The sequence below is a fragment of the Pagrus major genome, chromosome 21, assembly GCF_040436345.1.
Source record: "Pagrus major chromosome 21, Pma_NU_1.0".
NCBI classification, from domain to species: Eukaryota; Metazoa; Chordata; class Actinopteri; order Spariformes; family Sparidae; genus Pagrus; species Pagrus major.
Genome location: NC_133235.1, coordinates 4,031,595 through 4,103,683, shown reverse-complemented (window position 1 = coordinate 4,103,683; position 72,089 = coordinate 4,031,595). Strand labels below are relative to the sequence as shown.

General features: G+C 40.8%; 2 long non-coding RNA genes across 2 annotated transcripts; both read right to left on the bottom strand.

The window, feature by feature from the left end:
- Positions 1 to 24,935: 24,935 nt before the first annotated feature.
- Positions 24,936 to 26,900, bottom strand: LOC141017278 (uncharacterized). The gene is made up of 4 exons (XR_012180638.1): positions 26,839 to 26,900; positions 26,367 to 26,627; positions 26,054 to 26,215; positions 24,936 to 25,944 (listed from the first exon to the last, which is right to left on the bottom strand). It is a non-coding gene; the product is annotated as an uncharacterized lncRNA (long non-coding RNA).
- A 25,183-nt stretch (positions 26,901 to 52,083) lies between these two features.
- On the bottom strand, positions 52,084 to 53,466 carry LOC141017442 (uncharacterized). The gene is made up of 3 exons (XR_012180644.1): positions 52,832 to 53,466; positions 52,414 to 52,707; positions 52,084 to 52,164 (listed from the first exon to the last, which is right to left on the bottom strand). It is a non-coding gene; the product is annotated as an uncharacterized lncRNA (long non-coding RNA).
- Positions 53,467 to 72,089: the final 18,623 nt, after the last annotated feature.

Sequence of the window (72,089 nt, the reverse complement as noted above, 5' to 3'; positions counted from 1 at the left end):
GGGCGTGGCCTACATCACACGGTTCGGCTGTATTCAGGGAACATATAGATATAATGTTTAACAATGTGCACCATATTATGTGGGAGTAATTAGCAGAAAACGTTTTTTCTTGATAATAGCGCCACCTGCTGGTGATTTTTGGTATGTGAGTTACAGATGCCAGTCTATACCACCCCAATCAGTTTCATATCAATAAGTGTTATGGTGTGGGCACAGTGCCAAATATAAAATGAAACTGCCACCAGAGCGCCACCTAGTGTCAGATCGGTAACCCCTTCATCAGTTGTGCTCAGGAGGACATTGGCAATCAGTGTACCAAGTTTTGTGTTAATCCAACCGACCAATGTCGAGATATAAAATACTTCAATTTAAAGAGCGCCACCTAGTGGTCATGAGCCAAGATTTTGCACAGAGCCTTAGGGGCTCATGGGGAAGTAGTATCCTGAGTTTCACGTCATTCGGACACAGCAATGTGGAGATATGCAACACTTCCTGTTTTGACCCGAATCCACAGGAAGTTGTTATTTAATAACTTGAGTATTGTTTGGAATAGCAAAATTCTTTTAATAACTTTTTGTCAGGAGGGTCCCCTGATGCTGTGTGCAAAGTTTGGTGCAAATCGGTGAAATTGCCTGGGAGGAGTTCGAAAAAGTAGGTTTGCGACATTTCGCGAGCTAGCGAAAAAAAACGGTAGGCGGAAATGGGCGTGGCCTATATCAGGAGATTCAGCACAATTCACTGAACGTGTGGATGTAAGGTTTTTGAATGTGCGACAAAGTATGTGGGAGTTATTAGCCAAAACAGACTTTCCTTAATTATAGCGCCACCTAGTGGTGAAAATTCACAACGACAACAGATTATAAAATTTTTCACCAGGTGTGACATATATTCCAAGTTTGATGAGTTTTGGGGTATGTTCAGGCAGTGAAAAATGCGATCATTTTGGCAGAAGAAAAATAAAAAAAAAAAAAAATAATAATCACTACAATTACAATAGGGACCTCGCAGGTTTACCTGCTCGGGCCCTAATTAAAGCTGCAAGCAGCGATGAACGGGCCCTCGCAGTCCACGCGGGTCGGGGCGTGCTGCCGTCGCGGCGTGCTGCCGTCGGGGCATGCTGCTGTCGTTACATGCTGCTGTCCGGGCATGCTGCTGTCGAAGCTTGTTCATGCAACAACTCGCGTAGAGGAAACAAAACTGAAGGCAGTGAAGCTGCTGTTTTGTCATTTAGCAATAAAAGCGCCACCTATTGGTCGATTTGCACGAAATTTTGTAGAAATGCTCATCGTGTCATGGAACACAATTGCCAAAAGTTTTGTGTTAATCGGACTGTATTTCATCAAGATACACAAGAATGTCTGTTTGACCACAATGTGCAGGAAATTGTTGTTTTATATTTTGGCCGTTCTGTGGACTAGCACATTTCTTTTAATAACTTTTTGTCAGGACGGTCCACAGATGCTGCGTGCAAAGTTTGGTGCAAATCGGAGAAATTGCCTGGGAGGAGTTCGAAAAAGTAGGTTTGCGACATTTGGCGAATTTGCGAATGGAAATTCAGTGCGAACGTGGGCGTGGCCTACATCACACGGTTCGGCTGTATTCAGGGAACATATAGATATAATGTTTAACAATGTGCACCATATTATGTGGGAGTAATTAGCAAAAAACATTTTTTCTTGATAATAGCGCCACCTGCTGGTCATTTTTGGTGTGTGAGTTACAGGGGCTGGTCTATACCACCCCTATGAATTTCATATCCATAAGTGTTATGGTGTGGGCACAGTGCCAAATCTAAAAAGAAACTGCCACCAGAGCGCCACCTAGTGTCAGATCGGTAACCCCTTTGTCAGCTGTCCTCAGGAGGGCAGTGGCAATGAGTGTACCAAGTTTTGTGTTCATCCGACCCACCAATGTGGAGATATAAAATACTTCAATTTAAAGAGCGCCACCTATTGGTCATCCACCAAAATTTAGCACAGAGCCTTATGGGCTCATGGGGAAGTAGTATCCTGAGTTTCATGTCATTTGGACACACCAATGTGGAGATATGCAACACTTCCTGTTGTGACCCGAATCCACAGGAAGTTGTTATTTAATAACTTGAGTATTCTTTGGCGTATCAAAATTCTTTTAATAACTTTTTGTCAGAAGGGTCCACAGATGCTGTGTGCAAAGTTTCGTGCAAATTGGTGAAATAGCCTGGGAGGAGTTCGAAAAAGTAGGTTTTCCACATTTCGCGAGCTAGCGAAAAAAAAAGGTAGGCGGAAATGGGCGTGGCCTATATCAGGAGATTCAGCACAATTCACTGAACACGTGGATGTAAGGTTTTTGAATGTGCGACAAAGTATGTGGGACTTATTAGCCAAAACGCACTTTCCTTGATTATAGCGCCACCTAGTGGTGGAAATTCACCAGAGCAACAGATTATAAAATTTTTCGCCAAGCCTAATGACTTTGCCAAATAAAATCGCGTTTTCATTCACATTCAGGCAGTGAAAAATGCAATCATTTGGGACAAAGAAAAATAAAAAAAATAATAATAATAATCATTCGAAAAACAATAGGGACCTCGCAGGTTCCCTGCTCGGGCCCTAATTAAAGCTGCAAGCAGCGATGAACGGGCCCTCGCAGTCCACGCGCGTCGGGGGCTGCAGCTGTCGGGGCATGCTGCTTACCCAGTCCCATTGTCCCATTATTGTGCTCGCATGTTTTAACTGACTGTGTTTGGGTAGACTGCTCCTGCACGTAGTATATAATGTATGCTGAAGTTGGAACATCTCCCTGCAATCTACATGAAGAACAAATAATGAGACAACTACACTGCGTGACACTGCAGACCCTTAAAGACAGGTTTGTATCCATGAGGAAGGCAGCACTGCCGTCTGTTGGAGAAAGCTTGAATTAGCAATCAAAAGTGAAGGCAGTCAAGATGTTCTTTAGTCATTTAGCAATAAAAGCGCCACCTATTGGTGGATATGCACCAAATTTGGCACAAACCCTCATGTGGGCATGGAAGACAAATCAAAAAAGTTTTGTGTTAATCAGACTGTATTTCATCAAGATATGCAAGACTGTGTGGTTTACCACAACGTGCAGGAAATTGTTGTTTTATATTTTGGTCGTTCTTTAGACTATCACAATTCTTTTAATAACTTTTTGTCAGGAGAGTCCACAGATGCTGTGTGCAAAGTTTGGTGCAAATTGGAAAAATTGCCTGGGAGGAGTTCGAAAAAGTAGGTTTGCGACATTTGGCGAATTTGCGAATGGAAGTTCAGTGCGAACGTGGGCGTGGCCTAGATCACAGGGTTCGGCTGTATTCAGGGAACATATAGATATAATGTTTAACAATGTGCACCATATTATGTGGGAGTAATTAGCAAAAAACGTTTTTTCTTGATAATAGCGCCACCTGCTGGTCATTTTTGGTGTGTGAGTTACAGGGGCCAGTCTATACCACCCCTATGAATTTCATATCCATAAGTGTTATGGTGTGGGCACAGTGCCAAATATAAAAAGAAACTGCCACCAGAGCGCCACCTAGTGTCAGATCTGTAACCCCTTTGTCAGCTGTCCTCAGGAGGGCAGTGGCAATGAGTATACCAAGTTTGGCGTCAATCTGACCAACTGATGTGGAGATATAAAATACTTCAATTTAAAGAGCGCCACCTAGTGGTCATGGGCGAAGATTTTGTACAGAGCCTGAGGGGCTCATGGGGAAGTAGTATCCTGAGTTTCACGTCATTTGGACACACCAATGTGGAGATATGCAACACTTCCTGTTGTGACCCGAATCCACAGGAAGTTGTTATTTAATAACTTGAGTATTCTTTGGCATATCAAAATTCTTTTAATAACTTTTTGTCAGGAGGGTACACAGATGCTGTGTGCAAAGTTTGGTGCAAATTGGTGAAATTGCCTGGGAGGAGTTCGAAAAAGTAGGTTTGCGACATTTCGCGAGCTAGCGAAAAAAAACGGTAGGCGGAAATGGGCGTGGCCTATATCAGGAGATTCAGCACAGTTCACTGAACGCGTGGATGTAAGGTTTTTGAATGTGCGACAAAGTACGTGGACGTTATTAGCCAAAACACACTTGCCTTGATTGTAGCGCCACCTAGTGGTGAAAATTCAGAATGACAACAGATTATAAAATTTTTCACCAGGTGTGACATATATTCCAAGTATGATGCGTTTTGGGGTATGTTCAGGCAGTGAAAAATGCGATCATTTTGGCAGAAGAAAAAAAATAACAAAAAAAAATAATAATAATTAAAGCTGCAAGCAGCGATGAACGGGCCCTCGCAGTCCACGCGGGTCGGGGCGTGCTGCCGTCGCGGCGTGCTGCCGTCGGGGCATGCTGCTGTCGTTACATGCTGCTGTCCGGGCATGCTGCTGTCGAAGCTTGTTCATGCAACAACTCGCGTAGAGGAAACAAAACTGAAGGCAGTGAAGCTGCTGTTTTGTCATTTAGCAATAAAAGCGCCACCTATTGGTCGATTTGCACGAAATTTTGTAGAAATGCTCATCGTGTCATGGAACACAATTGCCAAAAGTTTTGTGTTAATCGGACTGTATTTCATCAAGATACACAAGAATGTCTGTTTGACCACAATGTGCAGGAAATTGTTGTTTTATATTTTGGCCGTTCTGTGGACTAGCACATTTCTTTTAATAACTTTTTGTCAGGACGGTCCACAGATGCTGCGTGCAAAGTTTGGTGCAAATCGGAGAAATTGCCTGGGAGGAGTTCGAAAAAGTAGGTTTGCGACATTTGGCGAATTTGCGAATGGAAATTCAGTGCGAACGTGGGCGTGGCCTACATCACACGGTTCGGCTGTATTCAGGGAACATATAGATATAATGTTTAACAATGTGCACCATATTATGTGGGAGTAATTAGCAAAAAACATTTTTTCTTGATAATAGCGCCACCTGCTGGTCATTTTTGGTGTGTGAGTTACAGGGGCTGGTCTATACCACCCCTATGAATTTCATATCCATAAGTGTTATGGTGTGGGCACAGTGCCAAATCTAAAAAGAAACTGCCACCAGAGCGCCACCTAGTGTCAGATCGGTAACCCCTTTGTCAGCTGTCCTCAGGAGGGCAGTGGCAATGAGTGTACCAAGTTTTGTGTTCATCCGACCCACCAATGTGGAGATATAAAATACTTCAATTTAAAGAGCGCCACCTATTGGTCATCCACCAAAATTTAGCACAGAGCCTTATGGGCTCATGGGGAAGTAGTATCCTGAGTTTCATGTCATTTGGACACACCAATGTGGAGATATGCAACACTTCCTGTTGTGACCCGAATCCACAGGAAGTTGTTATTTAATAACTTGAGTATTCTTTGGCATATCAAAATTCTTTTAATAACTTTTTGTCAGAAGGGTCCACAGATGCTGTGTGCAAAGTTTCGTGCAAATTGGTGAAATAGCCTGGGAGGAGTTCGAAAAAGTAGGTTTTCCACATTTCGCGAGCTAGCGAAAAAAAAAGGTAGGCGGAAATGGGCGTGGCCTATATCAGGAGATTCAGCACAATTCACTGAACACGTGGATGTAAGGTTTTTGAATGTGCGACAAAGTATGTGGGACTTATTAGCCAAAACGCACTTTCCTTGATTATAGCGCCACCTAGTGGTGGAAATTCACCAGAGCAACAGATTATAAAATTTTTCGCCAAGCCTAATGACTTTGCCAAATAAAATCGCGTTTTCATTCACATTCAGGCAGTGAAAAATGCAATCATTTGGGACAAAGAAAAATAAAAAAAATAATAATAATAATCATTCGAAAAACAATAGGGACCTCGCAGGTTCCCTGCTCGGGCCCTAATAATCATTACAATTACAATAGGGTCCTCGCAGTTTCACTGCTCGGGCCCTAATTACAATAGGGTCCTCGCAGTTTCACTGCTCGGGCCCTAATAAGACTTAAAAAGTAGACTGACCACATTTTTTAGCTATGTCTCTTTTTAAGTCGCTACAAAGCTCAGTTTTACTGTGTTGTATTAATATGTGAATATCTGACATTTCTGTCAGAGGTTACCTGACTGATGAGCATGACTATTGTACACCTGTGTCTATTATATAGGTATTTCAAACATATGCAATAGGAGTCAAGGTGAAAATACAGACCCTACCCTTTCCTGGTCTTTATAAGTCATGTATACATGAAAATTTTGTGTGTATCCATGGGTTTCACAATTCACCTAAACATGAAATATCAGTGTGTGATGTTATTGGACCCATAAGTCACATAAACCTGACAATGTCCTCACAAGTAGCATTAAAATCAGGTTTGACCAAAAGATAGCCCTAGCCAAAATCTCAACAGATGGGCATATTCCTGGAAGCATGGGGAAGAAACACTTTGATTCCCAGGCCTCTAGGACCTTGGGAAAGGCATGTTCCCATTTTTCACATTTTTCACTGGTTGTGGAAAAGATGTTACTCTGTTTCAGGGTCAAATTATTGGCCTCCATCAAGCAAAGAAAACAACTAAGGAGAATGCTACTAAAAAACTACTAAAATTGGGTTAAGAATTGTCCAACACATTATCAAAAGCTGGAAGGATAGTGGTGAACCCTCATCTTTGAGGAAGAAATGTGGTCCGAAAAAAATCTTGAATGATCGTGAGATCACTTCAACGTTTGGTGAAATCAAATCATAAAAATCAACAGTAGAACTCACGGCTATGTTTAATAGTGAAATTAAGAGCATTTCCACATGCACAATGTCAAGAGAACTCAAGGGATTGGGACTAAACAGCTGTGTAGCCTTAAGAAAACCACTTATCAGTAAGGCTAATCGGAAAAAAAGGCTTCAATTTGCCAGGAAGCATAAAGATTGGACTCTGGAGCAATGGAAAAAGGTTATGTGGTCTGATGAGTCCAGATTTACCCTGTTCCAGAATGATGGGTGCATCAGGGTAAGAAGAGAGGCAGATGAAGTGATCACCCATCATGCCTAGTGCCTACCGTACAAGCCTGTGGGGGCAGTGTAATGATCTGGGGTTGGTCAGGTTGAGGTTCAGCAACCTTATGTGCCCAAAAATTGAGGTCAGCTGATTACCTGAAATATACAGAATGACTAGGTTTTTCCATCAATGGATTTTTTCTTCCCTGATAGCACGGGCATATTCCAAGATGACATTGGCACAATTCATCGGGCTCACATTGTGTCAGGGAGCATGAGACATCATTTTCACACATGGCTTGGCCACCACAGAGTCCAGACCTTAACCCCATTGAGATTCTTTGTGATATGCTGGAGAAGTCTATGCACCTGCCTGACACAATACACGATCTTGGCTAAAAATGTATGCAACTCTGGATGGAAATAAATGTTGTAACATTGCATATGCTTATCAAAATGATGCCATGCAAATGCGTGCCATAATCAAAGCTAAAGGCGGTCCAACCAAATATTAGAGTTTGTGACCTTTTTTTTTGGCCGGGCAGTGGAATAAAACATTGAGATACATTTTTTCTATCTATCTATCTATCTATCTATCTATCTATGAGGCATGAATTAAAATCAGTAATTTTCAGTTTTTCAGTTTCCCTGAGCACGTTGGGCCGAACACTGTCCTCCAAAGTCCTTGGAGACTTGTGCTGAGGGCACTTCATGACAGATGCTGCCGCCATGTTGCTCCTGTTTGCATCATTCTCTTGCTTTCCCACACGTCCCTGAAAAACTGAATTAAGTGATGATGGTTAGGAAAAAAAGATAATATTTGTTTCTGATAGATATTGCCTCATATCAAAGGCCAGCACGGATGCCTGGAGAGCTGCTGTATGGTGGATGCACAAAAATGGTTTGGACAGGCATAAAGGAACAGGACCACATTGGCCTATATTGATTAAGTTGTTTTACTGTAGCTCTTTACAAATAATACATTACATTAATCAAAATTAAAAGATCCTTCTGTTGTAGATATTTTTTCTGTTTATGAAGCTAAATCTGTGAATTTAGTACAAAAAAAAAAAGAACAAAAATGCCAGAGAGTGCTGAGATTGTTAATTTTTACATGATCTGTATTTTTTCTGTCTCTGAATATGGGATAGTATTTATTTCCCTCACATTATGTTGTATTCAGGCATGGAGTACCCTGGGTCCCTGGCTGTTTGGATGTATAGAAACACAGAAAACAATGCTTTCCCCACTGACAGCTAATGCTTAAGAATTTCAAATACAGCTAATTCAAGAACAAGACGATGTCCTTGAATCACAACTATCTTCTTCAAAATCCATGCATAACAACAAGGTTATTATGATGCCTGTCTTACCCATCAAGGTATTGTGAATACCACATAATCCTTTAAATCCATGCAGCAGGCCAGAACCTTGTTAATCTGAACAACATGGGAGGGAAGAAATGTTCTTTGAATAAGGAAAATGTTTGAGTGGAAAATACATCCTTTATTCTATTCTGTGGCTGCAGTACAGGGCTCAAACCTTAATGTGAAGTCATATTTAGAGATGAAACTGCACTGTAATGGGCATAGAATGGAAGTTCTAGTAGTTAGAATCAGAATCAGAATTCCTTTATTTGTCCCGCAAATGGGGAAATTCCTTAGTCACAGCAGCCAAAGGACAGTATCACACTTAAACAATAATAAAAAGTAAAAAATAAACAATATAATAAGAGATAAGAAATAGAATTACCTCGTATATACATAGTATTTACAATATGAACTTGGTAGGTTGTAAAGAGGTCTTTACTCTCCAAATATTGTCAAATACTTCAACTAAGATTCCCCATTATTTGTTAAAGTGGAATACAAAAAGACAAACTGTAAGTGTTATTATTATAATATATAATTTTTATTATACATTTCTTAACACTTGCCCACAGAGACAAAAATAATAAAAAATACCCTGCTTAAACGACAACCAATTGTGTTTGAGAACCATACAGTCTTTAAGTGCCCAGTCAACACCAAACTGACATCAAAGAACTAGCTTGACGATAGCTGGTGTCCTTGAGAAAAGCCCTATAATATGATTATGCTTCTTTTCCTCTCAAGCAGGGGTACTTTGGGGTCACAACTGCTTTTTCTGGTCAATCCTTAGAAAACCTGAGCTGTGGAAAACCCAAGGATCTTATCAAATTTTACCCGAAAAGCTACAGCTCATAAACCGCTATAACAGAACAGTTTATGAGTCAGACCAGACCATGTGAGTCAGTAAAACCCGAATAAGTAACTTCTAGGTCACACAAATCCGAGAAATAAAATATCAAAATCAAATCCGGCTCGTGGCCCGTTTGTTTTAAAATCCCTTTTATTGATGTGAGCATAAAATCTAAATAATGAAAAGCAAAGCGTTATTTGTTTTTTTTTGTATCACGTTCATAAACAAATAATGACGTAACAAATAATTTTTTCATTTTCTGATTTTGGATTCTCTATTGAATTACGAATTATCAGATGATATCCAGACCGCAGAGACCCACTGAGCCTGCTTGAAGAGACTGACACAAATTTTAGAATCGTTATATCTTATTTATTATATTTATTTATTCATTAATTTATTCATTTATTGCCTCTACACTGTAGACACCAGTAAAAGCAATGTATCGGACCAGCCTCAGCACTGTTGCATCTCACAGGAAGGTCATCTTGGGTATACTCAAACAAACATGATTTCTCCATACTTTGCAGCTACAATCAGTATGATGCAAGCCGGAAGGGAGAGTTTTCTCACTTCCAAGGGAGGTCAGCTTTTAACATTTCAAACTGATTTACAATAGGGGCCTGGTGGGACACCAGAACTGAAAAGGACAAACAACACCCACAGGATGGAGATAGGGTATGGTCTGTCTACAGCTTGGAAATAATCAAACCTCATCTTGAATTGATATTGAATGTTTGTTTAATGGCTGTAAACACCAACATCAAACGGAGTATAAGTAACACCTCAGCGTGCTGTCTGCAACAGCTTTGACACAACCATGAGAGACTGTGAAACAGTGACTGTGAGTGAGATAACAGCAGGGGCCGTAAATCTGCCTGCATTCCAAACTGAACTGGACATTAAATTCTTTTACCTTTGCAGCACCCTTTTGAAATCAGTATGAAGTGACTCTTTTTATTCATTTGTCATTATGCTCATCACTTTCAGTTAAAATTGTAATGTAACATGTAACAATACTGCCATCTACTGACTATGTATGGATAATTGTTTCTGTAGTTATACATAAGTAAACAGGACATATCTTATTTCAGTTAGTGAAGGAAGTGTTGTAGAATCCTGATTGTGTTAAGTCATATAGTTAGGAAATATTCACTCATGGTTTAAACATTTATTTGCAGGATGTTAAGGTTCTTCATGATAATTTACAGAAAAGAAGAAGTCAGTCATATAAATTATTTGTTTTTTCTTTCTTTCTCTTTTTGTTTATATACTCCTAGTTCACATATTCCTTGTTTTTGGTCTTCCTTGTTTTTAATCTAGAATGTCGAGAATTACCGTCGTGAAAACACACCCTGTATCCTTCAAACATAAAAACGCTGGAGATGGAGGTTTTCACTATCTTAGTTTATTAGTCTGTAATGTTTCTTATCCTCTTGTCCTTTTTTATTTCTCTTTTGCTCTTGTACTCTTAATAAGTTTGTTACTTGTGTACCTTGTTGCTCCTTTTTGTTTTGCACACTAGTTTCTACAACCTTGCAGTTCTTCCCGAATACTTTGAAAGTTTTGTGCCATTCGGTCAGCGCCAAATCTTTTTTTAAGTTACCCAATAAAGCCGACAGAACCAAAGTAATATTTTGCCATCAACCAACTAAGACCCAAACAGACAGCCCATCTGTCCTATGCCTACGATCACTGAGCTGCTTCCAGTGAAAAGTATCCTTTCAGACTTCCAACACTGAACTACCGAGAAGAGACTCTTCACTGAACCACACATCGTCTCCAGGACAACAACGCCCAGAGTTTGCCGTGAGGGGGTTCCGTCCATCGCATCCAGTGCTTTGGTTCTGACCGAGTTCTCAACTCTGGACGGGCCTTCACATTTAAAAGTAGGCTGAACCAACCTCTCAAACTGCTCATGACTGGGTTGATGACAAAATAATATATTAATAATGATAATCTTGATGTCAGTAATTCAACTTCCAAATTTCGAATCTTCCTTCAGTGTTAATTACTAGAATCCGTATTGAACAGATTATTTCCTCCACCATTTCTCATTTCCTTATTCAATTCACTATCATCATTTTGATTGCTTGTATACAGTAAATATTCATGTCTGATAATCATTTCATTTAAGTCATTTCTGTTAGTATTTACTCAGTTAATAAACATTTTCATTTAGACCTAGTTGTGGTTCTATGTATTCCTCTGGAGTGAAGAACAGAGATCAATTTAATCGAGATGTCTAACTTTTCGGGGGTGGTGCCCCTAAAATGAGTGCAAAAGCACTGAGATTCCAACACAGCAACAAAAAGAAAAGAAAAGAGGCATTAATGGTACTATAATATACAATGTTACTCTAATGTACACATGTATCAAACATACCTTTCTAGCAGAAGAGGATGGTGTGCTAACCTAACCTAACCCACTTAGGAGGTGGACACTGGTAGCCCCCCTGTACAACCAGAGGGAGGGTTGGGCTACAATGAACTTATTGTTTAACCACACCAAAAAAGAGACACAAATTAGCTACAGCATCTATGGTACTATGATTTGCAAAGCTCCCTGGCTCATTTAAACGTCCTCTAATGTGCATAGGTGCTATTAGTGACAGGCAGACAAGCAAATCACAGGTGCACCATCGTCATGGGACTGGCAACAACAGAAGAGCTGAGTGTGGTTTGAGGTGTTATGCATCCTCTCGCAGTTCTCACAAGACCAACCCTACTCTGCCTGTAAACTGTTGATTTACACAGAACCTCTGGTCACTCATCCCTTGGAGCTGCTCTCACTGTCAGAGTGTCTCTGGGCTCATTGGGTAGAGTGGCCACTGCCATCGGGGTGCCCTACCACTGGTGTGCCCTGCCGCTACTCCGCCAGTCGGTGTGCTCTACCTAGTAGCCCAGAGACACTGCAATTGCAACAACCGATGCGGTTGGTGTTTACTGGAGAAACTACGGCTCAAAATCCCAATATCAGCTCTGCTGCTGGCTGTTTGTTTTTACAAACCAACTACGATAACAACACAAGCACAACCAATCAACACTTTTTAACCTGGCCTTTGAAAATGATAAAAAATAGGAGAGGTCATTAAAAATGATCAATAATTATCGATTTTTACCAATATGAATCTTCACTATCGTGATAGACTTTCAGCCATATTGACCAGGCCTCGTCAGACATACTTTTCTGGAAGGACAGGACACATTGCAGAAGAGGGCAGGGAGACCTACAGTAAGGAGGGTAAAGGTGGACACAGAGCAGGACTGAGGAGGGTGGAGGTGGTGAAGAGGGTGACAAAAAAGTTTTCGTACTTTAGCCCAAAAAGTCTGTACATAGTTTTTAATATTTAAAACAACTGATAAGAAACTTTTGTGATTAAGAATCACTGGTTGTTATTTATTATATCTATTCATATATTTATAGAAATTTATACTGCAAAGTTTATCAAGACATGCCATGATGATGGTTAATGTATTGTTTTACTAGAGGCATAAATGCACTCTTATTCAACAAAAATAAACAAGATTATTTTAAGTGGGAAAATATTTTTAATTCCTTTTATTATCTAGCCTGTTTATGAAATAAACCTATGCCAACAATAAATCTAACATAACAAAACGTGTGAACTGTTGAAAATGGCTATGATGAAATGCATCTCAGTCTATCTTAAAGAAGTGACTCCAGGCCAATTTTATAATGAACATGTGATCTACTACATTTTTCTCCTGCAGTCCAACAAAAAAAAGACCCTTCACTGGATAACGCTAAAAAAATAGAATTATCTCACTTTTTAACCCACAAAGCAATGTTATGAAAATAAAGAACAGTAATGTCGTAGTAGGTAGTGTCTTTGGTAACTGCAAAAAATGTGAAAAAGTCGCTGTCACCCTGTAAGACCTACCAACTGTTTGTCCAACCCACACCTGCAAAACAGTGTCTCCTGTTTACTGATGGTGATTATGTGATGCCATTACAAGCAAGAAACTATTACTCACAATGTCTTTGTCGCCTTCCATGATTGTGTTGTTGTATTTATTGTCGATGGCAACTTATATAGAAAAATTATCACCAAATTTAGTGAACAGCATTCCACTCAGGTAGTGAGACATAGTGGGTAACTGGATACATTTAAGTGCTGTTCATATGCTGGCAACACATTCTTAGTTATAGTTAACCATAGCTAAATTGACTGTTAAATAAGATGGTTATATAGCTACTTAGATAATTATGTGATCTACTGAAATAGCAGTAGCAAAACAGTGGATGATATATATATATTTATACCCCAAGCAAAATAGCATTAATTTGACTATCATAACTTAAGCCAGAGGCAGAAACTTGTCCATCCTATGGACAAAACACCCAGGCATAAGCAGAGTAATGTAGTTTCTGCTGTTCAATGCAGCCAGGACTGCACAGACTTGAATGACCGTTTTTGAAGAGAGGAGGTGGGCTACGACATTACTTATCTCCCACCTACAATGCAGTACTGAGTTCCCTCCCAACAGCCATTCACACCTGGGCTTACTTAGCCCTAGCAACCTGAGAACCTTCATCAACATGGTACCGAACCCTTTTTATTATATTAACATTGTAAGACTTGTAACATTACATTTTAACATGAACTTAACATGTATTCATTTTACCCCACCCCACCTCCATTTGAACAAAACTGTTTCACACAGTGACTGAGATCCACAATTATGCTTTAAGTTAAAGTGAAACTCTCGCCAAAATACAACTTAGGCTTTTTTTGTGAAGGAACCTGAGTCAAACCTTCATGTAAAAGCATAATTACGACGAAAAAGCCACTTTTACTATACTTTTGTTTTCGATCCCCAAGTGCGACGCTTTAGGAGCTTTTCACCTTTACTCTCCTCCATTTTACGTCGCACTTGTGGATCGACGCTTCTCGACTGGCAGGATGGCGGCGAGCGGAACAAGTTACTGCTAGCGTGAGTTGTTCAAAAACCTTCTTTTTAGTAAACTCTGTGTACACAAACAATGTTCTCAATGCTCATGTTCATGTGTAGAGACCCTGGTGATACTATGAGCAAAGTTTCTTGTTGCGTCGAGTCTTCTTAGTGTTTTAAAAATAGCGATTTTGATGCTACTGTAATGTTGCCCCTAGCACGCAATTGAAAATTATTTTGACCCGAAAACAAAAGTACGGTACTTAGATTCCATACAAAAAAAAAATAATTTGCTTTAGATATCGCAATAGTATTGTTATTGTGAATTATTTTGGACATGAAAATCATGTAGTAAAAATCTGGTGTCATGACAACCCCAACACAAACCACATTGTAAACTAACTATGTGGTTTTATTGCCTAAACCTTAGCAGACTGTGAGTGTACAACAAAGGTCCAGTATGCCTGACGCTGATGATGTATGTCACTGGCAAGTGACCTATGCACATTCACACATAAGATAGGACGGTTCAATTTCTTTCACATTTGCTTTTACTTAAGAATAAAACACTTACTGAAAACCCTTTTAATGCCACGTGGACATCCTATGTCTCCACATAGACAAATTAAAATTATAAATGTAATATTTGACTTGCATGACCCAGGTGCTCCAAATTCAGTTTCAGATGTCTCTGCCCAAAGCCACTTATGACTGATGATCAGGAGTATTTTGGGAAATGTGTCTGTGCATCACACCGGGGCGAGGATTAGGATTAAAGAGTAGCTGCGCAATGATTGAAGTGTGTCTGCTGATGTCTCACCAGGCTATAGCTATGCTAAATAACACAGCTCCAGTCCCAGAATAGCTCAGGCCTCTAGCGTTTATGGAGTTAAGGCGTGGGATATTTCTTTGCCTGCCAGTGACACTGTGTGATGTGTTCTACTCCCTTCAGCATGGAAACATTTGTTTTTTAGCTTCTCAAAATGTATGACTTGTTTTTTGTTGTGTGCCCCTAAAATAATATATGGAAGTGCATCAGTACCATGCTGATTTGATTTATCATGATTTTGTTGAAGATGAGTTGGAATAGAGTAAGATCTTGCAGATCTACAGAGCCTGCATGCAACATTTCCTTTCAATTAAAAAGCAGAAGTGGAAGTAACATGCTCATATGTTCTGCTCTGAATATAGTAAGGTATCGCCACAAATTGAGTCATGAATGTAAGATACCACACTTTCAAAACCAGTTAATTTGCTTTGAAATCTATTGACATATTTCCCTTGAAGAGTTTAAAGAAATTGGTGCTCTAACAGGTTAAGCTGTTTTAATGACTCTGAGGAACTCTACTTTCCCTGTGGGGAGGGCACAGCAGCTGTAATCTACCTTAGAAAATAAAGTTCCATCTCTTTGTTCATTAAAAAGTTTCTGGTGAACAAAAAGGACAAGGCCTTTTTTTCCCAGAGGGGACAGCGAGAGCCCCTAGATCTATGTGACACTACAGCTCATTAAAAACATTGACTTACCCACTGCTGTTTTATTACCGACCATTTTCTTTCTCGGGCAGTGCCAGTCTGACACCTTAAAAGAAATAAGAATGTGTGTAAATGCAAGTGTGTGAGGGGGAGAGGGAGGGAGAGTAAGATCAACAGAGAGATACAGAGAAGGTCTAACAAAACCTCTGTGGAATCTTGTGCTAATTCAACCTTACCTTCATTTGTTTCCTCCTCTGCAACCAATCATAAGTTGATTGCCCTTAAAGAGTGAACGCTAAGGCAATGAGTACAACCCTCACAGGATTAATAAAGAAGGTTTTCCTGAAATTATGTCATATTTCTCAAGTTTGCATTGTTTTAAAGAGGACAATTACTTTTTTAGCGATTAATTGTTGGTTTTAGCCACAGGAATATACATTCTAGAAACATCACTGGACTGTTGCTATTCAGGTAGTACATTGTAGAGCAGGGGTATTCAATTAAAATACAAATAGGTCCAGTAAGAGAAAATTTCTTCAAGTGAAGGTCCAGAACATCATAATGACTAATTTGCATTATCATTCAGTGCCTTAAACAGTATATTGAAGGAGCTGTATGTAGTCAACAACTGCCAAATACAATTCTACATTTCAACAATATTGTCAATTTTCACATTAAACTGCACCCGTCTACTAGTGGACAAGAGAGAGAGACTGGGACTACCCAAACCTTAGGTTTTTTTCCCATTACACCTTTTGCTTGTTTCCTCACATGCCGTGTATTGATTAACTAAATGTACCCTTGCTTTATATCTGTATTTTTCTTTATTTTCAAGGCCCCCTCCTGGAAGAATTACAAGACCTCTTGGAGTGTCCTACCAAAGAAGGTCTCTCTTCACATTGGAAGGATAGGCAAACTTCCACCTTGGAACTGTTGGACTGTTTTATGGCCCTTTATGGTTAATCAGATGTTATCATCTGAGAAGCCTAAAGAGGGAGTTTGCCAACACTGTAGACATAATGTTGCAGTAGTGACATGTCGAGATTGTCTGTATGTAATCTTGCCATACACAAGTCTATGGTGCTTCATAACAGATTTTCTATGGTAGAGGGGTTCTTAAGGCCACTGCCAACATCCACACATATCAAGGAAGATGAGGAAGGAAAATTTTGATCCCCCCTGAAAAAACTCCTAGGGGAAAAATTGTATCTCATTGAAAGAACACCTGTTGGAAGTTGGTTTTGATTTTACTGTCATTAGGGCCCGAGCAGGGAACCTGCGAGGTCCCTATTGTAATTGCAATGATTATTATTATTATTATTATTTTATTCCTTCGTCCAAAATGATGGCATTTTTCACTGCCTGAATGTGAATGAAAAGTCGATTTTATTTGGCAAAGTCAGTGGGCTTGGCGAAAAATTTTATAATCTGTTGTTGTTGTGAACGTGCACCACTAGGTGGCGCTATTATCAATGTAAGTACGTTTTGGCTAATAACTCCCACATACTTTGTCGCACCTTCAAAAACCTTATATCCACGCGTTCAGTGAATTGTGCTGAATCTCCTGATATAGGCCACGCCCATTTCTGCTTTGCGTTTTTTTCAGTAGCTCGCGAAATGTCGCAAACCTACTTTTTCGAACTCCTCCCAGGCAATGTCACCAATTTGCACCAAACTTTACACACAGCATCTGCGGACCCTCCTGACAAAAAGTTATTAAAAGAATTTTGGAATTCCAAACAATACTCAAGTTATTAAATAACAAGTTCCTGCAGATTTCGTTCCAAACAGGAAGTGTTGCATATCTTCGCATTGCTTTGTCGAAATGACATGAAACTGAGGATACCACTTTCCCATGAGCCCATAAGGCTCTGTGCGAAATTGTGGTGGACGACCACTAGGTGGCGCTCTTTAAATTGAAGTATTTTATATCTCGACATTGGTGGGTCGGATTAACACAAAACTTGGTACAATTCTTGCCACTGCCCTTCTGAGGACAGCTGACGAAGGTGTTATTGATCTGACACTAGGTGGCGCTCTGGTGGCAGTTTCTTTTTAGATTTGGTACTGTGCCCACACCATAACACTTATGGATATGAAATTGACAGGGGTGGTATAGACCGACCCCTGTAACTCACACACCAAAAATGACCAGCAGGTGGCGCTATCATCAACACAAACCGTTTTTGCCTAATAACTCCCACATACTTTGTCGCACATTCAAAAACCTTATATCCACGCGTTCAGTGAATCTTGCTGAATCTCCTGATATAGGCCACGCCCATTTGCGCCTAGCGTTTTTTTTCGCTAGCTCGCGAAATGTCGCAAACCTACTTTTTCGAACTCCTCCCAGGCAATTTCACCGATTTTCACCAAACTTTGCACACAGCATCAGTGGACCCTTCTGGCAAAAAGTTATTAAAAGAATTTTGATACCCCAAAGAATACTCAAGTTATTAAATAACAACTTCCTGTGGATTCGGGTCAAAACAGGAAGTGTTGCATATCTCCACATTGGTGTGTCCAAATGACATGAAACTCAGGACACTACTTCCCCATGAGCCCCTAAGGCTCTGTGCAAAATCTTGGCCCCTGACCACTAGGTGGCGCTATTTAAATTGAAGTATTTGATATCTCGACATCGGTTGGTCGGATTAACACGAAACTTGGTACACTGATTGCCAATGGCCTCCTGGAAAGCTGACGAAGGTGTTACCGATCTGACACTAGGTGGCGCTCTGGTGGCAGTTTCATTTTATAATTGGCACTGTGCCCACACCATAACACTTATGGATATGAAACTGATTGGGGTGGTATAGACCGGCCCCTGTAACTCACACACCAAATATCACCAGCAGGTGGCGCTATTATCAACACAAAACCACTTTTTGGCTATCAATTAAGACATGCCCGCACAATAACGGGGCAATGGGTCCGGGTAAGGAGCACGCCCCGACAGCAGCACGGCCCGACCCGCGTGGCCTGCGAGGGCCCGTTCATCGCTGCTTGCAGCTTTAATTTATTAATTAAAATGTTTGTTCCCTTGCTTCCTAGAATGCTAGATAAGGCGGCGTCAATGGATAGCCAGTGGGGTGACCGTGTCATTAAGAATCAGAATGTTGGCCGTATCATAAATTCAGCCTGTATTGCAGTAAGTGCAAATGCTCATAGTTATTTGTTTGATCTAAATGAAACATATTGTGGCTCATTTTCTTAAATTGTACTCCATTAACTGCCCTTAAATAAAATTTCTTGCTACACTACTAATGTGTCCAATAATGCTGTGGGTTTAACTAATGTGTGTCAACTGCATACATTTTTTCAGGTGCGAAAACTTGAAGCTATAGGCTACAAGCCCATTTTATTAATTGGGAAACAGGACAAGGCCTCTAATAAGTGGGTAGCTGATATCGTCACCCATTTTCCCCCAACATCCTTCAACAAAAACATCTTGGAGAAGATGAGCGTCTATGAATTCCTCTTGACAAATGGTAAGAGTAATACTTTTTGTTAAGAAGTAAAGATGCCTTTATTTGAGAACTTTCTTTTATTTGACTACTAGGAAAATTAAAATTATATTATGTTGACCTCTACAGAAACTGACACCCCTCCTTCAGCAGAGGTGCTTGACAACCCCGCTGTGGAGCAGGGTGTCACCCCTGCAGTGGAGCAGGATGTCACCCCCGCTGTGGAGCAGGATGTCACCCCCTCTGTGGAGCAGGATGTCAGCCCTGCAGTGGAGCAGGATGTCACCCCCGCTGTGGAGCAGGATGTCACCCCCGCTGTGGAGCAGGATGTCAGCCCTGCAGTGGAGCAGGGCGTCAGCCTTGCAGTGGAGCAGGGCGTCATCCTTGCAGTGGAGCAGGGCGTCAGCCTTGCAGTGGAGCAGGATGTCAGCCTTGCAGGGGAGCAGGATGTCAGCCTTGCAGGGGAGCAGGGCATCAGCCTTGCAGTGGAGCAGGGCGTCAGCCTTGCAGGGGAGTAGGGCAACAGCCTTGCAGGGGAGCAGGGCGTCAGCCTTGCAGGGGAGTAGGGCAACAGCCTTGCAATGGAGCAGGGCATCAGCCCCGCAGTGGAGCAGCACTTCAGCCCTGTCTACGAGACTGAATTTGTCCTGAACCTTTTCCCTTGTCCTTTGTCTCCCCCATCATCTTCCATGTCTCTCTCTTCTTCTACCACTGTCAAAGCAATGAAGAAGAGGAAGAGAGGGACAGACTCCCAGTCACTGACAAAGGAGGGGAATAAGAAGAAAAAGGGTATGTTTTGTTTAGCATGCATTAAAAAATTCGCACCCAGACTAATTTGACTATGGGCAATTATCGGTTGGCAAAGCCAGGCTTCATTTGGGTCCTTGAGTCAGTAGCCAGTACACAATATTTTATTCTTTAGTTATTTAGCTGTAATTTGGTTGCCACTCTGAAGTGGCCACGGTCCAAGCGACATGGTTAATGTCGATCCCTGACTTGCAGTTTTTTTTTCAACTGCTAACGAGCAGTGGTCAGTATTGAAGCCACTTTTTCAAAACTCTTTAATCAGTCTGCATTACCAAAATGCATCCTGGCCAAACAGTTAATCTCACCTCTAAATCTCACTCAAACCACCAGAACATTTCATGTCTCAAAATCAGCTTGTTGGACTAAAACACTGGCAACAATTCTGACTCAGAAAACATACACTGTCATTCATAACACACTGAGCTCAAATACACTAATGAGCATTACAGAAATTATCTACTTTTATTTTAAGTTTACTTTTTTTAACTTAAGTTTAAATGATTTTTTACATATGTTAAATCTGTATTTCATTCTAGAATACTGTAAGAATAATAATTATATATTTTGTATTATGCATCAGTAATTTATCAGAAATGAACCATTTCACTTCAATTCTACATGTTTGCGTATAGTAATTTACAGTACTTTAGCAGGTGGTGGAGTGTGAATGACAAACTGTTTCATGGATTTTGGAAAAATGTGGCCCGTGAATGCATTTTGTGTGTAAACAATGAAAAATGGTTCACATTTTGGTCCACATAGTCTGTTTCGTTGACTGTATGAAGAGTTTTGACAATGTGACTTCAGTTCTGACCGATGCATGTTAGCTATTAACACAATGTAAGTAAAAGGGTTTTGTGAACCCCAGCCCAGTAAATCTTCTTGTGATTAAGAATACAGATCATCTCAAATATTTCCACATCTTGAATAAAAACTCTGGACTCATATTTGGTTGGGCTACAAAGCATCATATTCATGGCTTGATAAACCTTTCTTGTATTTTCCATTCCTTTAAGTTTGCCGAAAATGTAGTAGGCAGAAGATATTTCACTTTCAGTCAATTGATGGGAGAAGGGTACGTGAGGTAAGATGTTACAACCATGTTCATTTTCTATATTTTTCATTTGCCTGCTTGCTTGTCTCAGTGACTCATTCTTGCCTTTCAAAGATACTAAAAATATTCAGTGATTGCTTACATTTACTGTTCTATATCTGTGTGTGTGTGTGTGTGTGTGTGTGTGTGTGTAGGGGAAAGAAGAAGTGAAGGTGTGCTGGTTGCCTTGCTCTATGTGGTAAGAATGAGTTAATATTGCATTCATACACAATTGTTCTATTTCCACTACTGTGTTGCCCTATCTTTGTGGGACCATAACAAAAGTAGCTCACAGGAAGTATTAGCTACACCTCCTGTCTGAAGTTGGTGACCCCATGGTAGCTGAGAGTTATCCTCACAAGCATGTGTAAAAGACATGTGTCCGAGGTAGATAGAATAGTATTGGAATTGATACCAGCAGCAACTTGCAGTGAGGATGAGAGCAGTGACAGCAGCAATAATAAAATACATGAAGGATAACAGGGCAGTGAGGAGGAGGAAGAAGAAGACGAGAGCAGTAAGAATGATGAGGAAGAGGAGAACACTTATGAATGGCAGTGGGAGCAAGGTGCAGTCATCCTTGATTGTGTAGAACTGCCAGGTATTGATGGAACACAACAGAAAGCAGGATTATTGAAAACCCTGAGTTTATTAACCCTAAGATGAGGGAAACTGGATTTTCAATTCCAGAAAGAGAGTTATCTTAAACTACATGACTCTGTGAACCTAACCTGCTCACTGGCAGGTTATCTGTAACAACTGAGTTTCACTAGCCCCTTTTACACTGCCTTTTCGTTGCGGGAGTATCACTCCTTTTTTCCGCACCGTTGTTATTGTAAAAGGTACACAGACGGAATGGGGTGTCAGAATCGTTACGCCTCTGAGCAGCAACGAAAGGTCGTCACAGAGGAGTAACAGAGGAGAGAGGAGGCGAGCCGGCCTCTTTGTGAACGGAAAGGGGCCGGGAAGCCAGAACAGAAAGTGACGTTTTAAAGACGTGTTAGGTGCACAACGCACCACCGGCGGATTTAACAAGCTCAGAACGTTGATCAGAAGAAGATAGAAAGCTGGTAGTTGCTCGCACAAGGCCGCCATTGTACGCATAAACATGTATATGATGCTCAGCAACTTTGCTTGTGCTTGAAGAGTTGTGTAAATATGTTGATGCTATGATGACCAAAAACCAAAGTTCTTTATAAACGATGCGATCGTGGCATATCGAGGGCTCTCCTTTTTGTTATTACGGCGTAATCTTTGTGTAAAAACAGCAGCAGCCACACGCTACTGATGGAGTCTGTGTAGCAGGTCAGAAACCCATTGCGTCCCCCCTACGTACACCACACGTCCATTCCCTATGTATTTTAGCTCAGAGTTTCCTGCTTTCTGAAACAGGGCATAAAACCTTTTCTAGTGCTTCTTTGACAAAGAGCAAAAAAGTGTCTTTTGTGTTAAAGGCCAAGTTTTTGTGCTCAGGCTCAAATATTGATATGTGCTCATTTTCTACAATTGTTCATGACATAGTCCCTTATTAGGCCACAGAATTGACCTTTGACCCTGACCCCAAAAAGTTGACCTACACTTCTTCTTCATTTGATGTTCTGTAATGCATCTTTTAAATGAATTCATGAGTTGTCTGTCTCTTTTTGTGTTTCTTCCAGAGATTGTAAGCATGTTTTATACTTCTCATGAACTGAGGTTGTCAATTTTTAATGCATGCATGTAGCCTATTTATTTCACACAGAGAAAATAATCACAAGCATTTAATGTGTTGATAGGTACATTACTTCACTAGCTACATTATTTGGAGTTCTAAAAGTTCAGATTCTGATTTTGTATTTGTCCCAGTGGGGCTTCAGTATAGCAAGTGATTATATACTGTATACTCAACAACAATCCGGTCTTTAACTCTGACGTAACACCCTTTCAAAATATTATCTACATAAACATAACATAAACAACAACATAAATGCTTAACAGGCGTTGCGTCATGACAGACCGACCGCTAGATACATATTTTGGAGATGTGGCACCAAGCAGAGGGGAGTCACTCAAATGATGGATAGGGACTCTGTATATATCCTTTATACACTACTGTTACTGTTACTTTAACTATACTACACTGCTCTGGCCGGCCATTGACACAACATTAACCCGAACCTTTGAGCATCAGTCAAACTGGAGAACCAAAGGTGGGAGGACCCAGAAGTATTTCCTCACTGTCAAATCGCATTTTAAGGTTTCCTTTTAATTATATCCTCCACTTTTTAAAAAAGTTTTGCATAGCTGAAGACTACATTACCCATGATCCTTAGCTACCAACGCTATGGCGATGGCCCCAGTCTGCTCTGCGCTGTTATTTATTTCAAACTGATTAAGATCAAGATTTTGCGTACACATCTACTTTTTCTTAACATAGCCTAGATCATCTAAATGCAGTGTAATTACTAGTGTGGCTGTACAAGATATAAGTCAGTAGATATAGGTTTTTGCGACCCTATCTAAAACCCTATTTGCAAACCGGAAGAACCACATACCCGAAACAACAATTTCTAGAATACTAGCTAAAATATCTTAAATAAAACAGAATATGTACTTTTTCTAAAAATAGATCAACTAACTACAGTGTACTTTCTAATTCGGCTGTACTAGATACGTTTTATATATTTGGTACATATCTTTTTACGACCCTATTGCTTTGTAAACTGGCTAAACTACAATTGTGGTGATGGTATGCTACAAGTTGCATGGCGCGGCTCTAGGGAATTGTAGTCTTTAGAAAATATTACCATTTTCATGTAATTGAAAGCTGGAAATAATAAATTGACAGTACAAAGTTGAGTTTAAGGGGATAGTGAACATGTTTGTGTAATCAGATTTTAAATATATTAATATTAATTAGGTGAAAATTCATTTTAACCATATTTTACCCAGATTTGATAATGCCCCCAGTGGTTGACTATACTCACATGATAGCTGAGGTCAAGAGCTCTCGTTAACAGTTGGTCTCATGTTTGTCGCCACTTTAGTTGCCGAATTATGAACCTTCAAACATGCAACAAGTTCAAGGTTCAAAGGTCATTCATTCAAAGCAGGAGCCATGTAGAATATTCATACTGACCTATGTTTCTCTCCAGGCTGAGTCCTTTCCAACGATGTATTTGGTTTAGCTCTGTGACAAATTTATCATTTTCTCATTTCTTGGACACAGGCCATCCCAGGCTTAGTTTTAGACAGCACTTCTAACGGTCATATACAAAATAAAGCTCTTTCTTTGTTTATTTGTTTGTTTTTAATGGAAATAGTGACCAAAATGAGTCACCTTCTGAGATTAAAAAAACAAAATAATCTGTTTTATTAGCCAATGCAAGCATATAAAGAATGTGTCTCGGTATTTTTTCCCCAAAAATGTTTAGTTACTATGTACATATTATTATTATTACTTATTATTGTTGGTATTTCAATTGGCTATTTTTATTATTACTGTTTTCATGTGAGAGCAAATAATGAACATTTAAAGATTTAGCTTAAATGCCATTGTAACCCCAGGTCTGCTTGAGGTCCTCAAGTTCTCCCTCCACTGTTTTTCTTTTGGGGCCTACTTTTCTTGCGTTTTACCATACAAGCCATACAATGGAGGAGAAAGCAGTGACATCGAAAGACAACTCTGCAGGGCCAGAAACACCTCATTTAATATGGTTTAGACATAATGTAAATGGAGACTTATGCTTTTGAGAATGACTAATATGCAAAATCAAAGAGTGAAAAAGCAGAAATTGTCCCTCCCTCATTACCACCACTGAGGTACCTCTGAGCCCCCCTCCTCCTCCAGTATTATATCAGTGGTTGTACTGGGCAATTTCCAGGTGTGAATGTGTACTTGTGTAACTGTGAATGTGATCTGGGAGCTCCTGAGAAAGAGAGTATCGAGGTCAGTGTACTCCCCTTGAATAAATAAAGGCAAGAAATGACATAGGATGTCTGTTGTTGAGAGTTTACAAACTTCACATTGGCAGTTATTTTTCAGCTTCTTTATTTTGATCAGTCATCAAACACAAACAGTTGATACCATACAAACATCACTATCAAATTTTAAGTGAATCAAGTAAAAATGTATATGTTCCAGTACTAGACCTTACATGGAGGAGCATAAACTTGTAATCATTGGATCAATGTTAGGTACATACAAAAGATATGACATGATAAAGATAATGGTGTGCAACTCAAACTACAAAATGTTTCAAAGCACAATTGATTTAAGAAGCCTTTTGTTGAGACCCTGTATAGATTTTTGCTTTCACTCCCCAACAATTACAATTACATTTAGGGAATTTAGCAGACGCTTTGATCCAAAGCGACTTACAATAAGTACATTTGTTGGAAGAAAGTGCAACAGTATATCGCTATCAGTACAGTAAGTATTTCACAAGAACAAGTTTCAAGCAAGCCCAATTGCTAAGTTAACCCGTAGCTGGTATACAACAGAGATAAGTGCCAAGATACAAAGTGCAAAATACTAAAGTAAGTGCCAGTACATCTTGAGTCTTAGTAGAACGTTACCGTTTTTCCTCACAATCTACCACATATGTGAACAATATTCTCCGGCTTCACATTTCCAACATTTCATATCGCGGCCATGCTCTCCGACCAGAGTAAATTCTTTGCATAGATTTTTTGCAAACGAGTTTTCTAAAATGGACGTTTCTGTGTGTTGAAGCAGCATTCTGTTGAGGGTTAAGCACCAGTACTAATGGTCTGGGTGCTGGATGTGATTATTCCCCAGCCGCACCTGCTGCCTCTGCTCTGGTCAGTAAGTCCAGATCCATTGACAAGTGGACGCTGAGACAGTGTCAATTACAGTGCATCATCATCAGAAATGTCTGAGTCACTGTCAAAATCGTCACCAGTGTGCAAGAAGCTCATGTTCTCTGCTACAGACAAAACTTGCAGATAGCAGTCTCTGGCATGCACCTTCTTCTCCCGGATGTTCTGCCGCTTTCGGAGGATGATGCTCTGCAGGCCTTTTAACCCCCCTTCACTAAGGTCACACAATGAATCTTAAAAGGAGAACACAATAAGATAAGGCCTACATTAGTTACTTTATCACCAGTCATCATTGTTGTGTATGCAATATATTATTTAAATACATCATTTGAATTGTCTCACTAGAAAGCAGGCAGGACAACTCTTTCAAGGCATTTTCACGACTTGAAAGCCATTTCCAGTGGTGGTCCATCTCTGCAACAAGTATTTTGTTCTCCTCCTGAAGTCACCTTACTGGCATGATTGTGTCAAATGCCCTTCTCTTGGTCCTTAGATCGACAGAGTCTGGAATGCAATTTTGACAACTGTATTAAGGAGCAACATTCAAACAATGTCTGAAGTCCTATGGGGTAACAGATCCTCATTTGAGGGCATTGGTTTTGTGGTCATTATCTGTCAGATTTGTTGAAAGTAGACAACAGACTACTGTACATACCACTGTGTGGTAGCTGCCATGGCCAAGCTGTCTCGCCAGACAGAATGGTTTCTGTGCTTGGAACTGTTCGGTTGTATTGGTCCACAACAGAGGTCAGGATCCCCTTCTCCTCCCTGATCTTGCGGCGGATCCTGGTGCGACCTTTGTTGCCGTCGTTATCTCTGTAAAGACGCTGAGAGCGTCTCTTTACACTTGCCACCAGCACCTCTATTCTGCTGGCCAAGGCATCAGCATCATTTGTTGTTGTTGTTTTTGTTGTTGCTGTGAAGAAATACGTGGGTTGCACTTTACTTTAAATAACTTACAGTAACAGTACAATTTCATCTCATTTTGAAGCATTTGCCGCGTTCAGAAATGCATCACGAAAATTAGTGAATGAAGAGTGTTACAATAGTGTTATTTATAATTCTGAGATAACTAAGATGAATGTATTATTCATGACTACATGTCTTGTCAGTTATCATTTCCTCACCTTCTGCTCACTCTTTGACATCGTTGACCCAGTCTTCCAATTGGCTCTCTGTCACTGCCAGTTGAGCTTTCATGGACTCCAGATTCTGCTGCTGGTTTTGCTGGTTTTTGTGGTCTACAATAACAAACAGTCAGAGATAACAAGAAACACATTTTCAGTCCATGGCTTTGAATACTGATAACACAGAATTGTGAACATCTTAAAAAACATTACCGATGTCATTACCTTGTGATATCTGTGGGACAGTGAGGTGGCCAAATTATCAAACTTTTGCTGATTCCAGCGCATGGCCACGAGAGTCAGCATGTCTGTGCGTCCTGCAAACACAGAAAATCTAATGTAACCATTATAACCCTTATTTGTTATACATGTGATCTAACTAGTGTAGTATGTGGTCATCTCACCAGCTTTTGACATGTGTTTGGTGGTCACTGCAATCCTAGAGAGGAAGGCATTGCACTGCTCAACCTCCTCGCCGAGTGTTGATCCAGCCCCTTCCTGATATGCCCCATTCCATTTCACCTGGTTGAAAATACAGAAAAACAACAACCAAGCTGAAAAGATGTTGACATTCATGTGCAGATTAAGTGATTCTATCACATGTTCATTTTTCCTTACCTCAGATTTGAAATCATGGGCTTTGGCATGAAATACCAAAAGGAACGGTTTCATGTGGAGTAGTTGCTGGAGCTCTGGACAGCTTTTTGCAACTTTTTGGAGGTAGGGCCAATATTTGCAGGTCACATCCATGCAGAAAAAAGTTATTTGCCTACTGGCCAGCTGTTCTTGCAGGTACAGGGGATAAGCAAAAATTTCTCTGTTTGGTGGTCTTGTGTATGCGGTCCACAAATCTCGAAACGTCTTCGTCCTTGGCAATGAATACACCTTGAAAAATGGCCTGTTCCTCAGATCTAAATAAAACAAAAGGTACACAACAGCTTACAATATCTTACAAAATAATGTTAATTGGTGTATAATAAAGAGTTACGTTTTCTTATTTATACAAACACTGACATTAAACATATGTTGGAGTACCTTGATGCATTCTTGAAACGGTCATGGGTTGCACGCAGGACAGATGAAGGGCTCCTCCTTCAAGATGTTGTCCACCTCAAATCGCACAGCTTCCCACTCAAAAAAACTTTTCTGGAAGCTGTCTGCTGAGATCTTCCCAGTCTATTACAAAACAAGGAAATCAACAGCTAATAATATGCAATAAATGCATTACCAATAAACAAAGCTTTTCAATCCCCAATACAAACAGATGAACAATACCGTAGGATTAATAACTTCAATACTCACACGGCCAAAGCGGTTATACATGTGATCTAACTAGTGTAGTATGTGGTCATCTCACCAGCTTTTGACATGTGTTTGGTGGTCACTGCAATCCTAGAGAGAAAGGCATTGCACTGCTCAACCTCCTCGCCGAGTGTTGATCCAGCCCCTTCCTGATATGCCCCATTCCATTTCACCTGGTTGAAAATACAGAAAAACAACAACCAAGCTGAAAAGATGTTGACATTCATGTGCAGATTAAGTGATTCTATCACATGTTCATTTTTCCTTACCTCAGATTTGAAATCATGGGCTTTGGCATGAAATACCAAAAGGAACGGTTTCATGTGGAGTAGTTGCTGGAGCTCTGGACAGCTTTTTGCAACTTTTTGGAGGTAGGGCCAATATTTGCAGGTCACATCCATGCAGAAAAAAGTTATTTGCCTACTGGCCAGCTGTTCTTGCAGGTACAGGGGATAAGCAAAAATTTCTCTGTTTGGTGGTCTTGTGTATGCGGTCCACAAATCTCGAAACGTCTTCGTCCTTGGCAATGAATACACCTTGAAAAATGGCCTGTTCCTCAGATCTAAATAAAACAAAAGGTACACAACAGCTTACAATATCTTACAAAATAATGTTAATTGGTGTATAATAAAGAGTTACGTTTTCTTATTTATACAAACACTGACATTAAACATATGTTGGAGTACCTTGATGCATTCTTGAAACGGTCATGGGTTGCACGCAGGACAGATGAAGGGCTCCTCCTTCAAGATGTTGTCCACCTCAAATCGCACAGCTTCCCACTCAAAAAAACTTTTCTGGAAGCTGTCTGCTGAGATCTTCCCAGTCTATTACAAAACAAGGAAATCAACAGCTAATAATATGCAATAAATGCATTACCAATAAACAAAGCTTTTCAATCCCCAATACAAACAGATGAACAATACCGTAGGATTAATAACTTCAATACTCACACGGCCAAAGCGGACAGTTCGCTGATCCAGCATTCTTAAAAATGCCTGGCAGGACAATCCTGGTGCCGCCATCTTCATTTCTTCAAATGAAAAACAAATGTCTGTGGCATAAATTGTGGTGAAGTGAAGTGTAGCAGGCCAGTAGTCACTTCGATTTAGGTCGTCCACTCCAGCAGTCCAAGTGGCTTGGCATGCCTCACAATTCAATTCAGGCATGCTGAGATTGTATCGCCCTAGAAAAATCAAAAACAAATCCACTCTAATGTAAAACGTAGCCACGTAATCAAGATTAGGGTTCTTTTGACAATGTGGTATACATTACTCAATAATCATGTGTAGATGTCACATACATATAAATGAAAAAACTTGTTGGAGTAGTTGGTAGTATTAATAGATTTTTTTTAAAAGATGATTTTCAAACAGGATAAAATAAAGTTCTTCATATCCTTACCATTCATTGTGACCACAGTAACAGCCTTTCCAGGGTTGACCATCAACAACTCTGGTGGACAACCACATATTTTGTCAGGCGTCTCCACAGGTACAAGCCGCACTGTAAAAGATCATACATATAAAATAAGATCATTTGTATCGACTGGGAAATATGACATTGTAATAAATTCTGCAACCATTGAAGCCTGAAGCCTTACTTGAGAAAATTAAAAAAGACTCATTGGCCATTAAGTATATTGCTGAAAAAGTGCCCAAAAGATGCTCAGGAAGCTGACTAACATGCGGTGTCCCCATAAATTTAAGATCAAGAAATAAGAGACACAAAGGCATTGTTTAAACTTTAACTTACCACAATGGGAAAGGGCGTTATCCACAACAAAAGTTGTTGGAGGTAACGGCAGGAAGAATCCAGTAGTCATGGCATCTCGGTTGTGGAGGACATGTCTGACGTGCATGCTGACATCACATTCGGCACAGAAGAAGGGGCGTGGTCGACAGTCACGACAACGGACAGCCGCTGGATAGCTCCCACACTGTTGGCAGATGTGGTTTTCCACATATTCTTGTGCCACTGTGTTGCTCACAAACCAGGGCCTCTCTTCCCTCCACCTCTCTGAAAAGAGAGCATTTCTTGTGCTCCAGTTTGAGGAAGCCTGAAGAGGAGCTCTCAGGGTTGATGCTTCCTGTCCCTCACCCTATTGTAAATACTATGTATATACGAGTTAATTCTATTTCTTATCTCATTATATTGTTTATTTTTTACTTTTTATTATTTTTTAAGTGTGATACTGTCCTTTGGCTGCTGTGACTAAGGAATTTCCCCATTTGCGGGACAAATAAAGGAATTCTGATTCTGATTCTGATTCTGACCCAAAGCATCGCTCAGTGAGAGCTCGAGATCTTGTAGAAAATGATCTGTTAAAATAGTATAGGATATTCAAAAGCGTGGTGTTTTTTTACAATATCAATGTGTCTTACATGGAGTGACTGTTGAAGGTGTAACAGTTGTGTTAAGTATTTTGGTAAATTTGTATTAAAATACAAGCATGTCATTTGTAACTCAGTGACAATTGCTGTTCAAAAACCTTTTTAGCAAACTTTGTGTACACAAACGATGTTCTCAATGCTCATGTTCATGTGTAGAGACCCTGGTGATGCTACGAGCAAAGTTTCATGTTGTGTCGAGTCTTCTTAGTGTTTTAAAAATAGTGATTTTGATGCTACTGTAAAGCTGCCCCTGCACACCATTGAAAATGAGTTTTACCCGGAAACGAAACTACAGTGAATGAGTGGCTTTTTCGTCGTAATTATGCTTTTACATGAAGGTTTGACTCAAACACATTCACAAAAAAAGCCTAGGTTGCATTTTGGCGAGAGTTTCACTTTAAAAGTGCCTTTGGTTTGTTTTATGGAATGCAAAGAGGGTTCAAAGAGGGACAAATGAAGGAAGGAAATGAATTGAAGGGCCTGTTGGAGAGAAAACAATAAAAAAAAACTTTTCAGAATTGAACAGCCTCCATTTTATCAATAAAGTTTTATTGTATCTTCACTTGCTACTAACAGATTGAAATGTAACATAGGTAACTGGAAATATATCAATACTGAAAATCATACATTTCCCTATGATTGTGCCCTGTATGATATGGTGCCATGTAGGCAGAGATGACCATTGCATTCATCTTGGTTAAATAATTGTGACTGCAAATTTCTACAAAAGTTGGTATTATTTACTATAATTTTGCCTCACATAAGTTGGTATTATTTACTGTAATTTTGCCTCACCAATCAATCAATCGATCGATCGATCAGCAGTTTCGCCCCGTACACCAGCATACAACAGGCTGCGGTCTGCTTGACTCGTTCTCCGGTCCGGTGACGTCATATTCCGACGTTGTGGGATTTCTAACTAAAGTATATGGGACTACCACAATCGTTGAAAAGTGATGCTAAGGGGTAGTCTCAGAGTCATAGAGTGCATTGAAAAGTGACGCCAAGGGGCGCTGGAGGAACGTCAATATGTGACGAGTTAGGAGTGAGGACGTGTTGCCAAATTAGGTGTAGGTAAAACATCAGCGTTTTGTAGAATAATATACTCAAAATAAGTGATAATTCAAATAACGGCTGTGTGTGTATTAAGTAATAATCATGTGTGTAGAAATCATGATAGATGGTTAAAAATGTATGTTATTCCACATCAGCTGAGTGAATAACCACCTAACAGTTGTAACGTTGAAATATGACACCTGAGAGTGTGAGATGTTCAGGAAGGGAACATGCAGTCGAGGAAGTTCAGATAAAGTTCAAGGCCATATCCTGCAGAGCACTTCTGCAAAGCCTATTGAGTTTTTGGGTTGACGCCATCTTAGACTGTTTCAGAGGCCTTGCAGCAGGCTCATTGCAGCTTTAAACGCAGCTGAATTCACTCAAGGATGAACACCTCATTAGCAAGCGTCTGCCATATTCCTCCAAAAAGAGCTTAAGTCATAGAGATCGCGCCAAAAGGGAGTGAGCATCCAACCATGTCGCTCCAGCTTTAGTTCAAAGCATGTCCCAGTAAGAAGAGATAGTCATAATGGAAAACAGCTGTGTCAGCAAAATTCAATGAGGAGTGGAACAAAGAAGAGTGATTAGATGAGTCATGGGGCTCACCACCCCGTCTTAGTAGATATAAGGAAAGCATTCAGTATACGAAGGGAGATCACTTTTTTACGGGCCATAGTCTAATTTGCTGCCTCCCTGTTGATCCAGAAATGTTTTTCACCGCTCATAATAGCGCTAAGGATCTGGAATGTTGCGTCAGCAAAGCTATTTCACTCCTAGTCAGTCTATGCCCCCCACCCTGTGCTGTACACCCTCTCTCTCTCTCTCTCTCTCTCGCTCTCACTCACTCACTCACACACACACACACACTCTGGTCCAGTTCAGTAGGTGGAACTAGCTATATCTTCTGGTAATGGAAAAAATAATAATAAGAAAGACTTAGAGGAAGGTAAATTAATAACACTCTAATAACAGTAACATTAAGTTGATGTGCTAGCTTGTGGTCAACCTCTCTCCAGTCTGTCTTGTTAACCTAACTGGGCAGTACATAGCATATAGCTCTCTGTCTGTGTTTTATTTAGCAGCCACTTCCAATGCCAACAGGCAGCTGTGTTTATGAACTGTGGCTTGGAAAGATAACCACATTCACATGCGCAGGCACGGAATGACACTTGCGTTTTCCAGCAGCAACCTTTAACCTTAGAGACCAGAGGCACAGGCACTCAGAATTTTGAAACAAGACAATTTTTATCTGGTCTCTCAGTCAAGGTTTAGTTATAAGTCAGGACTAATAGGCTTCAACATTAAAAGCAATATATTGATATTGACTATTGACTATAATAAGGTTTGTGTTTACATTGTATAGCAAGAGCTGGGTAGTAGAGTAAATTGTGAGGACTGGACTAATCACCAGGCAGCAGAGCCAAGGTGTTTCAAGGGTGATGTTAACAAGAACTTTACAATAGTGGCACAGAAGTTGAAAAATAAATCAATGTAACCTGGGGTTTCATAGAATTGTCCAGTGTTGCAATTAGGTTGATCCAGCAGTGGTTTCACTTTTGGTGTTTCAACAATGCCTGTTGAGTACTGTCACTCCTCAACAGTTTGCTTCTATGATCTAACACTAGGAAGCAACACAGTTTTTATTCATAGTAGTGAAAACAAACACAAAACATTGGGAGAAAGAGGAGGAGGACATGCATGAGCCCACAAGAGAATTGAATAAATATTTTTGAGTGGCATTTCAACTTAGTAATTACTCATGTGAGATGTTAATCAGAACTGTAAACTGTAGGATAAGATGCATACAATAAATCATGTTATGTAACTCAGACAAACCAGGTTACATTTGAAATCTGATGAGTTTATGTGATAGACTAATATAATATAGAATATAAGGTAATAAAAACTCATTAAAATCAGTTTAAAATGGTCAATAAAATCACCATTTATAAGTAATTTATAAATAAGTCAGCATATAATAATTAATATGAATAATTATAATTCATAATTCACGTGAATAAGGTTAAAATGAACATTTAGGTCCTGTGAAAGAGATTAGAATGGTCAGAAACAAGGTTAAAGATACCTACCTGTCAGATGAGCTAATCTGTGATCAACATGTTTTTGAGAAATATTGTTGTGATTGATTAGTTAAGCCTGCAGAGGCTAGAGGGGGGAGCTCTCGTCACGATGCTTCATTCTCAATGCCTTGGAGGAAGCATTATGTCCGAGCATCTTTATTGATAGCCCCTTTTAGTTAGAAAATGCGGCACATTTGCAGCCAGGTAAAGGCTGCAATCTGCTGTCTTGTCTATGTGAAACGGAGGTGTAATATTCCTCCTTTTCAAAAAAAGCCGCCACTGGGGTAGGCGTAAACATGTGACGTGACGTGAAGCACGAAGTTGGACGTGAACAGTGATGTACAACATATGCGTTGGAAGAATATTTAGCCCCGTGACACCAGTGTCAGTTTCAAAACAACAATGGCGGGAGAACAAGAAACACTGTGGTCCAATACATTGCGCATTTTTGGATCCCTTCAATCGCGAATGCAGTTGCTATGGTTTTTAGGTTATCAAATGGCAATGCTTGTAATGGAAGACACGAGCGAACAACCTTTTTCTACAAGACAGCTACAGAGACCGAGGAGACGCCGGGTCAGGGGGCATTTCGAGGCTGAACAGCGATTGGAGCTTCGACACCACCGTAGACTGAGATGTTCAGTGATTCTCAATCAATTGCCATTGATGTCTGAAAGAACGGTGTGGAAGCTAGATAGACCACAAGGGCCAGTGTTTTGGTCGAATGCCCTCAACCATTTCAATGATGTTGAGTGGCGGAAGCATTTCCGTATGTCGCGACGTACATTTGAATTTGTGATGGGACTTGTTGAGCCACATCTGAGGTGCAAAACAACAAACTGGCGACAGCCACTGGAGCCTCGAGTCAGACTTGCCATTCCGTTGTGGTGGTATGCTACCCCGTCAGAATACAGATCGATCAGCTGTATTTTTGGCGTCGGAATTGCCACTGTGTGCATTATAGTGCGTGAAGTTAGCGCAGTGTTGAAGACGCTCCTTTGCCACTTTGTTTATATGCCGAGTGGGACTCGTCTTCGAGAAACAGTCCACGGTTTTGCTGCACAGGGGTATCCGATGTGTGCAGGTGCCATAGATGGCACACATATCCCTATCATCACGCCAAGACACGACCCAGCCTCTTACTACAACCAAAAGGGCTAGCATTCCATTGTCCACCAAGCTGTTGTTGATCATAACTTCTGGTAAGAATTACTCATTATTAGCTTACAAATAAATTGTTATATTAGGCTACTGGGCTGAACCACTTCACAAAGCATTCCCATGTAAATCCACCAAAATAGCGTTTATTAATATATTATCTGTACTACCATTAAAGCTTTACAGACTTGTACGTGGGATGGCCTGGCCGTATGCACGATGCTTGAATTTTTGCCAACTCCTACATCTTCAAAAGGGTCGAAGAACAACAGGGAGGATACCTCTTTCCACGTGAGGTAAGTTTGCTTGTCATAGGCTTTTGTACATTTCTATAGCTCAGGTTTAAGTTGTCTAGGAGCAGAGACAGCATATTCAACATTTATGGAAGTACAACTCTGCCTATGCACATTGTAATAAGCTCTTCTGTTACTCAAGTCAGTAAGCTAACTCTGAATGGCTTATATCATATAATATAGCAGTTACTGGATAAGGTCTGTAATTGTGTGACTTGGGCTCTTGTTAATGTGGCTGATGAAGGGTTTCACCAACCACCGTGCACTCACGCCACAAGAGCGAAATTTTAACTTCCGCTTGAGTTCAGCAAGGATGGTGGTGGAAAATTCCTTTGGACGTCTCAAAGGTCGTTGGAGGTGCCTGGCTAAACGACTAGATATTGCCACCGCTTCAGTATCTGATGTTGTACTCGCCTGTTGTGTTCTCCACAACATATGTGAGATCCATAAAGAAGCTGAAGGCCAGAGATGCCCGGTTCCTGGCCAGGTTGCTTATCAAGATCCACAGGCACACACCAGTTACCAAGCTATCCGGGAAGCTGTTATGTCAATTCTCTGAACTGTGCCAATTCTGTTTGACATTTTGTGGCTGCTGTATGTTTTCTGTGAATAAAAATACACTCAAAGGATTCACATGGAAGTGTTGTATGATAACTTGCAAATGTTTTTAGTTAGTTGTTATCACAATCAGCCCTACTCTCAGAGGAGTTAATCATGTGTTTGTACCTGAGGGGGAGAGGATTTGGTAGGGAGACTGCAGGTGGAGACCACAGAATGTTTAGACCAAAAGTAAGCAGGTGCCATTTCAGGAATATTTTTAATACCAGTCTAACTGTAGAAAAGATTTCAGTGAAATTATGGTTTTGCCACATTGTCCCTAGTTGTGAGCCAGAAAACATTTGTCCAGAGTAGTTCATCCCACCATTCAACACCACATTTAAGTGGAGAATACAATATTCTATCATATAAAAATAGTAGCCCATTTTAGCCCTCTGCTCAAGACAATTGTCACCTGTATAGGCTATGCAGCCTTGAATGCCAAGCTATTATGTTCTACTTGTCATAAAAGAAAGCTGTCTTCTTGTCAAACAATGATGCAGCCATATTTTAATGAGCTGCATGCATGCACCTGATAAATGTGCCTGTACATTTCTCATGTCTGTTCATGTGTTGACGGCATAGGTGACCTATTGTAATGTGAATGAATTGAATACACAGAATGTTTAAATTAGGTTTTTTTTATTATTCAAGCTGCACTGGCATGCAAGAATGACAAGATTAGATCTCAGTGTAACTTTTTACAAGTGCAGAAAAGCCAACAGTGCAAGGTCCTGGTTCAGTGCAAAGAACTATTTACAAGACATTTACAAAACTGATCAGTTTTCGTTTAAAAAAAACAAGTTACGTGCAAGGTGTGCGGAAAAGCCTAGTCCAGCTGCTGCAGGTAGGAGGACGAAGAATCCTCTGAGGGGTGGCAGCGAAGAATAGGAGTACCGAGGCACAGGTGGACGGTAATGATGGGAGGTGCTGTGTTGTGCTGCGTGTGCTGCATGTGGGGCCGCAGGTGTTTCCCGGGTCATCATCTCCCGCAGAAGAGCAAAGTCGTTCTGCATTCCCCGGTGCATGTCTCTGAACAAATTGGAGAGTGAGCTAAACTGTTCAGACCCCGCACGCATCTCTGCCTCCTGTGTCAACCTCTCTGCCTCCCGCATTGCCTTCTCTCCCTCCCATCTTTTCTTCTCTTCCTCCCGCTCGGATCTCCATTGCTCTTCTTCCCTCTCCAGCCGCGCCTACTCCTTCTCCGCATCCTTATGGTCCATGGTTGTCAGGAGATCTTTAATTTCTTCGGCCACGGCCTGGGCTTTGGTGGTGGTCTTCCTTTTTTTGGACAGGGGTGGCGCTTGCTCTAAAGAATAATAATAACATATTTGAAATTAGCAAACACGTCAGTCGTAGGCATCCATTACATATGTCTAACGTAAAGTCAAGCGAACACAACAGTCAGAACACACCGAAAGGCTAAAAACATTTACCTGTTTGGCTTTTGGAAAGGCTTTCGCCGCTCTGGCTGCCAGCATCGTCCCTTTCCTCATCTGACCTGCTTCTTATCCCGGCAAAAGCCACATCGGCTAAGCTCCTTGGCGACCTTTTCATTCAAAATACCATCTTTCACAGTCCCCGTGATCTGGTTATTGACGATTCTCTCGGCTGTGATGGTAAGCATCTCCCAGATCTCAGCGGCTTTCCAGTTGCTCATCTTGACGTCCGCAGATGAAGTGATGAACTGACTGCTATGATCAGCTGTTTCCTGCTTTTAAAACTCCCAGCTGTGGGTTGCACAACAGTGCACGTCATCAACACCTCCACCCATGTCACGCAATTGCCGGGACATCGACGACTTGGATTTACATAGCAATGGAGGTGGCAAAAAGTGTACCCTCCGAGGCGTCATATTGGTGGACCAAAACAGACCCCCAATATACCGCGGTCTGTCTCAATTTGCGGACCTAGCCACAAAAAGGACAGCCAAATTGGCAGGTTGCTGTCCAGTATAAAAACACTTAATATTTCCCTTTTCAAGGTGCAACATACATTTTTATTAGGGCTGTCAAAGTTACGCAAATTCCTCTCAACACTGTAGATTTTTTTTACGCGTGATTAACGCATGAAAGCACATTATGACCCTCGGCCCGCCCCGTAGTTTGGGAAATCAGGAAGCAATGCAGCAGTAACGTTGTGGATGGCAAGCAGAAAAAACCTCCTTGAGCAGAAATGGATAAAGAAAAGGGTCTTTTTAAAGGCAAGTTCAGCTTCTAAGTCCTGCCAGATGGTTCTCTTGACAAGAACAAATTTATTTACATATTCTGTCGATGTGAACTGAGTTACCACCGGAGTACGCCGAGTCTCAAATACCTCTTGCTGGCCAAGCACACAACTGATGCAGAGGGCCCTCCCCCCCCTCGCCAAAGGCAGACCATGCTGGATAGTTTGCGACTGAGACGCTTGAACAACTCTACATGAGACAAACCTTCAACAGTGATCGCTAAATGGGTGGCTACAGCTTGCAGGCCGATTAGCATTGTTTGGTTAACCTTTACAAAGTGTAAAGTTGAACTCTACATTGTTTTAGTATTACTAAGGAATGTTACATTCAAAAATGAATGAATGAATGAATGTTATGCTTTCAGCATATTTTTTGAGCATGCCGTACCTTTGAGGTTATTCTAGAGAATATTCTGGACAGTATTTGTCATTCCTAATAAAATTTAAACCTTGCACTAGTCTGTTATCCTGGTGTTACACTGTGATCGGGCTTACACCAATTACATTACTTGGCAGTCATCTTGCTTTTTAATAAGTCAATAGTACAATGACGGCTGCAATGACAGGAGGTGTCTACTCCGTGCAGCGGCAGGGCCAGCAACAGAGCTGCAGCACAGAGTAGCAGGAGTCACATTTAACTTACGGACACGTGTGAGTTCTGACTTTCCTAACAACTATGGAACTCAGAGCTTACACATTCAGAGCATACACTCTGTAAGGACACTCCTACTCAGAGTTTAAAAGCCTCCAACTCCCCTCCAGGTAGTTAGAACTGAAGATGCCTCTTGGATGAGAGGTGATGGTCTTCAAGAAACTGAAACAAGTCCAGTTGCCTACGATACAGCACTTACCCAAAGATTCCACTGGATGCATGTCCGCTGCGTTACGGCTCCGGTCCGATTTTGCTCCTTTGTTCGTCGTCTGGGAACCCCCACCAGCTGCGTTTTGAGTCCGCCACAGCGCAACACCGCTGGACAGCTGGAGTTATGAAACTGAGGAATTTCCGCGATAATTACATAATCACGCACAACTGCAGTTATACATATGTGTTACAAACACAACAACGCGAAGCGTTCCCGACCGAAGGATTAGAAGAAGAGCTTGTATTTGTCTCTTTTTTTAGGTTTTTGTGCTGTCATTAACATGGAGTGTTTTATTTTGAAAATTACCGGATGTCATGTTGTTGTTTCATGTCTGACTTCCTGTCTGCTGAATTTGGCTGAATTGCTGCATTTTGCTTCAGCATCCGCCAGAAATAGAAGTCCTGCGTATCTGCTCCGCAAGGCTGCGGACTGCCGGAGCGGGGACGGAGCAGAGACGCAGCGCAGCGGACCTGGTGGAAGTTAACACATAGACTAGAGTGAAACCTAACAGCTCCGCTGCTGTGGCGGAGCCATAACGCAGCGGACACGTATCTGGTGGAATCGAGGGGTTAGAATTACCATGGTTACCTGGATGACTGAGAATCTTCATCAACATGATTCTGGTGTAAAAAATATTTTACTGAAAAACTGGTTAAACTGATGGATACAGTTACACACCCCGAAACTGATGGGATTACAGTTCCCACGTTCAAAAGTCCTGTTCAATTTGAGCTAAAACTTGTATTGGAGTATGTGCAGGAGAACTTCTTAACTGCCAAAGAACTGGCTGGTAGAATAGAGTCATTTAACTATGACTACACTGAGTTATTTGATGGAAGTAACGATTTGGGCCTGAACGCCATACAGTCCTGGTGTTTGTTGCGTAACATGCCATTGATATTTGGTGATCTAGTGCAGAGAGATGATGAGTACTGGCATCTCTTAATGTTGCTTCTGCAGATGGTGAATATGGAATATTGTGTTTTTTCCAGTCCTAACGGATGGTATGACCATTTTTCTGAAACACATTTTTGTTGAGCATCATCAGCTTTTTAAGTGTGTGTTTATTGCTAAAAACCTCTTGCCTAAGCATCATTTCATGACGCAATATCCTCGATGTATAAGGAATATTGGACAAATTCTGCACATGAGGCGTTACGAGGCAAAGCAATAACTTTTTCAAGACCCAACTTAAGAGTTTCAAAAATATCACAAAGACATTGGCCAAAAAGCACCAAAGATACATGGCCTTGTATTGGGAATCTTTTAGCCTGTGCAAATTAACTATTGGTCCAGCAAAGCTAGTGCAGCTTAGGAAACTGAAAGAAGGCCCTGAAATTGCTGTAAAGCACTATGGCACGGAATATCACCCTGGCTTATTAGCAAGTGTTGAGGTAGCTGATGAGATACCAGTATTTTGTAAAATCAGGACTCATATTGTGAAAGATGAACAAGTTATACTTACTGGCTCAGGTGTAGAAACCATTTGTTTTGATGAACATTACCATGCGTTTAAAATTTTGTTTAAACCATTCCAGGCACTTAAGGTGTTCAATGTTCAAGAGTTGCTCTACTTCAAACCAGTGGATGTTCAAATTGCATATGGACCAACAAATTCTTCCCTTTTTTTTAGCTCCATATTGCCATCTACCTATAGACAACTTTCTATCATATGCCACCATACTGATAAACCCAACCCAACCTAGATCTTTACAATTGAGCCACTAGGGCTGTCACTTTTCTTAAAGGAGAGATTAGCCAATTTTCAATCTATCTCAGTCAATCTGCATGTAGTGTGAAAAATGCCTGCTGTTGTTGCAGATGTTCTCTGGGGCACTGCACAGCTGCGAAATCTGTTGTTCTTCCAGCACCAGGGACGTCATATGACGTTTACAGTACCCAAGAGACACAGAGAATATCTGCAACTGCTGCCGTTTTTAATACTATATACGGATAGATTGAGATAAGGTGGCAAGTCCAAATTCCAGTAGTAAATCTAACTGCACTCCAATTTGGAACTGAAACATATAGTTACAGATAGAATATTTTAAAGGCATCTTAACATGTTTGAACAGTATTTCAAATGATAAATGACAATCCTATGAATTTATTTTTTTGCACTTGAGTTGGCAAGTGTTTTTCCCAGTAGCAGTACAATGTATGGAGGCAACAGATAGTTAGATCCTCTAAAGCCAAATATGTCTCACCACTGAAGGAAAAAAAAAAATATCTGAATTTGGCCAACTGCTAAAGTAAACACAAACACACATGAAGGCAGGCACACTCTCACATCACAACTAATTCAGTGGCCAATTTAATATTTTTGCTCAAATTGCTTGGTAGATGCCAGATGATGGTGAAGTTTGTTCGAGGTTGAAAATGGCTGGAATTATCCTCCAATGTGTGTATCCTCTGAAATGTACTTTACACACTTATTTTATAGTGTTAGAAGAGTATAGTTAAGATTTTACAATTTTAAATATACCATGTCTTTTAAGAACAATGGTGTTTTTCTTTCATCTTATAAACTGAAAGTGAAGTTTAATAGGCGTTATGCCAAACCAAACTGAGGAAGTTATGGAGAGAATCTTCTCATAAAGAGGAGCATCACGGTCTGCAGCAGGCATTTCGTGGAAACCGATATCATTCCGGGCGGGCGACGACAACTGAGAGAGGGGGCTGTACCGGTGTTGTTTGAGTGGAATGACTACACACTGCCGCCAGCGAGACCGAGTGTTTGGGAGAGGGTGCAGCGTCCAGAGGATGATGCAGAGGAGGAGATGGATGTGAGTACATGGCTCAAGCGCCATGACTATAACGCACGCCCAGAGCCATCAGCGCTGGATGTGGCATGTGAGAAAATCGAAGCACAACAAAAACAGATAAACGAGCTGCAAAGGAGACTGGAGGAGATGTCACTGACGCAGTCATTCGGTTTAGAGAGATATAAGGCTTCAGATGACGACATACGATTTTACACCAGGTATGTGTCCAGCAATAAATCTGATAAAGATTCTTTCTATGAGCCTGAGTGTTGTGTATACAGTGCAAGGGGGTGGGGCATAAGACCCATTAAGATAGAAGCAGTCATGTAAATTTTGTATTTATTTATTTTATTTATTATTAATTTGCACAATATTATAACCAAGCTAGCAAAATAATTAAAATACATTAAACATGATGTGCAGGTGAGATTAAAAAACCTGGAGAGTTTTATAGAGGATATCTCATAGACATAACATAGAAACATAAAATCAAGAAGCAAGAGTAATTCAAAACACAACAACTTTTGGATTGTTCTTTTTTATCAATTGTACTGAAGTCACGTATAGGCTACTGGATTATTCTTTGATAAATTACAAAGTAATAGGCCTAATTTCTATTGATGTTTCAGGTTTGCCAGCTATCGTCACCTGCTTGCTTTCTGGACTCAAATAGAACCAGCAACGAGGAGACTTGTGCGTGCTGGTACACAGCCATCCTCCAGCCCAACTGCAGCTTCTGTGAAGGCGGCTGATCCACCCCGTCAACCGGTAGGTTAAATTTATAAATCAATTTTGTTATTATGTTATTTTGTTATTAAAAACAGCTTGCTATACTAACGCTTCTATACTGAAGATTTTTTATGTGTTATCACAGTCTTGGATATGTCAAAGATTAGTAAAAGAAATTAGTTTTGATGCATTAGTTTTTGTGTAGTATCAGATTTGAACTTTTTCACCTTAATTTACTCTTCGTGGATGTTTTTGCCACATTGACTGCCATTATAACCATATGTTTTGATTGCACAGCCATAACAGGATATAATGTGCATCAGCAACACACACACACACACACACACACACACACACACACACACAGGTGTGTGCATTACCTAATAGGTAATGTCTAATATAGGTAATACCTATATTGGAAAAATAAGTATGTTAGACTACAAAGAACTATAATGCAAATGGAAATGTTCTATAAGAATCTGTCTTTTTCCTGAAGGTCCACCCCCAGAGGCAGGGGCCACAGAGGTGCATAACTTCTTTGCAAGTTGTGTTGAAGAGGAGGAGAGGGAGGAGGATAGTGGCGATGCGGAGTCATGGGGCCGCCAGTTGGTGCTACAATACATGAGTGACTCTAAGTTGACACGCTTCCAGTCTCTTCTCGACTTCTGGCAGGAGAGGTCAGGTGGGCTAGTGCTAGTTGCCAAGAGGCTGCTGGCAATCCCAGCAACAAGTACTCCTTCTGAGCGTAGTTTCAGTGTTGCTGGGAGACTGATTGAGGAGAGGCGTTCCACCCGAAATCTAGAAAATGTTGATGCACTTTTGTTCTTACATAGCAACATATAAGGTTCCTGGACTCAATGTGTTAGATGATTTGAATAGTTAGCCCTAATTAGTTTCTGGGCAGTGTTTTCTTGCAAATGTGTTCAAATGTGTGATATGGCAGTTGTATTTTTATTTAGTATGTGAATTATGAACTGCTCAATAAATTAGTAAAATGCAACATTATATGTTCTGTTTGGGTTTATTCAACTAAGGTAGGCATGGTGTGACCCATGTATTGTTTTCTTGTTTGTTGTCAGCAAACTCTCTCTCTCTCTCTCTCTCTCTCTCTCTCTCTCTCTCAATTCAAATTCAATTCAATTCAATTCAATTCAAAGGGGTTTTATTGGCATGAAACAACAATGTTACCAAAGCATCAAAACACAACTTGTCCAAACATTCGGACAGAACATAACAAATAACAACACAAACACAACACCAAGATTGATTTACATTAATTATATATACAGTATATAAACCTATTTTTACAACAAATCAAAAATAGAGAACACAATAAGTTTAAATGTAGGTGCATGCTGGAGGGACAGAGTGGGACATGTTCCCTTCCTCTGACATACCTCCTGATGTGCTTGCTGCTGTTCTTGGTGGAGATGGTGCTATAGTATTCCCATTGACATCAGAGATACTGCCAAAAAAAAAAGTGGGTTCGGCAAACATTCTTGATACTCATAATTTTTTGAATTTCCCTTTGAGGATGAATAAAGTAATTTTCTCTTATCTTAACACCTGTGATAAGTAACTATTAGACAAGTACCTCTCTACACAGAAACTTGCATACATCTCCAGACTGTGCGTAGGATTCAACTGGCTACAGATGGGGCAGGAAGCCATGGAGGACAATGCGGCTGTGGAACATGTGTTCATCTTCACAGAATAGATAGAAAACAATAGGTGTTATTCAGCTATTTTCCCCAAAAATAATGTTAAAAGTTTATCTGCTCTCCAGCTGTGGAACAAGAGAAAGACTGACACACACTGGAGTCAGTGTATGCCTGAGTGTGACAGATCCATGATCAAATAATTACCAGTTATATGGATCAAGAAGCTTAGGACAGAATAATTACTTTACAAATGCTTTTTAAATAATTTGCTTATAGTAATCAAGTAGTCCACTTTCAGTAATCATTTTGGGTCTTCTCGTACATGAAAACATATGGAAAACACATTAAAACCACCATTATTTTATTTTTTAAAACTTTATACAAGCGACTGCTGCACGATGCAGCCTCAGCAGTCGCGTTGCCTCGCAACATGTCTGCTTCCAGCTCGTTACCTGAGACACGCTGCTGCCTGATCATGACGGGGAGAAAAGAAAGTCATTCTCTCTCAATGAAAAACATAGTCGTCACGAAGCTAACATATACACATGAATTAAACACAGTACAGACAGACAGTACAGACAACGCATATCAAGCAGCTGCTCCAGCGTTTGAAACAGCTGTACTGTATTTTAAACAGTCAATAAAATTCCGTAAACAGTGAAGCTGTCTGTTTCATTACTTTATATTCATGTAATAAATATACAAATGCCAATCAGTTGGTAATCTGCATGATAAATGAAGAACAATAACAATTTGGTAATCATAATAATCTGTTTAGTGATCAAATTGACCCAGACAAACGTGATCACTATAAGTGGATTCCATTGTATATAAAACAGGCAAGAGCATACTCCACAAACTCCACAACCAATAACAATAATTACTGAGAAGAAAGAAAGACAGTATGGGATTTTCAAGCTAGTTTTACTGAAGATGTATTTACATCTTTAGAGGATGTGGATGTTGTGGCCGTGACGGCATCAGTATCATCAGCTGACGAGTTATACACGGAGACACACTCAACATCTGAGTTAGAGTCCCGGTCCTGGTTACACAACAATTAAAATAGGTTACTCAAATACTCAATGTCATCATGAAGGCCAAATGAAATGTAAGAATGCAACTTACTTCACAGTCTTTGTTGTCTGTACAATTGCCACAGGTTGCCTTTGGCATTTTAGAAAATTCTGAGGCATTTGTGGCAAGGGGGGGTAACATCTAATTCACTCTGTAATGGGGCTATGTATAGCATGTTTTTTCCACCGTTTGATGCCCTCTTCAATTGAGCGGTGGTGTAGTCTTCCACCTGGGGGCTGACAACTGTCAGCCGCCTTCGTCCACTTCCCCCTGAAACATAAAAATCACAGTCAACACTGAAGTTTGCTGATGACATGACTTAGGGTGCAGCAAGAATAAATTACACAATTGTAATGGAAGCACAAAAAGTAGCTTGGGAATTTAAAAAATAATACTGCCAAATAAAACTGTACAAACATTATGCACATTTAGGTTTCTGATGTGAACAACAGCAATGCACTACAGTATGACAATAAATAGACTTCAAAGTCTAAAAACCAAAAGTGCTATATATTACTTCAGTGGATGTGTTTACCCGCAGCCTTGTAAAACATCCAGGAGCGTTTCAGGCTCTGGAGTTTAGGGTACTCGTGGTAAAGTACTGCAGATATCTACAGAAAGACAGTAACATGGCAAACATTGATCGTCAACTTAATGGTTGATGATGACAAAACTCATTTAATGTCTATGTCTTTTTTGAGGTTTGCTTAAAATCACTTCAACTTGATGATTGCCACGTGTACATGAATAGGTTTGCATATGACAACCAGTCATTAGCCTAATATAAGGCTACCTGCTGCACTACAGGTCTTTTTCACAGTGTACATTTTGGCTTGTCACAGTAGGAAATACACAGGTGTTGTAGGGAATTTTGAGGCTGGCTGGTACAATGTGAATATTGGCTGCAGCACTTTGTATTTACACCCATTACTGCACATTTTTGTTTATTTCTGTGACACATTATAGATAATTCAGAACAAAATCACTTGGAAAAGGGAGACTGTCTGTACATGGCAAGAATTTTGTTTGTGAGAGAAAAACTGAAATCGAAGAACATTGGTAGATGTAACAGGTTCTCTTAAATCACTCAAGCCTGACACTTAATACAAAGCTGTTCATAATAGTGGTCCTTGCACAAGGTCTGCTGTTTTTTTAAATACCATAAAATTACAGTCTGTTATGCTATGGAAACTGCATCTGAACTTATGACTAATATACAGTAAAGTGATTGGTATAAAACACTACTGCACCTGACCTGATCATGAGCTGCATCCTCTGGCAATGAGACCCTTCTCATAACTAGCCCTGCCTGGCAAAACCTTAGCTCCTAGTCTCCTTTTGGAGTCACAGTTGCAGGACAGGGAAGGACATAAAACTGAAAACACTGCAATTTGCAAGTGGTGGGGTTGCAAACCTCCTCTTTCCCCTGAAAAGACCTGGAAACGATCTGTGACAAACAATAAGGGATTAAAACAATATTTACAATTACCATGGGTCATATTTTTACATATCACTCAGTTCTATTTATTGATACAACTCTACAAGGCCACTCCAATGTAATATGTATTAGATTTCCAAATTGTGCGTGTGCGTGTACAGAACTGCAACTTTAAACTATTAAACTACCTTTGCATTTCTGATGACACTGATGTTTGCATAGTGGTGGCTGTCCTGGATGAAGGGTTGAAGATGGCAACTGCCCTGTGTGGAGGATTGAAGTCAGTGCTGCTCTTGGTGAGGGGTTTGCAGATGCTCCCAAGATTTTGTTGGATGAGTGTGATCAGGTTTCTGGCCACACTCTCCACATCCTTCTCTGGGCCTGGACTCTGATCCTACAGAAACAAGACAAACACAAGTTTTAACTCAAATAGCGACATTTTTAACTAAGATTATTATGAAGAACAGACAATTCCAGATAGCTAAGTTCACATGTATTATATAATAGTGGAGCTGTGCACAGAGCCCATTAGTCAAAGCATTAAAATGTTAAATATTTGGGTCAGTAATGATCAGTCTATTAAAAATAGTGATAAATAAATTTGAGAAATATTAACATCAATGTTACACTGTACACAGTACAGACAGATGATGATGTTAAGTGAAAAAATAAACGTTGCACAAAAACAACAAAACCAAAACAGACATGGAGAGGATTATTTCAGGGGCACAACTTGTTTAACCCTACCGTTAAACCGTTCAACCAAAGGTTGTTTAACGGTAGTTAAACAGTAACTAGACTGACAGAAAACCTAATGTAGCAAGGGTTTATATCAACTTTCAGTTAGGCTATAGCATGAAGAACAAATCCGCCTTCTCCGGATACTATAACACGGTGTAACAATGTTGCGGGTATTGATATTGTATCATATCACCATCTCCACTTTGTAAAAATAAGCTAGCTAGTAACGTAGCAACCTAGCAGAAAACACACAAACATAACTTACCAGAGACTTTTAGCTCCCTGGCGATCTCCCTCCAGGCAGCTGCCACCTTATTGACATTTTTGTAGTGAAATGAGGAGGTATCGTACAGGTAGCTCCTCATTTCAACCAACTGAATCAGCTGCTCCTCGTCCATGGCGCTGTCAATGCGAGCGACAGAAATATAGAAACCGGGCGTCGGGCTCTAAACGGCGCATCGCGTCACGCTGCGTCGCGCGCGGCCAGTTAGCACATTCAATTCATTCAGCTGTCGCTCGCCCGTGTCGCATCCAGTTAGGACACGGTGTTACAGGGTTACATTCTCTGCTTCCATTTGATCCACAAAAGCCAAGAAAGGCTGCCAGGTTGCATAGAATTTCAAAACAGACCCTTGTAGAGAGTATCTTATTTTTTCTAGCTTCAGATGTTGCATAGTCTCTCTAATCCAGTGGGAATATGAAGGAGGAAAAGGGTCTTTCCATCTGAACAGAATCAGACGTCTGGCCAGTTTGTACACTACTGGCCACCACATTGGACTTAGAATTACTTAAATTCATAGCCTGCGGAGTGACACCAAATAGAGCAGTAAGAGGGGATGGATCTATCGGCTCTATTAATATTTTAGAGACAGTATAAAAAATTGACTGCCAGAAGTGGTGTAGTTTTGGACATGTCCAAAATGTGTCTAATAGAGTTGCATGAGCTTGCTTGCATCTATTGCAGGTAGGCTTTAACTCCGGTCTAATTTTAGACAGCCTAACCTTTGACCAGTGGAGAGGGTGCACTATCTTGAATTGTACAACTGTATGCCTTTGACAAATAGATGATGTGTGAATCCTCCTAATAACTTTCTGCCATACTGCATCTGGGATCTGTTCATTTAAATTCTCTTCCCATTTGTGTTTGAGATAATCTAAAGTTGACAAGTTAAATAGATTGAGAAGGCCATATATCTTCCCTATAATCTGCTTTAAGTTTTTCCCCAGCTTGAAGATGGAGTCTAACAAAGATACACAGGGATATAAAGGGAAGTAGTTGGAATGTGAGGCTATACAATTTCGCAATTGTAGATATCTAAAGAAGTGGGATCTAGGAATATTAAATCTATCTACTAGTTGTTCAAAAGATGCAAAGTTATTGTCAACATATAGATCCTGTAATGAATGTATCCCACTCCTGGACCACACACCAAAGGCTCCATCCGACACCGAAGGAGGAAACATATGATTTTTGTTATCGGACCAAAAAGGGAGAGGCTGTTGAGAGTAAATGATCTCCTGAACTGATTCCAGATTTTTACTGTGAGCCACAACAGGGTTAAGGGTATAATACGAGATGGGCTTTGCTAGTGGGAGTTCATTGCACAATAAAGCTGGTAAGGAGGAGGGTCCACAGGAGGTACGTTCCAAGGTTAACCATTTAGGGGTGTTTGAGTTGTCTATATCTGACATCCAAAACATCAGTGCTCTAATGTTGGCTGCCCAATAATAAAACAAAATATTGGGAAGTGCCATGCCACCCTGAAGACGTGGTCTGTGCAATATGCATTTCCGTATACGTGGGTTTTTTTTGTTCCAGATAAAGGTTGATATGAGTTTGTCTATGGAGCTGAAGAAGAATTTGGTCAGAAATATGGATAGGTTCTGAAACAGATAAAGGAACTTAGGTAATACATTAATTTTGATGGTATTGATCCTTCCACTCAGGGAAAGGGGCAACAGATCCCAACGTTTAATGTCCTGTTTCAGACCATCTAACAGGGGCAGAAAATTAGCCTTATATAGGTGTTTGTAATTATGTGTAAACCAAATTCCCAGATATTTAAATTTTTTTGTGTTTATTTTAAAAGGGGTTGAATTGAGAGAGATGTTTTCTGCAGATACGTTGATCGGCATTAATTCACTTTTTTGAAGATTTATTTTATAACCTGATATTTTGCCAACATTTTTCAATGTGCCCAGCAGTTTAGGGAGACTTAACAAAGGATCTGAAATATACAGCAGCAAATCATCTGCATAAAGTGATACTTTACACTCTAATCCCCCTCTATCGATTCCCTTGATATTAATATCTTGTCGAATAGCTAATGCTAGTGGTTCTATGGCAATTGCAAATAAGAGCGGAGACATTGGGCAGCCTTGTCTGGTGCCTCTTTGCAGTTTAAAGTAGGGAGAGAGGTTATTGTTGGTACGTACTGCTGCCACAAATTTTTCAAGAGTGTAAAAAAGGTAGTCCCACTCCACTCTGTCAAAGCTTTTTCAGCATCAAGAGATAGTAAAATCTCTGGATTGTCGGATGGAGAGGGACTATAAAGGATATTAAGAAGGCACCTAATATTAAAAAATGAATGTAATATCGGTCTTTCATGAAGCCTGTCTGATCAGCTGAAATAATCGAAGGAAGAGCTACCTCAAGACTTTGGGCCAAGAGCTTTGCAAGGAGCTTTACATCTGTATTTAAAAGGGAAATCGGATGATATGAACTACAGTGAAGGGGATTTTTATCTTTCTTTAAAATAAGGGAAATGGTTGCCTCTCGCTTTGTTGGAGGGAGTGAATTTGAAGAGAGTGATTCCTTGAAGACTGATAAAAGGAGAGGGGCAAGTGTTACTGAAAATGTCTTAAAAAACTCTGATGGATAGCCATCAGGCCCCGGAGATTTGCCACGTTGCATCTTCCAAATCACCTCTGTGACCTCTTCAACGGAGATATCATCCTCTAGCACCTTGGCTAGCTCAGGATCTATTCTGGGAACATCGAAATTGCAAAAGAACTCATCTAATGCGGACACATTCTCTGGTGATTCAGAGGTGTAGAGGCAGGAATAATAGTGAAAAAATCAAGAATTTATTTCCAGATGTTCTGTGTGTTTTAGATCTTTTTCATCACTTATCTCCGATATATACTGATTGGCAGTCTTCTGACGTAACTGATGTGCTAAAATTTTCCCTGCCTTTTCTCCATGCTCGTATGAACTATGTCTGGACTTTAAAATGAGGTTCTCTGCTTGGCGCGTCGAGAGGAGGTCAAACTCTGTTTTAAGCAATAGGTGTTGTTTGAGTATATTGTCCGAGGGCGAGTGGCTATACCTCATATCCAGTTTAAGAATATCATCTGTCAGCTGCTTAAGGTGCTTGTTGGCTTTCTTCCGCATTGCACAGTAAGAGATAACCTGTCCCCTTAAGTATGTCTTCAGCGATTCCCACACTGTGGAGAATGACATTCCCGGTGTCTGATTGTGGGCGAGAAAGAATTTAATTTCTGCGTTAATAAAATTTACAAAAGTATCTTCTGAGAGAAGTAATGGGTTAAGTCTCCATGGACGATAGCTGGAATCTGCACTGGGAATGCATAACTTCATATTCAATGGAGCATGATCAGAAATAACTATAGACTGATATTCACAGGCAGTTACCATTAGAAGGAGTTTCTTATCAATAAATAAATAATCTATCCGTGAGAACATTTTGTGGACTGGGGAAAAAAAGGAATAGCCCCTAGATGTAGGGTTGAGGAAACGCCAGACATCAACTACACCATAAGCCCGAAGAAAGAGCTGGATCGTTTGTGCCGACTTTGATTCGGATAAAGTTTTAGAGGAGCTACGGTCTAAATTTGGGGAAAGTACACAATTTGTATCCCCACCTAGAATGAGGTGATGTGAATCCATGTTAGGGATTCGAGAGAAGGTGTTAATAAAAAAGGTATGATCATCCCAATTAGGGGCATAAATGTTAGCTAAAATAACTGGGAGTCCGTACAGTCGACCTACTACAATAATATATTGCCCCGTAGGGTCTGATACAGTGCCAGACATTACAAAAGGAATATTCTTTCTAATAAGGATTGCTGCTCCCCTTGCTTTAGAACCAAAGTTGGAGTGATATGATTGACCTATCCATCCACCTTCTCAATCTATGTTGGTCAGTAGTGTGGAGATGAGTCTCCTGGAGGAATGCAATGTCAGCTTTAAGATGACTAAGATGTGTTAATACCCTCCTGTGTTTAACAGGATGGTTCAGAGACTTCACATTCCAACTTACAAAGTTAACTATGCACCCTGAAATCATTCCTAAATTACTTGTATTAGCCATTAGGAGTCATGATGGTCAATATTCTGTAAGTACATCCCAAATCCTCAACAAGACAGAGTTTAAAACATGGAAGATAGTCAAAAATACAACCAAATAAAATAGGTCTGGTAGGTTCCCAACCCCTGCCACCTAACTGAACACGGCGGCTACAATACCCTTCGTAAACACAACCACACATTAAGTGATGGTAATGGGGAACAACTTAGTGTCAAGTAGGCTGGCTCAACAAGTCTTTAAGCGACTATTAGTGCCCGTGGAGCAATATCTCGTGTAATAAAATAAAAATAAAAATTAGATAAGAGTAAGTAAGAAAATGGGACTCTTCAATGATGCAGGCCATTGAAATGCAACAAAGGTAGGACAAATGAGTTTTCATATATCAACAGGCAGGTAAACAAAATATCAAGAACAGAGTTTATTCATTGCATAAGCCATTTCTCATATCTCTTGTGCATGCTCATTCTACTAAATCAATTAAACTAAATGTATTTCCCTTTCTGTAGCATGGAGCCATCAGAGGAACCGGGCCCCTCAACATTGCAGGTGTACGACCCTCAGCCTGAAACATCAGAGTTCAGCCTGCCCGCTGCTGCTGCTGCACCGACACCATCCCTGCAGGACAGAAGATTGGAGTTGACAATGATGTCTTCAGACAGCAGAAAAAAGTTCTATGCCTACAGGGGGAGTACTATCGACTGAAAATTGAGCTCCTAAAAAATAAATCCAATGACAAATAGATATTGCGTCTTTGTGAGTAATATGTGTCGTGTATTTAACTATTGTAGGTGATGTGTAGTAAACTATGTGGTACATTAGTTCAATGCAGTCACAAGTTTTCAAATTACATATACTGTAACTTGCCTGAAATGTAAATTGTGGGGTCTGTAAGGCAGTCCACTTTGGGCCAAGTTCCCCTGTGGAAAGTGAATATTTTCTTCACCATGATCATCATCATCATCACTGTCTTCATCACCATCACCCTCAAGAGGTTCTGCAATCTGTCTAGCCTTGCAAGTGTTGTGTAGTATTGCACAGGCTATGATAACTTTGCAGACTTTATCAGGGGTCAGCCGCACCTCTCCGTGGAGAACATGAAAGTGCCTCTTCAGTTGGCCAATGCCACGCTCCACTACTGCCCTTGTTGTCTTTTCGGCCCTACAAGTTAATACAGACATAATCAAAATGTACATTATTTGAGGGAAATATTTAAACTACTAGGATACTCCAACATGCTGTTTACATTTTATTTCCATGCATAATTCTATATTGTTTGGGTTACCTGTTGTAGTTTAGTTGCGGCCCTTGGCGTGGCTGGAGGTAAGGCGTTAGGAGCCATGGTTTGCATGGGTAGCCACTGTCCCCTAACAAGTGGCAATTGGCTGGCACATAATGTCCCTCGAAAAGCTGTCTGAGGCCACTCTCAGAGAACATTCTGGCATCATGTGTTGAGCCTGGCCATTTAGCAACAATGTCCAAAATCTTATAGTCAGCATTGAAAACAAGTTGAACATTGATGCTGTGAAATCTCTTCCTGTTCACGAAGACGGCTTCATCTTCTGATGGTGCAATTATTCAGACATGTGTCCCATCGATTACACCCACAACACCCAGGAATCCTGCGATGTCCATAAATGCCCTTTTGTGAGCTTGTAAAGTGCGGGCATCCAGCGGAAATGAAACAAATTGTGTCACAATATGAGGTTGTGACAATGCTGTCAGTGTTTGATTGATGACCCTGCTGATGGAGGGTTGTGACAGACCCAAGTCATCACTGCTGCATTGTTGCATTTTCCCTGTTGCCAAATACCTCAGTGTTGTGATGACTTTCATTTCGGGTGGTATTGCATTGTGGCGTTGGGTTGGAGAAGTAAGTGCATCTCTAATGAGATCAACCACAAACATGATTCCTGCATGATCCAGTCTGTAGCGTTTCATTAATTCACTGTCATCCAGTGTTTGGAGAATATCTCTCCTGCCTCTTCAGTCCGCCATTTTGTCCTATGCTTAGGGAACTCCTAAGCCGCTTAAAAGTCCTCTTCCCTGCTCTTAACAGATCTCACCTTAGGAGTTCTCTTAAGAGCTAGGATTCTTTAGGAATAGCTTTTATCTTTACTAGGATCTACTCTTCACTTTTAGGGGAAATTCTAAGAAAACATGATTCTAAGAATTTTCTTAGAATTTGGCCACTAGGAGCAACTCTTTGCACTAAGAATCTTTAGGAATACGGCCCCTGTTCTTTAACAGTGATGTGCCCAGAGTTACACCATCTGTCATTAACAAACACAGCCAGCCCTCCTCCTTTCCTCTTACCGCTCTCTGCCCGCCGCATTTGGAAACCGTCCAGGTTAGCGTCCATGTCCGGGGTCAGCGCCGTTAGCCACGTCTCAGTGAGCACCATGATGCTGCACTCACAGTAGTCCCTCTGATGCCGGGTCAGTGCCGTTAGCTCGTCCATCTTGTTGGGGAGAGATCTCACATTCCCCATGATGACAGACAGGAGGACGGGTCTGTAGCGTCTCCTCCTGCTACGGCAAGCAGCTCCGGCACGGCACCCGCGTCTCCTCCTCTTCAGCTCGCGCGGGACATCAGGCCGCTCATGCGGCGGCACTACTGAGGGCCAACAGCTGATCCCTACTGTAAACAATAGGGCCGCGTACAGGCACCCCGGACACGGTGGAAACCAGCGAAAAAAGCAGTAATATGACCAGAGCAGATAAAAACGACTCTGGTCTCCATACTGCCTGGAGAAAGAGCTCCAAAAAGAAGTAAATTAAAACAGTTAAAAAGTACGAAAAGTAATACAAACAGAAGAAAAAGCTCAAAGGTGAGCGAGAGCTGCTGTAACAGGCTGCCACTCACACAGCGCCATCTTAACCCTCTAGGCACCAAAGTCGCATTATTGCGACAGGCAACATTGCTCATTAAAACAGCCCATATCTTTAAATCTACTGCCTTGTGCAGTTACTGATGCTATCACTAGATAGCCAATAGATTCAGCTTCAATCCTGATATCATTTGTGGGTGTGTTTCTATGCAAAATACCTGAGAAAAAAAAGTTTGAAACCCGACACTGTCGGAGCGGCAGCGGCTAAGCGGCAGAGTGGGAGAGGAGAGAGCCGCGGAGCGGTGGCAGAAGTGTGCTGGACAGACCGAGAGACAGATAGCGATTTTTGTAATAAAAAACAAAATGCCCAAAAGACTTTACAGTGCGGATGAGGTGCTTGCACAGATCTTTGCTGATCGCGATTCAGAAGGGGACGATTTGCCCTCTGATGACGATCGCTCGTCAGAGACGAGTGACTGATGATTCTGCAGCTGCACACACTGTCACACAAGCAACACACACTGATCACGGCGAGAGTTTTCTTTTCTTTTTACAAGTTAGATTAGGAAATTTACTCCTATCAGATTCCTGTTCATTTATTCTGAGGATGAGAGGATGAAAAAAATCTATGAAAAAATGAAATGAAATGAAAAAAAATCTACTGTGTAAATATGTTCAGAATTCCGTTTCACTGAATTTTACCTGGCGATATACAAATTAGATTAGTAAATTTACTCCAATCAAACTCCTGTTCCTTTATTTTGAGGATGAGATGACAATATAAATATTTTTTTTCTGTGTAAATATGTTCAAAAATCAGTTTTACTGAAAGTTACTTTCAGTCACCTGGGCCCAGTATTTCAAAAGTGATCTGACAGGATTATCCTGGTCGGATTGGATTAAATCTAGATCTGATCTGAAAACTGGGTATTTCAACACAGATCCAGAGAATCCTGATCCTGAAGATCAGGATTCAGCTCTGGTAATCCAATCCTCCCTTGAATCCAGATAAAAGGCTGGATTTGGGTATTTCAAAACGCAAGGCAGATATCTGGATCAACTTGATACCAAAATTTCAGGATCACTTGAATCCCACCTCAGAGGTGGATTTGACTTGGATTGACAAAGTCTCAGCTCCACTTCTCCTAGATATTGTTACTCAAGATGTTCATTACACTTTATCTAAAGTGTTAGTGTTTTACTTTTAACAAATAATTAAAGTAATTGTAAGAAATTTAAAGCATAGTAAAATATTTTTGACCACACTTTCTGAAACTGCTGTAAATAAAAGTAACAATTACAGACCTATTTCTCAAATTCTAGTTCACCAAACATTGTAACTTGCATGTACCAAAACATCAGAGAAAGACAACAGGAATGCAGGATCCAAACAAAGTTAAATTCCAATTAAACAAAGACATTTCAAATAATGTGGCCACTAACTAAAACAGGGACCTAACCCATCTCAGAGGTTAGAAGTGAGCTGTTTCTCCAATAGCTTTAGTTTCAATTCCGTTTTTTCTTTGCTGAAGCAGCATCAGCTTTATTTGTTCGTTGGGCAGTTCAATTTGTTTGACCGCCCTCTCGGTCTCCATTTTGAGGAGCTTTTCATAGGCATCCTCATCACCAGCATGCCTCTTCCGTCTCCGTCTCTAATAATGCACTTTTAAAATGTTTGGATATAGCTTGAATGTGATTTTAAAACATGCAGCAATGTATTTCAATAAGTGTTTGTGTACACACTGATTATTTTACTTCATCAAATCAGATCCTTTTATAAATGACCATAATTATGTTAAGTGAGAGCCTTCTATATACGGGAGAGAAATTAGGATGAAAAAATGTTTCTAATTGTGTCACTGACCAAGGTATATACCATGAAAGTAATGCTATTACAATTTTGAGCAGTTTCAAGCACTTTATTCAAACTCCAATTACTTGAAAACCTTAAATGTATCAATACAATTAAAGCATTTCCAAAGATTTCCAAATTGTGTTTATGTAAACAAAAACATGATATCATCACCAGCTATAGCATTCTGACACTTCTAAACAAACCGTATAGTTAATACTCATACTGTGTAGCGTTATGTTTTCTAAGTACTGCAGCAGGTCTGTACACATGTAGCCTATTTATAAGTCTGCTGTGTTGTCAATGACGTGATGCTAATGATAGCCCGCTAGCTGCTTAACACACAAGTCAATGGAGCCGGGTTAGCTCCCGTTAGCACGGCCGCGGCTCAATTAGAGATCGCTACGGCCTGGTTTTAATAAGGTGACAATTCAAATAGTTGGCTTGCATGATATGTTGGTTGGCGTTCGTATGGTCTTAAAACCGCTACACATTAGACGACGGTAAATTTACACTTTTGACGTGAATATCGCGCTCTCAGCTACTCCTTTCGTGAAGTAGTCCGCCATGTTTCAGATCCCGGAGGCGGAGACTTGAGATTTGGATCCGTATCCGGCCAGGTCGGGATCACGGTGATCCACCCTGCCAGTGTTTTGAAATACTCAGATAAAGTCAGCAGGATCACCGTGATCCATGACTGAGAAAAGGAGGATTTCATTATCCGGATTACTCTGATCCAGATTACAAGTTTTGAAATACTGGGCCCTGGTGACGTCACAATATGCAAATTAGATGATTAAATTTACTCCCATCACAAACTTTAGGTCATTATGAATATTTTTCTCATTTACACTATGGATTTATCTCTCACCACTTCCAAGCTACAGCCTTTTGAAATCTTACAATCCAAACGGAATATTTTCCTACATAAACTCTGGCGCCTAGAGGGTTAACAAGTCTTTATACACTAATACATGATGTCCCAACCCATTGGAACACAACGTATGACATGCTGGAGCGTTATTTGGAACAGCAGGCTGCCATCTATTCTGCTCCGATGGACAAGGATGTTAAGAAAAATGTCAAAGACATTGCTGTTTTGACTGACAGTGAGGCAAAACTGGCAGAGGACCTAACTAAGATTCTCAAACCTCTGAAGAATGTGACAATACTTATGAGCACGGAAACATCCCCTTCAGTGTCCATGATCATCCCTCTGCAGGAGATGATATTAAAATCCATGACACCCAGTGAAGAGGACAGCTCAACCATCAAAGATGCTAAGGCAGCCATCACTAAAAACCTGTGTAACCTTTAAGAAGGTACAGAGTACACAGGGGCTTCAATGAAGAGGCCGCAACAGCCAGTGTGGGTCATACATGCCATTTATTTTATTATAACTAAAACTCTAAGAACACAGGCAAGAAGAGACAAGAGGACAGACAGTCATACCACGGCTGGGACACCAACCACTCACTGCTAGGACACTGGGAGTATACTAAGTATTGAAAAGAAATATAAACCCAACACACTTCAAATAAAACACCACATTAATAACGATGTGCAACCACAAACCATATCACCATCTAAAGTGAACTCCCAGCATCAACCACACCGGTGAATGGAGGACCTCGCCAGCCGCAGCACTAGAGACAGAAGGAGACAGAATGTTAAAACTCTAAAACAATTCAAATCCTATATTAAACAATAAAAACAATAAAATCAATAAAGCTAAAATATAAATAATACTAAACTAAAATAAACGGCAGTCAGTGCTTTGCCTAAAAACAAACAAAAGCACTGTTAGTTTACTTTAGGACACAAGAGGTTTAAATGCTGTATGTTTTACACACCTCTGTGCTGGCAGTCAAGTCAGTCCTAAAAGCAAGTTTAGCAGACCCACAATTAAAATCATTAAACTACAAATACCTCGGGGTGTAAGCACCCCTACCATACCCTAACAATTAAAATGCTAACATGAGTATAAAACAATGTTAAAAGTCCATCCTACCAGAGCCACAGGGAATCAAACAGTCACAGCCCTGGCGTGCACACAAAGGATTTGAAGAGTGACTGCTGCAGTCACACCTGCTGCCAATCAGTCCCTCCTCCAATTCCTGTCGCTTGATTGGTCTCTAGCCTCTGCCTTTGCTCTTTGAGTCCTAGTGACCTCCTGCTACACCTGGAAGACAGATACAGGGACCCTGATCTTCAGGACTATCTGCACAGAACCACAGCCCTGGATCCAAGATTTAAGTCCCTGCCCTACTTGGAAGAAGACTCTGTTCAGAAAATCTACAGTGTTGTCACCAGAGAGATCATGGAAATTGAAGAGCAGGTATTGTTTTTTTTATTATGTACTAAATTTAATGTATTTTATCATCATTACCATTTCTCTCTTTTTTTAAACTAAACAGAATATTTAAGCCTTTGCATCAGAAAAGTTATCTCCTCCTCAGAAAAAATCTGCCATGGCAGAACTTTTTGGAGAGCTCTTTACAACAGAGAAGGGAACCACCAAGTCTTTTTCCCAGATCACTGAGGAGGAGGTCATGTCATACAGGCTCACAGGCTGCATTCCTGTGGATGAAAATCCACTTTCATGGTGGAAAAGCAACGAGCATAAGTATCCTCATATTGCTAAATTGGCTCGACATTACCTCGCAGTCCCAGGTACATCTGTACCAAGTGAGAGAGTTTTCTCTACAGCAGGGGACATTGTCACTGCAAGTAGATCTCGTCTTTTAGCAGAGAATGTGGACAAACTGATCTTCTTACAGAAGAACATAATAATAGAATGAGCAGAGCTGTGTGGTTTATAAGCAGTGCAGTATGTGTTAGTTTGGTTTATGCTACATTTTATATTGATGATCTGATAATCTGGATTATTTATTTTGTTATTTTAGATAATACAGTGACACTTTCAGTTTGGTAAGAAATCCAGCCTTATTTCTTTAAATGTATTTCAAACACTGCGCTTCAATTTCAAGTGGAAAAAACCTTGAGTTTTCCATTAAGAACTGATAAACAGGGACCTAAGTCTAGTGTTGATAGAGCCTATGCTTCACTTTATGTTGTTGGTATATAATGTGGTTGTAAGAGTAGCAAAGTTAAATTCTTTTGTATGCAATAATTAAAGGATCAGAGCTTTAAGAGCCATTTTTACTTTTATATTTTATAAGATATGATTTTTGTAAGAACCACAATTGATAAATGTGGGTTATATATTTCAGTTCAGTTCAGTATTTGTGCCCAGTATGCACAAATGTGGAACTAGCAATGTCTCCTCTCTTACAATGCCAGAATCTTACCTACTTTTAACCTAAGACTGTCACAATGATGTATCAAATGTCAGACTGCCTCATTCTTTCAGTTTTAACCTGACTATACAAGACATAATTGATTTTCCTAACGATCAACGTATACCGAACCGAAAACCGTGACCACAAAACCGTGATATGAACCGAACCGTGGATTTTGTGGACCGTTCCACCCCTAATATATATACACATACAATGTCACATGTTACTCCATAGTAGCTCCGGTAGCAAGGTATCTCCCTCAAGTCTCAAGTATGACTCCTGCTAATTATTCTGTCTCATCTATTTCTCCTAATGAATTCTCAATCCATCATGTAAATGCATAATAACAGTTTGCCGTCAACAACCACCAACACAACATAATTGAAAAATAAAATAGTTGCAGACGGCAAGTGCTGGTGCTGAACATCCTGGGAATGGTGTGTTTCCACTCAGTTGTGCATTTTCAGGTTAAGTCCCCCTGGAACACAAGCTGGATGAGATGGGCATTCCTTTGGTGGAGCATTGTACGTCTGTGGTCCGAGAACACGTTTCTTAAAGTGGAGAATGAATACTCACATTGTTGTGGAGGCCCCGAATGTTAATGCATGTCTGAAAGCAGTCAGTACACTTGGCATTGTGTTTAGATGTGTGTGGTACTTTGACAGGATGTGCTGTATAGTCCAATCCCTCTCTGTTTTCTCTACTTCATTCTCTCTCAACTACACGCGATTGTGACAGGTCCATAATATGCTCCACAACATTTATGTCAAGAAAGGTGTCACTGGATTCATTTTTAGTTAAAAATTTAAATAAGTCTGATGTAAATTCATAAGGCATGATTCATAAAAAGTAATTCAAAAAAAGTTAATATGAGAAGACACACTGGAACATTGTTCAAATACTTTCATGGTGTTTTAATGCAAGATGAGTTAGTTTACTGCTGACATGTCTGTACTGTTAAAAGAAGAGTTACACAGCTTATCCTGTTATTGTTACTTACCTGTAAAGCCTGTAAAAGAGAGATATAAATGTATTTGAGTACTTATCTGATAGAAACAGCAGAAGTTACCTGTAGCAGAGGATTTATATCAGTACAGATAGTCATATGTGTTTATGGGATTTTGTACATGTTTACTATTATTACTATTTAGAGTAGGAGCTTCAGTACGTGATAACTGAGTTCAAGTATACATGCAGAAACAGTGCTCTTCTGAACTGAACTGTATTCCCATTTTTCGACAGAGAAAAATAAATGTGTTGCACTAGAGTGAACATCTCATCATCTCATCAAGTGTAACATAAATAATAGAATATTGATTACTGCAGCTGTAAGTCTTATTTTATTACCAACCTTTAATATCCTCATGGACCAGTTTATGCCTTAATTCAGAGATAATTGCTGAATAACTGAAAGCCATAACAGTCAGACTCTCACCCTGGAAGTACTTCTATTCGCATGAATAAAGAAGTCACATGTCTACATGACAGCAATCGTTGTTGCATATGTCAGAAGGTCTGAATTAAGTAATGCTAATTCCATTCATACTGTGGACGGCTTTTTTACGGTCTGATTGTTTGGAGTTACCTGAAGCAACCAATTTCCTCTTTACTTTGGGAACTATAAAGTACTGTTATGGCTGTGCTCCATCATAATGCTTAGAGAGGTGAGCCTTGACACTGATCACCAGCTGCTGTCTATCAAGATCCACTTTGCAAATTCTCCTCAAACAATATGGATTTGTGCTGAGGGCGGAGGGAGAAGGTCAGGGAGGAAAGGGTGGGGAAATTTGAGCACTTAACAGGGAGAGGGAGAGGGAGGCAGCAAAACATGAAACATGCAGGAAAAGAGTTTAAGAAAATTCTAAAGTCTGACAGATATGAAAAGTGTGGTTCTCCATTAAGCCCTGTCCTGGAGCGCTGCAGAGAACAGAGTGCGACAGCTCATTAACACCCATCATGTCTCACTGTTTTCTGCTCATGAGTGAAGACCATGAGCCCGTAACTGCTCCAAGACACTGCACTTTCTGTTCCTGTTATTTTGTGATGGAAGTGCAGTAGCTTTAGAGAATCTTTCTGATGTAATAACACAGAGAGAAAGACAAAGATGAAGAGAGAGATACGTCATTATCTGAGCTCCAAACTAAAGACTGTGATTTCTGCAACCATCTACAAAGCACTCAGAGCGAAGAGTCATATTTGCTTTGTGAGGATACCAACACTGACACCTGCTGTGTTCGTTTGTGGTTTGAAGAGAGTTTCTGTCAAACTAGAGTCAGACTGGACTGGAAAACATGTACAGAGGGATGGAACAAAATGCTCTGTTTCTATTTCCAGCACACTCCGCTGATACATGCTTAGTTAGACTGAGTGAACAGCTGTAGGATTAAGCAGAGAGCCAGCCTGGGAGATCTGGTCATTCATGCTGGGTGCTGGAAGACTAAAGCTTGTTTAGAATTAAGGTCCGTTTAACAGTTTTTATCTGCAGAAAATGGTTTCCTCTTACTGTCCTCTTACAAAGGCTGTATGAGGCAAAATTTCTATGGAAAACTGCAGACACTCTCAAAATCAGGAGCATGGCTGTAACAGAGAAGAGTAGTGTATCAAGTGTTTTGGTTGTATTAGTGCACTTAGGATGTTAGAATAACTGTTGTGCCGAGCTGCATGTCGGTAAAGACAAGGTGACCTAGCAATTGTAAAAAAAAACAACCTGAAATGTAGGTAGGCAGTGCAATCTACTATTTCTTAATAATATCCTTTTATTTATTAATTATTTATTTATATTTTATTATCAGGCATCAAGGCACTATTGAGGATTTTATGTTGGGCAAATTAAGCACTTCCAAGCCAGGATAGGAGGAGATCTCTGGGTTCAATATTGAAAAAGTCAAAGCTGAGAAACTTGCATGTATAACTCTTACATGCAAGTTACAGGCTCCTGAAATATGATACACTTTATAACCCCTTTAAACTAAAATACTTGGTGAATGAGACATCTCATTGTATAATACAACTGTCTAGGGTAAGCTATTCTATTCTAACGAGAGGTTAACTAATGAGAGGTTAAAGGGAGTAATTCTGGTTATAAGATCCTCAATATAATGTAAACAGATATATTTGAATCACAGTATTGAGTTATACAGCATGTAATGACAAATAACAACACAACTATTAACTTAACATTTTGTATCAAATACATAAAACCCATACGAAAAATAAAAAAAGAACAAAGCTGGGTAATTTTTCGTCTTTAGTCTATTAACCTGAGTGCACGTTTCGGATTAGTTTGTTTGCTTTAGCAAGCTTGCATTAAGGTTCATTGGCACGTTTTCAAGTTGGAGCTCATGAAGATACAGAACAATAGTACCTCTGTACATAGAATGGAAATAGCTCCTACCGCATAGAAATCCCTCTCGTCTTTCTCAGTCTGAAGCTGCACAGCAGCAAACAGCAGCAGCATATACACCCTTGTCAGGAGCAGAAAAGACTATCCTCAGCGCTGGGCACACCTGCAATGTCCACTGAAGCACTTGCATCCACGGTCTCCTCTGTTGTCCGTACAGGACATCATGATGCCGACAGCTATGCTAACAAAGCTAGCTGACTTTGCAGTGGGAAAAACACACGCTCTGTCGACAGTAAGCAGTCCAAAACTCACACACTTTAGACTGTGTTCATTTGCAAACAGTTCATAGTCCAACATAAACTGATTACACATTACACACTGTTGAGTCTGTAACCACTCTCACACTTGTCTGTCTCTCCAGTCCATGCCATTTTTCTGTTCTATCTCTTCTTCTCCTCTCATTACACTGAGGTCAACTGGAAATGAAAATCCTCCAGGTCATCAATTCTCTAAAATAAACAATATTTTTTAGCCTTTTTTTTCACAAGCAAAGACCACACCACCACTGAGATGTACATGATAGTTTATTGTGGTGCAATGAGAAAGATTTTGAAGTAGGCAGTTGAGTATGTTGTGAGTATGTTGTGAGTATTAGTGCAATGTTGATGAAGTGTTGAGCGGCTGCGGTGTGGGGAAGGCTTCGTTAGGGATCAACGGCAGCTCCCGGGCTGGCAGACCCCCCTATAAGAAAGAGAGAAAGAGAAAGTCAGAAGAAGGGGAGGGAGAATGGGGCACAAGAAATGAGAACAGGCAGGCATGAAGCGCAGTGAGGTTTATATAGGCACATGACAGGAAGGGGAGTGATTGAGGTGTGGTCCTGCTCCTGAACCTCAGCTAAAACTTTATCCATTTCACAAGCAAGGACCACACCATCAATAAGATGTACATGATAGTTTATTGGGGTGGCAATTGAGTATGAGTGTGATGTTGACGAAGTGTTGAGTGGCTGCGGTGTGGGGAAGGCTTCATTAGGGATCAACGGCAGACCCCAAAAAGCTCCCTCAAAGACAGAGATAAGACTGGGCATTGTGCAGATCTTGGAAATGGGAGTGGATGTAGCATTGGTAGGCTTTTATCATGTGTTCTGGGACCCTTTGGCTCGAGGCCATCGAGGCTGCTCCAATACGGAAGGAGTGGCCAAGAATAAGCTGGGGGAAATCCCGGACAAGGTTAGAACCTGCATAAGTTGGGAAAGAAATTGGGATCGGGTAGCCATGTGATAACTGAGGGGTTGGAAGGAGAAGCATTTTGAGGTTTTCTGGATTGCATATGATGTGCAAACAACTCGTATGGGCTTAGGTGCGTTTCTAGTTTGAAGTACATCAGGGAATTGGATTGCCAGTTTGGTTGGTTTTGCTGCAAGTGTCCTGAAGTGGCGAGATCCAGAGTTTACTCGAAACAACGTCATTTAGTACATTTTTCTAGCCTAAACAGTCACTACACTATATTTGCCTGGAGGCACGCTCCCGCGTGCACGCAAGTCTCCCTCACAGCCGATTGCACTACAGAAGCCGCGCCAGACAAGATCAATGAGACTCGCGATAGATACACACCGGTATTTACATCCTGCTGTGAGTGACCGAGCGACACACAAACACAAGAGGGATCTGCCTGCACTAGTGATTTGAAACTTTGAAACTCACTCCAACCTCTCCACCATAAAGTCACCGGAATGTCACCCAGCTCCCAGGCTGAGCATTCCCTGGAGCTACATGGCGCACTGACCGGAATACAGGAGGTAAACGCTGTTGTCGGAGGATATACAAGATCGTCTATTTGACGCAAGAGGCGTCACTTGGTTTTGTTTTGTTGACCAAACTTATACTGAGGCTCAAACTGAGTAGTTTTTGTTTGTTTGGGTGATGTCAAAGATTGTTTATTTGATGCACGAGGCATCAATTGGTTTTGTTTTGTTGATCAAACTTATACTGAGACTCAAACTGAGTCCCCTGAAGAGGAGTGATTTGTCTGTTGAGAAGAGACAATTTTTGGGGTATTTGAACTGTGGGTTTGTATTGGGGCACTGGATGTATAAATACACTGTTTTGGTATGCCAAATTCTTGTGTGGGGGTTTCTTATTGCCTGCTGATTTCTGGTTGTTAAATAAGGGGCCATGCATTGAAATACATGGGTCCTTGGGTGTAGGGTTGACTTATAACTAAACAAATAATTTATCTTCTGACTGGCACCCTGGTACCATCAAACTGCTACAACTTTAGCTTCCGGAGCAGGCTTGGAAACAGGAGAAACAAAATTTGACATCACTGTGCTCTTGACATCATTCCTGCTTTGAAGCATATCCTCTTCCTTTCCTCTTTTTTTCTGTCATACAGACGTGGAGTGCAATCACTTCTTGCTGCAATGCACCTCTTACAACATGCTCGACATGGCTGTCATGTCAGACAGCTCCACCCGTCCTTCCTTGAACACACACTGAAGCAGTTATCGAACGTAAGCAAGTAGGAAGTTTTTCAACTCTACTTTGATATGTGTGTCTGAATTTGACAAGGAGGTCATGTGGACTCTTTGTGGTTCCAAAAGTTGTTTCCAAAGCTTGCATGTAGTCATAATTAGTAGCAGTAGGGGTCTGTGCTCTTAGAAACTTCACTATGTCAGCAAGCTTTCCACCATTCTCTGTTTTTTCACATTGTCACTGCATTGCCATTTCTCAAACAAATGCAGTGTCCATGCATTATTCTCTTCTTCCCAATGGGGGTAGGTTTCACACCAGATAACATACAGAGCTTTTGGTAACTGTGAGTATCAGAGGGCGGAAGTCGCGTGACCTGGCAAAGATGGCAGCTTAGAAGAGGGGCTCCGGTCAACCTTGCACAAAAATCCTTTTATTCCCTGGATAGTGGCTGTGAATTAATATTTCCCACTTCAGGTCAATTATGTCAAAATCTCATATTACAAAGGAGTGCGACATTTTTATCCGAGCTCGTAAATCGACCGCTCACAACTCGTAGACAGCCTCAACAACTGAAGGTGCAGACACCAGCAAGATGGCCGATATAGCAGATGTGCTAACAGGGCTAAAGTCGCTCCGCTCTGAGTTTGGACTAAAGCTAGACGGCATTAACAACTGTCTTGGAGATGTGACCAACGCGATAACAGCACTTGAGGGCAAGGTGGCTGAAGTTAAACAGGACATGTCGGAACATACTAAACGCATCGGAGAAGCGGAGGGCTGAGTGTCTGCAGCAGATGGAGAACTTGAGAAGCTACAGGCGGAATTTGCCTCAACTGTGAAACGGCTGACATACCTGGAGACGAAGACTGACGACTTGGAGAATTGAAGCAGGAGGAAGAACCTACGAGTGTTTGGTCTCCGAGAGGGTGCCAAGGGTACACGACCACTGCTGGATCTTATCCGGGAAATGTTGCCGAATTGGCTGGGCCTCAGCGTGGACCAGATCCCGGTATTGGAAAGGGCGCATCGCACCTTGGCACCGGCAAAGCCTAACCAACACAGAACTGTTCTTATATGCTTCTGGAAATTCCAGGATGGAGAGACTTTTTACCATCTTTCATCTCGGAAGAATATCCTACACGATGGAGCTAAACTAACTTTTGTACAGGACTTCTCAGCAGAAACAATGCGTAGACGCCGGGAGTTTAACACAGCCAGAAAGCTGTTCACGGAGATGGGAATATTCCAGGGATTTCAATTGAATCCCTGCAAGATGAGAGTGGTCCATGATGGGAAGGTGGTCCTCTTTTCTTCGTGAGTATATATATATATATATATATATATATATGTATATATGTATATACATATACATCTTATATATATATATATATATGTATATACATATACATCTTATATATATATATATATATATATATATATATATAAGATGTTTTATATGTTATTGATAATGAACAATCTGTATGGAGTGTGAACCGGCCGGTCTTATTACCCCCCGCATCTTGAGTTCGATGTTTGATAGAGACATTTTCATTATTATCAAGATAAAGTCTACAACCTTCAGCTAATTTCTTTATTAAAGTTCAGTTACTTTTTACAAAATGATAAAGACGTTGGAAAAGGGGGGTAATGTTATTATTATTATTATTATTATTATTGTTATTATTTAAGACTAATCTGTTTCTATTGAATATTCGGGGAAAAGAAGAATAATTATTGATAAAGGACATGTTGTGCACGGTTGGGGATGGGTTAAGATTTCAGTTGAAAGGTTCACGTAGACTAACTGCTCCTCATGTATATGTGGATCAGTGCTCCTCAGTTATTTAGTTAAATTTTGGGAATCGGGGGAACAATGTTCAGGTTTAAAACACTACAGTTGGGAAGGTGCTTGGGGCAAGGGGGAAGGGAGATATCTGGCATCTTTTTTTTTTCATTTCGTTCCTTTTTTCGTTCCTTTTTATGTCAACGGGGCTGTTAACAGCGATGTCTTTGTTTTCCTATTTGGTTTCTCCGACTGGACAGAGCTACAACTTATTTACAAAACTAAAACACTATCATGTCTAAAATAAAAATTTCCAGCTGGAATGTTAGGGGCCTGAGAGAAATAGCCAAAATAAAGCAGGTGTTAAACAGAATCAGACAACTTAAGTCCCAAATAGTTTTCTTGCAGGAGACACACTTAAGAGCAACAGAAATAGTTAGATTACAAAAAAGATGGCCAGGTCAGGTTTTGTGTGCTCCATAAAGTAATCACGCCAGAGGTGTGCTCATACTTATACATAAATATTTACCGTTTCAAGTTGCTAATGTCATTTGTGATCAATATGGAAGATATATCATAGTTCAGGGTAACATATCCACGCATAAACTGAATCTGGGTTGCATCTGTGGTCCAAATGATGACAAGCCAAAATTTTTTCAGAATCTCTTCCTTATCCTCCTTCCATATTGCTGCAGTTTTGTAAAGATTTGAACCTGGTTGAAATATGGAGGGAACTGCACCCAGATAGCATTGAATCCTCCTGTTATTCAAGTACACATGGCACCCACTCGCAAATTGACTATTTTTTGGTTTCCTTTGGACTTCTATCAAAAATTAAAGAATGTTGGTATGATAGCATTGTCATAAGTGATCATGCAGCTGTATCAATAAATTTGTATATAAACACACTAACAACACACTTTACAACTCTAAGAGATGGAGATTTCCCGTTGAGCTGCTGCAGGATGCAGAGTTTATTAAATTTACTGAAGAACACATATTTTGAAATCAATCTTGATCAGACTGATGCCTGGGTTAGATGGGAGGCATTCAAGGCGTGTATTAGAGGGGAAATTATTAGTTACACAAAATTCAAAGCCAAACGACAGCGTATGGAAATGGAAACAATTGAAAATCAAATTAAATTGTTGGAACAAGACTTGTATAACAATTATGACCAGTAGAAAGCAAAGGAATTGCAAATTATGAGAGCTAAATACAATAAGTTGTCAATAGAAAAAGCTGCAGAAAGTTTAATGTGGCTAAAACAGTCTTATTATGGTCAAGGAGGAAAGTGTGGTAAACTACTGGCTCGGCGTCTTCTGCATCAGACCGGGCAATCAACAGTATCAAGACACCTGCAGGGGATGTGGCTTCAGAACCAGTGGAGATCAATGACACTTTTAGGGAGTTCTACAAGACCTTGTATGCATCAGAATGTTTGGATGATCCAGAGAGTCAAAATTCTTTCTTAGATCAGTTGAAATTTCAGACTTTGTCAGAAAACGATCAACAGGAATTGGATTGCAATCTAACATCAAAAGAATTATCAGAGGCCATTCAAAGTATGCAGAGTGGGAAAACACCAGAGCCAGATGGGATTCCTATTGAATTTTATAAGAGATTTGGGGAGAAACTTGTGGTTCCACTTTTGGACATGTATAAGGAATCCTATAGAAAAGGAGTACTCCCTCCATCCTTGAGACTTGCAACAATAACCTTAATTCTAAAACCAAACAAACCCCCAAACAAGTGCTCTTCTTTCAGACCTATTAGTTTGATGGGGTGTGACGTTAAAATACTGCAAGGCCTTGGCCAGAAGGCTAGAATTGTATCGTACAATTCTACAAATGCAAATTGTATTGTATTGTAATGATCAAAATGGCTTTGTTGGCTGTGTTATCCTTAGACGCGCATCAAGCCTTTGATAGGATCGAGTGGGGCTTCCTTTTTATTGTGCTCCCACGGTTTCAAATTGGTGTAAATTTTTTAAGGTGGATAAAGCTCTTGTATACAAACCCAACTGTTGAAATATTGACTAATAATAATGTTTCTGAACCATTAACTCTCCAACGATCCACCAGACAAGGGTGCCCATTGTCACTGTCAAGTGCCCTCACTGTTGAAAGGTATTAGTGCAGAACTCCCCACTTGAAAGGTAGCTAATCTCGGGAGGACTTCACAGGATTCCACTCATCACACTTTTGCTCTCTTTACTTCTTTCTTTTTATTTATGGAAGTTGGATGCAATTGTGAATAGTAGTCAGGTGAAAAACCTTTAAACACAAACACCATGTTAAGAAAATGAAACAAGATAAACACATACAAATTCTTTATATAACCAGAAATAAACCCTGTAAATAAGCAGCAAATAATTAATCCCAAATAAATAAGTTAAATACCGTATACAGCTATCACCTTCAAACATTTGATTTAACCTTACAATAAATCAGCTTTCCAGGATAAATCCAAATACATGATACTTTAAACTGCATTTAACCATAAAATATTTTAATTACATTCATTTAACGTGATCCCAACCATCTACAGCTCCCAATCAAATCACCCAAGTGCTCACCACCATTAAGTGGACACCAGCAGTGCAACAAACATGAAAATATGAAGAGCTCACCGGCTGTATCTCCCCCGAAAGCCCAGCTCTGCACAAACAAATCTTGGTATTCTGGTCCAAATCTCAGTCACCTCTCATGCTGCGTGCTCCCACTGCTGCTCTGTAGTGATTGTGAGTGTGTGTGTGACTCCAAACCCAGCTAATTAACCAACCACCCTCACCTGGTGCACTCAGCCTGCTGCATTCAGCTGCGAGAGGCACTCAACCTGGTGTATCCAGGCTGGAGGGACGTGGCCCACAGTTCAGCTCCACACCTCCCACTCGATCTTTCCAGGGAAACCGCTGGAACGATCGCAAACCCTGGTGCACTTGTGGTCAGAGTTTCCCTCCTGGGTCCCCTGCCTGCTCCTCAATTGGCAGCAGAACAACCAGTCGCCGGACGTCCCGGTGAAGTATTGTGGACCGAAAGTCCCTCTGGATGCTGGAGACAGGATGCTTGGGTACTGATGTTGCTGGTCTCACCTCAGGGATACAGAAGCTTGGAACAATCCTGACATTCACATCCCGCACGATGCCACGGGGGTCCGGGTTGACACTGACAACTCTTCCAAGCTTGAATTGTCCCCTCATGGCATTCTGATCACACAGCCAAATGATGTCTCCAACAGCAACATTCCTTTGTGCAGTGTGCCACTTACTTCTTACAAACAGATTGGGACCAGCAAGCTGGCTCCATGATCTCCAGAACTTGTTTACCTGGTGTTGCATTTCTTGGAGTCTCTTATAGGGATAGCTCGTGAAGTCAAACGTCTTCCAGTCACCACTTGAAGATGCTCGTCCCAGCAGAAGCACATTTGGTGTGATGTACTGCACGGTGTCTTCAAGGCTCTGCACCCTGGCGTTGATAGGACGTTCATTAGCAAGATTAGCAGCGAGCTGGAGGGTTGTCTGAAGCTCACTGTAGCTGAGGCACGACTCTCTCCCCAAACTCTGGAATGCCTTCTTCAAAATGCGAACAGCTGCTTCAGCAGCACCATTACGATGTGGTGAATCAGCTGGTTGGATTTTCCACTGCCAGTCGGTCCCATTTTGAGCTGCAGCCTCTTCCACAGCAGACCTGTCCAGCCCATTTAAAAACTTGTACAACTCTTCCAGAACAGGTTTGGCACCGACAAAATTGGTCCCCGGGTCAGACCAAATCTTCTTAGGATGCCCTCGAAATGCTGTGAATCTCTGATAAGCCATCAGGAAACTTTCAGTCGACATGGTATTGGCCAGCTCTGTGTGGATCGCTCTACTGGCCATGCAGCAGAATACGACTCCCCAAACCTTCATTGTGACCCTCTTCCTCACATCGTCTTTGGCTTGATAAGGTCCAAACAGGTCCACAGCTGTGAACTCGAAGGGGGCTGCAGGTCTAGTTCTCTCCTGAGGCAGATTTCCCATCACTTGTTGACATTTCCTGGCTCTGGCTTTCTTACAGATCACACACTTGTCAATAACTTTTTGAGCAATCCTTCCTCCTTTGATGATCCATGCTTTCTTTCTCACCTTCAGCAGAGTCGCAGCCACTCCCTCATGACCCTTGCTGTGAGCCTCACGAACCAAAAGCGTTGAGATCCAAGCACTGTAAGGTAAGAGGGGAACACCAGCTTTGTCTTCATTAAAGGCCTGGATCCTCCCACCGCAAACGAGCAGTCCGGTTTCTGGTTCTTTATAGACTACCAGCCGGTCTGTAGTGGTGGTGGGAAAAGTCACGCCCTCTTGTGCAGCAAGGAAAAGGTCTCTTAGGGCATCTTGACGTTCTGTTGCAGTGATGACTCCGCTTGATGAAACTGCCTCCCACTTTGGAGTTCTCAAGGTACTATTTTGTGCTGCAAACCTCTTTGCTGACCTCCAGACCCACGCAACCGTTTTGACCAGGTGAGTCAAATCACTGAACCGTCCTTCCTTCACCAGGTTTCGGATAGCTGCGCCGGCAGGTGGCCTTGAATGCTCTTGATCAGGCGGCTCTTTCTCTTCCTGAGCTCTTGTAAGTGCAGCAACAAAGGATTTCTTCTGCATCTTACTGATGCTCTCTCGGGCAGTTGCTGACACATCCTTTGCAGACTTGATTGGCCACTCATCAGCCGGTAGACTCAGGAACTTTGGCCCCTGCTGCCATATTGAATCTTCACCCAAGTCTTTCGGACTAGCCCCTCGAGTGATGATGTCGGCAATGTTCAGGGGTCCAGGGATCCACCACCAATCTTCAAGTCGTGTGCTGCTTTGGATCTCTCCAATTCTGTTGGCGAAGAAAGTCTGGAAGCCATAGCTCTCACGCTGGATTGCACCAAGCACCGTTTGACTATCGACAAAGTGGTACCACTGCTTGACTTGGATGCAGC